Source organism: Herpailurus yagouaroundi, unplaced genomic scaffold (assembly GCF_014898765.1).
Source record: "Herpailurus yagouaroundi ecotype Mexico unplaced genomic scaffold, PumYag 160, whole genome shotgun sequence".
Taxonomy (NCBI): domain Eukaryota; kingdom Metazoa; phylum Chordata; class Mammalia; order Carnivora; family Felidae; genus Herpailurus; species Herpailurus yagouaroundi.
In genome coordinates, this window is record NW_024412401.1 from 14197308 (window position 1) to 14269396 (window position 72089).

The 72089-nt window shown below is 38.2% G+C and overlaps 1 protein-coding gene and 1 long non-coding RNA gene across 8 annotated transcripts; one reads left to right on the forward strand and one right to left on the reverse strand.

Annotated features, from left to right (window-relative positions):
• Positions 1-4068: 4068 nt before the first annotated feature.
• Positions 4069-32002, reverse strand: C9orf72 (C9orf72-SMCR8 complex subunit). 7 transcript variants are annotated; one of them, XM_040481434.1, is made up of 12 exons: positions 31703-31741; positions 29565-29759; positions 26066-26553; positions 24656-24715; positions 19339-19434; positions 18563-18627; positions 16348-16420; positions 14026-14142; positions 11269-11504; positions 7567-7624; positions 6109-6218; positions 4069-5978 (listed from the first exon to the last, which is right to left on the reverse strand). In XM_040481434.1, the coding sequence occupies exons 3-12, from the start codon at positions 26507-26509 to the stop codon at positions 5792-5794; spliced, it is 1446 nt and encodes a 481-aa protein (XP_040337368.1). In that variant the 5' UTR covers positions 26510-26553; positions 29565-29759; positions 31703-31741; the 3' UTR covers positions 4069-5791. The 7 variants fall into 7 exon arrangements, with proteins under 7 accessions (XP_040337368.1, XP_040337366.1, XP_040337367.1 ...); XM_040481432.1 differs by lacking the exon at positions 31703-31741 and adding an exon at positions 30814-31114; XM_040481433.1 differs by lacking the exon at positions 31703-31741 and adding an exon at positions 29846-30266.
• LOC121034549 (uncharacterized) lies at positions 31804-53909 on the forward strand. Its single transcript, XR_005792498.1, has 3 exons — positions 31804-32129; positions 34062-34211; positions 53418-53909. It is a non-coding gene; the product is annotated as an uncharacterized LOC121034549 (long non-coding RNA).
• The last annotated feature ends 18180 nt before the right edge of the window (positions 53910-72089 follow it).

A 72089-nucleotide genomic window follows, 5' to 3' on the forward strand; every position in this document is an offset into this window, starting at 1 on the left:
TGGCTTTCCAGGGGAATTCTACCAAACATTTAAGGAAAAGTTAACACCTCTTCTCTTGAAGGTGTTCCAAAAAATAGAAATGGAAGGAAAACTTCCAAACTCTTTCTATGAAGTCAGCATTACCTTAATTCCAAAACCAGACAGAGAACCCACTAAGAAGGAGAACTATAGACCAATTTCCCTGATGAACATGGATGCAAAAATCCTCAACAGGATATTAGCCAACAGGATCCAACAATACATTAAAAAAATTATTCACCATGACCAAATGGGATTTATACCTGGGATGCAGGGATGGTTCAATATCCACAAAACAATTAATGTGATTCATCTCATCAATAAAAGAAAGGACAAGAACCATATGGTCCTTTCAATAGATGTAGAGAAAGCATTTGACAAAATATAATATCCTTTCTTGATAAAAACCCTCAAGAAAGTAGGGATAGAAGGAGCATACTTAGAGATCATAAAAGCCATATATGAATGACCCAACTCTAATATCATCCTCAATGGGGAAAAACTGAGAGCTTTCCCCCAATGTCAGGAACAACACAGGGATGTCTACTCTTGCCACTGTTATTCAACATAGTATTGGACGTCTTAGCCTCTGCAATCAGACAACACAAAGAAATAAAAGGCATCCAAATCGGCCAGGAGGAGGTCAAACTTTCACTCTTTGCAGATGACATGATACTCTCTATCTAAAACCCAAAAGATTCCACCAAAAAACTGCTAGAATTGATTCATGAATTCAGCAAAGTTGCAGGATATAAAATCAATGCACAGAAATTGGTTGCATTCCTATATGCCAACAATGAAGTGACAGAAAGAGAAATCAAGGATTCAATCCCATTTACAGTTGCACAAAAAAAAAAAAAAAACCCATAAAATACCTAGGAATAAATCTAACCAAAGAGGTGAAAAATCTATACACTGAAAACTATAGAAAGCTTATGAAAGAAATTGAAGAAGACACAAAAAAATGGAAAAAGATTCCAAGCTCCTGGACAGGAAGAACAAATATTGTTAAAATGTCGATACTACCCAAAGCAGTCTACATACTCAATGCAATCCCTATCAAAATAACACTAGCATTCTTCACAGAGCTAGAACAAATAATCCTAAAATTTGTATGGAACCAGAAAAGACCCCGAATAGCCAAAGCGATCTTGAAAAAGAAAACCAAAGCAGGAGGCATCATAATCACAGACTTCAAGCTACACTACAAAGCTGTAATCATCAAGACAGTATGGTACTGGCACAAGTACAGACACTCAGATCAATGGAACAGAATAGAGAACCCAGAATTGGACCCACAAATGTATGGCCAACTAATCTTTGACAAAGCAGGAAAGAATATCCAATGGAATAAAGACAGTCTCCTCAGCAAGTGGTGCTGGGAAAACTGGACAGCGACATGCAGAAGAAGGAACTTGGACCACTTTCTTACACCATACACAAAAATAAACTCAAAATGGTTGAAAGACCTCAATGTAAGACAGGACACCATCAAAATCCTCGAGGAGAAGGCAGGCAAAAACGTCTCTGATCTTGGCTGCAGCGATTTCTTACTCAACACGTCTCCGGAGGCAAGGGAAACAAAAGCAAAAATGAACTACTGGGACCTCATCAAAATAAAAAGCTTTTGCACAGCAAAGGTTAACAATCAGCAAAACTAAAAGGCAACCAACAGAATGGGAGACGATATTTGTAAATGACATTATCAGATAAAGGGTTAGTATCCAAAATCTATAAAGAACTTCTCAAACTCAACACCCAAAAAACAAATAATCCACTGAAGAAATGGGCAAAAGACATGAATAGACACTTCTCCAAAGACATCCAGATGGTCAACTGACACATGAGAAAATGCTAAACATCACTCATCAGGGAAATACAAATCAAAACCACAATGAGATACCACCTTACACCTGTCAGAATGGCTAACATCAACAACTCAGGCAACAAAAGATCCTGGCAAGGATGTGGAAAAAGAGGATCTCTTTTGCATTGATGTGGGAATGCAAGCTGGTGCAGCCACTCTGGAAAACAGTATGGAGCTTCCTCAAAAAACTAAAAATAGAGAACTACCCTATGACCCAGCAATTGCACTACTAAGTATTTATCCAAGGGATATTGGTGTGCTGTTTCGAAGGGACACATGCACCCCCATGTTTATAGCAGCAATATCAACAATAGCCAAAGTATGGAAAGAGCCCAAATGTCCATCTATGGATGAATGGATAAAGAAGATACGGTATATACATACAATGGAGTATTACTCGGCAATCAAAAAGAATGACATCTTGCCATTTGCAACTATGTGGATGGAACTGGAGGGTATTATGCTAAGTGAAATTAGTCAGTCAGAGAAAGAGAAAAATCCTATGACTTCACTCATATGAGGAGTTTAAGAGACAAAACAGATGAACATAAGGGAAGGGAAACAAAAATAATATAAAAACAGGGAGGGGACAAAACATAAGAGACTCATAAATACAGAATACAAACTGAGGGTTACTAGAGGGGTTGTGGGAGGGGGATGGGCTAAATGGGTAAAGGGCACTAAGAATCTACTCCTGAAATCATTGTTGTACTATATGTTAATTTGGATGTAAATTTTAAATAATAAAAAATAAAATAAAAAAAAAGAAGTTAAAAATGTATGTATAGTATAGACCTTTATATACATCCATATATATGTGTATATATAGGTTAGTATACTACACTAACAATCACTTAAAAGCAGAGTTACAATAAGCCAAGAAGACATAAAAAGGAATCATAAAAAATAACAAAACAGAAAAAAAAAGACAAAGAACAAATGGATCAAAATTAAAAAAATAAAGATGATAGATTTAACCTAAACCATATCAAAATCATGTTAAATGTAAATGTTCTAAAACATGATTAATTAGGTAATTAAAAGGTAGAGATTTTCAGATTAGATAAAAAAGCACTGGAGCTCTGGTCAGGTACTGACCTAAGCACCTTAGATAATCTCATTAAATCCTCTTGTAACAATCAGGAGGTATCAATCATGCCTTCAATTTCAAATATTTTAAAAAAATGATCCTCAGAGAGGTTATGTAACTTCTCCAAGCAACCCAGCAGGTAATCACTGTTGGGCACTGCGGAGGGCTGGGACGCCCATACTACTTGCTTCCTTCCCTTCCCTTCAATGCAGAGGAACTGCATTAGGTGCTGTGCTGCATGGCAATATGTACTGTTTAGGATGAAATCTAACTTAACTAGCTGATGACCATGGGCCGCATATATTTCTTTAAGATATGTTTCCTCATTTGTAAAGTAGAAATAATAATAGCTACCTTAGAGTGTTGTGACGATACACTGAGAAAGTCCAGTGGGCAGTGTGTATTAACTGGGGGTGGTCCTGGTACTTTAGGCCATCCCCTGCAGATCACAGGAGAAACATCAATTGTACAATTCCACTTCAAAACCAAAACAGTGCTTGCTAAGAGTAACCATCACTACCCTCCTGCTCAACCTGCAGCATTACAGAAATAGAGCATAGGAGTTACTGTCTCATTTTTACTTTACAGCATTATATGAACTTGACGATTTTGAGAATCTTAGCGTGCAATGAATCAGCCTTCTTTTAAAGGAAACTTCCAACTCAACTATTATGTTTATCAAATCCTTTTTTTTTCACCCCCCCGCCCCCAGAGTAAAACTGTCAATTTCACTTTTTATCCAGATTACAAAATTTAGATTCCTTGTGTTTTCATTTTGGACACCTAGAAGAAATAACTTCATCTTAGAAAAGGATTAGAAAAATTACTCAAGCATTACCTTACATTTGAAATATTAATACATGACTTTAAAAATCAAAATGCAATCCTGGGAGTTAAGCAGAAAGTTAAAAAAGTAATAAAAACAACATAAGATTCCAGCATTATGTAGAACCTTCAAATTCATTTTCTTTCAAAAGAGACAACAATTAAAAAAACAATTTAGATACAACACAGACTGTCAGCTAAACAGGAAACCAATCAGTCTTCATTGTCATAATACTGCTTTTCTGAACAAATAAATGTTGGACACAAAATTTCAAAGACAGTTTATTCAAAATTCTCCACCTAGGAGAAAAGATATATAACAATGTTTACACATGCTTTAATAACTTACTTCACTGTACAACTTGCATTCCATGTAACAGTACAATAAACCAGCAAAAGAAAATAATCGGTCAGCACTCTTTAATAATCAATCACATAAGAAGCACTGAGTAAGGGGTGCAATAAGGTGGTATCTGTAAATTCTTTCATGAGTGCACCACAGAGCACCAGTCATCTCATTCGGTTTGTGTCTAAAAATCAAGATGTCTACACCCTTCTTATTAGTGATGTGAAAGGTAATTAGGACCTTTCAGAACATAACATGTTAGTTTTGGTTCCATTTGGTGAGCAATGGCAGAGGGGCTCTGTCACTTTTATCCCTTTCTTATAAATACTTTTCCCTTTTGTGTAACTTCCACAGTTTTAAATAAAAATAATTTTTATGCTTGTATATACTATTATGTCAAAACGGTTCTAGCAAAGAATTATATTAGTCAGTTTACAGCTAGCACAATGGTCCAAAGACATTAAGGAAACAAAAGAAATTGACCACTTAGTTCTGCCAAAGTAGCACCTAGTAAAATAGCACATCAATAAAGTTTCTCCTGTTTTCCTCACATGATGCAGAAGCAAATAGACCTGGCAATAACCTCAAAAGTAAGGGCAGAAATTTGAAAAGGAAAAGGACAAGATATTGTTCTCTGTTCCTGTAAAAGGATCTTACTAGTTAGTATATTCTCCATTGCATTTCATAATCTTGGAGTTACAACTGTCAAATGAGGGTAAGACTATGCAGGAGGAAAACAAGATAAAAATGACTGACTAGTGTAATCTGAACTTCTTCCAAGTAATTATATTTTCCAAGAAAAAAAAAAGGCACAGGAGGTACACATTTCAATTTGGCTCAAAAATAATAAAAATTAATTTAAATAGTTTGCAATAACTACTAAAACATAAAATCCAATTTCCTCTATTGTCTTTGACAGAGCTCAACACACACACACACACACACACACACACACACACACACACACACCCACACACACACACAGAAACACACAAATACCCTGACAGGTTTGCCATAATCCGGACTACACATACTGATGTTTCTACACAGATTGAACCCTAAGGACTACCCAGTCTACAAAGGAGGATCTAATAATTAATTTGAATTAAACATCTGCTTGATCAATACATTCTTTCTAATACTTAACCTATGTTCCAGCTAAGTTCCTTTTGTGGAACTGAAATGATTCAGATGCTCTAATTTTCAGCTGATTATAAAAGTATTACAGTAATCTTACATACCAAGGAATACCAAGAGATGAAAAGTCAACTAGTATTATATCTGTGAAAAGTAACTCAGATTTCACTTTGATACATGTAAACCATGAATTGTAAGTTTCAAAAACAGTAGTTGTGGTCAAGTTCATATCTTATTATTATATCTTTAAAAGATAGCAGGAACATTTACTCTAACTGTAAACATAAGTCTGTATCTCAAGACAGCCCACCTAGGAAAAGATGCATCCATTGTAACAACGCACCGGACGTCCCCTGACAGACTTGTGACAAGTGTAGTGTAACTAACTTTAACTGCACTGCCAAGTAGGAGTCTGGGACATGACCCAAGGGAATGATGTTTCCCACACCACTGAGCTACTTCAGCAGCAATCATCATGGTGACAACATATATTTAATAAGTTACACATTTAAAAAGTCATTAGAACATCTCGTTCTTGTACACTAGTATAGAAAGGTCTTCCAAAGATAAATGAGTGGAGGCCTGGTTTAATTTTCTCAGCTAGAGCCATTATTATGTTAAGGTCGCCCTCTGCTGTTAAATCAAGGTCTATCTTCAGGTTCCGAAGAGACTTAAAGGGCTTTTTCCCCTTCTGCCTATAAATAATGAAGGAAAATCCTTTTTACATATAAATACATAAATACATAAAAATATATAGAAAACATCCAAAAGGAACAAAACAAAGCACAATGCACAAAGGTTTTTATTCCATATAGCTTTACTTACGTATCATCTTCTATATACTTTATTAGCGTCAAGGCTTTTCTGTGAAGGACGAGTAGAAACTGTGCCAGGAAAGTACTCCTGAGAGATAAACCAGGCTTCAAATGAAAGACCTACAGGAAAATCAAACATTTTAATAAATAATTTGCTCCAAATCTTCTTATACAGCATATTTCTATCACAGTGTTGACAACGTCTGGCAGCTAACACACATTAGAGCAGCTTTCCACAACCATTCCTACTGATGCCCCTAACAGACAGGAAGTACTGAATTTAGAGGCGATCATGTTTTTCTGAAGTTTTCTATTTTATCTTTGAAAATGGACTCTAGGGGCGCCTGGGTGGCGCAGTCGGTTAAGCGTCCGACTTCAGCCAGGTCACGATCTCGCGGTCCGTGAGTTCGAGCCCCGCGTCGGGCTCTGGGCTGATGGCTCAGAGCCTGGAGCCTGTTTCCGATTCTGTGTCTCCCTCTCTCTCTCTGCCCCTCCCCTGTTCATGCTCTGTCTCTCTCTGTCCCAAAAATAAATAAACGTTGAAAAAAAAAATTAAAAAAAAAAAAAAGAAAATGGACTCTAATTTTGCATTCTACCTCAAATATATATCCTTATTTACTTTATTAAGAATCATGATGTAATTTGCATCCTGATGTGTACTTAACTTTTTCTGCCCATATCTCCAAATAAAATCCAAGCTCTCAGAAGTTGAGCCACGCTTATAGGCTAGGGTTTTGAGGTCTTCTTCTCTCTCTCTACTCTTGGGGTGTTGAGGGTACATGTGTAATGATAGAATGATTTTATTCAGCTTGAGAAGCATGGAATTCATTGCATGGTTGTGAATTATCTCTGAACTTTGCAATATGTCACAGACCACACAGATCTGGTTCCAAAATTTTGAGTTAACTTAAGGACCTCATTATTTCAAAGCTACTTCTATGACCCTGTTCCTGGCCTGATCCCCAGAATGATATTATGACACAGCTCTGTTATATTAAGAAATAAGTCCCATGTAATCTATAATTTTCTTCAAATGTTAATTAAGCAGATTATTTTTGAAAAGAATAAGACAATAAAGATGTTATTATTTCAGTACAAGTATACAAGTTTTAAAGATATTTTGGCCCAATTAAGGCAAATAAAAACCTTTCTCCCCTCCCCAAAAGAAAACACCTGGAGTTATATGTTAGTGGTTGGAATTAAGACATTTATTATTTTAACTGGGGAATACTGCATCTTTAATTGTTAATATACAGCCCATGGCCATTAACAATTCAAAAGAAAAATCATGTAGACACTTTGGAAAGACATGAGACACTACGAAAAGATAGTAACTTAATTCTATGATGATATAGATATATATAGAGAGAGAGCGAGAGAGAGCGCATGCGCACAGGCAATGTAGTATATATTAAAAAAGATAATATGTCATACTATTCATTTTGACAATCTTAGGTTTAACATTTACCTGATCCAGGAAGGCTTTTACTAGAGTGTCTCTGTGTAAGACATCTTGAAAAATATTCCTACAAAGAAAACAGTCCAAATGTTGAAATGTCTATACAACGCTACTTTCCCAAATCCCTCACTCCAGTCAAATTAATTCTTAGAAATGGAATATTACATATAAACATATTTATAAAAATTAGATGTATATATTTGGAGATATAAAATAAATATTCATTTTAACTCAAGGATACACTTGCATATTACTGGAGTTTGTCAAGACAGTATGTAATTATTTTTCTCTTAAAGATATAAGCAGTCCCAAGGGCATGTAAGTACCTATCAATCTATTTTTGTACCCTCACCTTATAAAAAAAATTTGAGAGCCTCAGAGAATTAATAAATATGATTACCAATTCATGCCATGTCAAAAAAATAAAAGCAACAAAAATAAACACATATTACTACCATCAAAACCCAAAATAAAATAAAAGGTTAACCTTATAATAACTTGTAATAAGCTGTTCAGGAAGAAAAAGGTAAAAGGGTGAACACTAAGAAACATTCAAATGGGATTAATGAACATCTTGACCACTGAGTTGCATCAACAAACCTATCATCAGGCAAGTAACAAGAACCAATTACTTAGGAAAGTATAAGCTACTTGGTAATGATCGGAGTAAGAAACTAAGACGTTAACTCACACTTGAGATAATGTGCACACTTGAGATAGTGTATATCTAACATACCATAAGGTAAGCAATTTTTAACTGAAAATAGTAGGGATCATCATCGAACTGACAAGACTGGCAAAGAGGTGTGTATGCATAAATAAATAGGAAAGTACCTAAAATTTCCTAGTTAAGGAGATGGGTATACCAAATTACAGAAGAAGGAAATTCAGAAAGAAAAAAAAATCAGCCTTTCGTGATCACTGGCTGTCCAACTGGTGTCCAATTTGGTAATAACAGTACCCCTTTTCTGGCTTTGGAGAGAGAATAAGGCTAAATTATTTAAGTCTAGTGTTCTGAATATACTGTTTCACTGATTATCTCAGTAATAAGTAAATCAGATGAAGCCAGTGTTAAAAAAGAATATTTCTAGTGACTGATTTTTCATGTAGTGGCAGTGAGTGTAACTATTTTTTTTTTAATTTTTTTTTTTTAACGTTTATTTATTTTTGAGACAGAGAGAGACAGAGCATGAACGGGGGAGGGTCAGAGAGAGGGAGACACAGAATCTGAAACAGGCTCCAGGCTCTGAGCTGTCAGCACAGAGCCCGACGCGGGGCTCGAACTCACGGACCGCGAGATCATGACCCGAGCCGAAGTCGGCCGCTTAATCGACTGAGCCACCCAGGCGCCCCAAGAGTGTAACTATTTTTAATAGGGGCGCCTGGGTGGCTCAGTCGGTTGAGCTCCAACTTCGGCTCAGATCATGATCTCATGGTCTGAGTTTGAGACCCACGTCGGGCTTGTGCCGACAGCTCGGAGCTTGTCTCAAAAAAATAAATAAACGTTGAAAAAAAAAAGAGTTAAAATTAAAAATATCTTAAAATTAAATAATATTGTTTAAAGGAAACTAAAAAATACAGTATATATAACATATAAAAGTTAATACACAATCTAATGGTAGAAAATATCATTTTGGGCCCATTTGATGCTCAGAAAATTTACTTAGAGTTGTAAACAAATTTTAAAAATTCATGACATTATGGTTTTTTATTTTATCACCAACAAAAATAAGACTAGATGGCTAATCAACATCTGTCAAATCAGTGAAGCATTCAAACATAACTGGCTAAAATGAGTAAGAAATGCTAAAAGCATACATACACTTTCTCTAAAAAAATAAAAATAAAAATAAAAATATAGGTGGTAAATCTATCCTAAAGTTCACTAAATTCCCCAAAAAGGATATCTGAAGTAACAAAACAAACAAACAAACAAAAAAAAACAAAACAAAGCAGAAAAAATACTAAACACTTTAGTTAAGAAGAAAATGCTTGAAAGCACAGATTAATTTTGAGAATTACTACACATGTACCAAAATTACCAATACTTGAAAACATAGTCATCACCTGGAATTCCGATTTTGACCAATTCATTTTCTTTCTTTTTTCTTTTGAAAGTTTATTTTATTTATTTTGAAAGAGACAGAGTGAATGAGCAGGGCTGGGGCATAAAGAGAGGGAGAGAGAGAATCCCAAGCAGGCTCTGTGCTGTCAGTGCAGAGCCGGATGTGGGGTTCCATCTCACAAACCGTGAGATCATGACCCGGGTCAAAACCAAAAGTTGGACGCTTGACGGATGGAGTCACCCACGTGCCCCTTGACCAATTCATTTTCTAAACCAATTCTCTTAAAACTTTCTAAGGAACCAACAAGACCAGTGCACGCACAGCTGAGAAAAGATGGGTCCTAATGATGCCATCTTTTAGAGACACGTGAGGCTGGGGATCCCTTGGACATGGGTGTTCCTTTTCTCTGCTTTTGGTCACCATCTTCTGTGTCACTACTGGTGCTCCACATGTCCCCTGTCTCAGCTCAAAATCTTTCTTAGAAACACAGGACAGAGTTGCATGCTCCAATTTTACTGCTGCTTTGTACACTCAGAACTGGATTATCACAGTTAACATATATTGAGCACATTATATATGCCAGGTACTTTACACTGATTAAAGAGAACCATTATACTATACTCCATTTCTTTTCCTGATGTAGAACTTAAGTATTTTCTTGGGTTTATAATACAAATTTATAATTTTTTCTCCTCTCATTAGGTCCACTTTCAACATTTTATCACTACTTTTCCTCTTTTTTTATTTAGTGATCACACTTTATGGTAAAAAATGAGTAACACAATATGAAATGCAAATAAAAGAATGCTCTGTAAATGTATTTTTGTAGTTCTACTGTATTTTATATTCACATATCAAGAAAAAAAGACTTAGAATTATTTCTTTAGTTAAGTTAAAATGCCTTCTAATGAGTCTTATACACTAGACTAATAAGCAATGCCAAGGGTTGGGGCTATCTGGTTGGTCACTATTTTTTTTTAAATATTTATTTTGAGAGAGAAAGAGAGAGCATGAGCAGGATGAAGCAGAGAGAGAGAATCCCAAGCAGGCTCTGTGCTGTCAGTGCATAATGCAACAGGGCTCAATCCCATGAACTGTGAGATCATGACCTGAGCCAAAATCAAGAATCGGATGCTTAACTGACTGAGCCACAAAGGTGCCCCCAGTTGGTCACTACCAGCCTTAGCACCTATTACGGTGCCTAGGGCCTCAATATATATTTGTTAAGTAAATACTTAAGTATTTACTTAAAAATTTTTTTTGTTTATTTTTGAGAGAGACAGACTATGAGAGGGGGAGGGGCAGAGAGAGAGGGAGGCACAGAATCTGAAGCAGGCTCCAGGCTCCGAGCTGTCAGCACAGATCATGACCTGAGCTGTCAGCACAGATCATGACCCGACGTTTAACCCACTGAGCCACCCAGGTGCCCCTTAAATATTTACTTTTAAGGACTAATCTAATCTCTCTATGCAAAACATAATTACATTAAGAAAAACAGACATTCAAGAAAAAAGGCATGACTAACCAAATTTTTCTTCAAGCATAATTCTCTTAGTAATAGTTCATTCCTTTCAAATACACACTTGATTTTACTCATAAAAGATACAACTGCACAATACCGTTTAACAATAACATTATTACGTACAAATCAGGAGTGAAGCTTTCATCTGTATAGATGATTGTATCCTGAGCCATGTCTTCTTCTGAAGTGGCTCTCCAGAATGCTGTCAGCTCAGATCTCATGTACCTGCGCTGATTGTAAATATGCTCGTGACATGGTGGCATCTGCTTCACAGTGTTGACGTCCACATCTATGTGTGTGGTGGGATAGGGAGCGTACATGACTTGCCGGAATGGGAGCACAAAGCTTCCGGTTGAATCCTGTCATAATGAAAAGAAAATTCATTGTCTTATATGTCAAAAGACACGAAGAATTATTTTTTAACCAGAAAAACTGGCTTTAACAGATCCATTGTATACAGTTTTAGTGATGTGTGCACTAAAGCACTGGCTGAAACGGTGAACACTAGAAAACAAGTAAGCATCCAAAAAGAGAACTGATTAAACAAAAAATGGCTTATTATTTAGCTACTAAAAATGAATTTGCAGAACAACTGAAGTTATCAATTTGTGTTGATACAGAAAGATATTCATAATGTATTATGGAAAGAGGAGGTTAAAATATGCAGGGATAGGGACAGGGAACTATGTAAAAGATACATACAGAGGAAAAAAAGACCAGAAAGATAGATGCCAAATATTAACGGTGGTAATACATTGGATTATGAGAGTATGGGTAACTTTTTATTTTCTTCTTGATTATTCCTTATGTTCTTTTAAATCTCAATGAATCTATAATTTTTGTAAGTAAAAAAATGTGCTTCTTTCCAAGTATTGTCAGTTGGGTAGTCAACTGCCATGTAACAAATATCTGTGTATGAAACACTGGTATATGTTATGAATACAATATAGAGGCTACTTTCAATTTTTCACTCTTATAATGCTATAATAAACACTTTCATAAGTAAATCTTTCTTCTTATATAACTGCTTCCCTAAGATTTCCAGAAATATAGATAGTAAGCTAAGTCTTTGAACATTTTTATTTTTTATTTTAGAGAGCAAGAGAGAGGGAGAGTGCCTGCACACGTGCATGCACCTGAGTGGAGGAGGGGGGAGAGGGAGGGGGAGAGAGAGAGAGACAGAGAGAGAATCTTAAGCAGGATCCATGCTCAGTGTGGAACTGGATGCAGGGCTTAATCCCACAACCCTCAGATCATGATCTGAGCTGAAATCAAGAGTCAGACACTCAAGTGACTAAGCCATCCAGGCACCCCAATTTTTGAACATCTTTAAGGCTCTTGACAAAGAATGTTAAAATATTTCTGAAAGGCTTAACAATTTATACTTATATGGAAAACTCTTAACAAATATTTTTCATTAGATTATAGTTTCAAGTTTTCCTCTATGCATCTGGTATAGGTCCCTTTTAGGGATAAAATTACATAACTAAATGAGAGGGTACTGAGAAAATAAAAGTACTAAGTACCTTATCATGCTTTTGATAAAAAGAAGTTCTTATCTTCAGACTTGTAAAATTCAAATCGGTAATAGTTACATCCCTTAAGTAGTTTCTGTATTATTCTGAGCTCAAAGCATGCACACTGTTAAAAATGCAAAAGCTGAATATAATTTTTATTTGCCACAACTTCTAATATGTTTTGTTTCATTTTGCTATGCATAGATCCTCAAGAAAGCATTCGCTATGAGAATCACATAACCATTAGGAAATCTACCTTCTCCCATCCTTTGACTGTAATTGAAACATCAATGATAGTTTCAATAAAATGAATAAACTGTCTTCCCTGTAATTATTGAAAACAATTTCTAATTTACATTTATCTGCCTTGCTCCTTGAAAAGCAGATTCAAGCAGTCAGAGAAAGACAAGTACCATATGATTTCACCCGTCTGAGGAATTTAAGAAACAAAACAAATGAACAAAAACTATAGAGAACAAACTTATGGTTATTAGAAGGGGATGGGAGAATGGGTAAAATAGGTGATGGGGATTAAGAGTACACCTATCACGATGAACACTGGATGTACAGAATTACTGGAACACTGTATTATACACCTGAAACGAATATAATGCTGTATGTTAACCATACTGGAATTAAAAAGAAAAAGAAAATAAATAAAAGAAAAATGTAAAATAATTTAAAGCTACCTACATGTGAAAATATATATGAATTATTCAAATCCTATACACAATTTTGAAGACAGGAAGCAGCTTTAAATTTTTTTTCAATAAATGAATACAGTACATAAAAAATGCTAACACAAAAATTCAAATCCTTTTCAGAAAACAAAGTAACTATTTTAGATGTGCAATCTGATTCAACCACATATATATTTTTTAATGTTTTATTTATTTTTGAGAGAGAGACAGAGTGCAAGCGGGGAAGGAGCAGAGAGAGAGGGAGACACAGAATCCGAAGCAGACTCCAGGCTCTGAGCTGTCAGCACAGAGCCCGACGCGCGGGGCTCGAACGCACGAACCATGAGAATAGGACCTGAGCTGAAGTCAGATGCCTATCCGACTAAGCCACCCAGGCGCCCCAGATTCAACCACATATTAAAAAACAAATAATCCTGGAGCCAGACAGGCAGCTATAGGAAACCAAACAGACACACACACAAAAAGATACTCTAAGCTGTTTCACTCATACTAGTTATAAATCTGTAAGATATATACTCTGTGCTCAGACTTGTGTATAACAGTCAGCTCCTTGGCATACAAACATGAGATGCACCACATGCTAATATTCACAGTGTATTTATACAGAATGTCAAAAATGATTTTAAAAAATTGCTTTCACATGTGACAAATGGAAACTATACCTTTAGCAGGCCTTGTACAAAGAGCCCTGACTCGTATTTAAATGATGATTCTGCTTCACATAATCTGGAACATTTTCTCTCTGCTGGAGTCAGAAAAAGGCATAATGTTCTCACTATCTGTAAAAGAAAATATTTTAGCATTAAAATAGGAAATTAAAAGGCCACTGGTCTGCTTATGAAAGAAATCTGAAAAGAAACTTCAACCATACTGTCGATGAAATACATCCTGAGAAAAAAGTTTTCCTTAGTCACCTGGAGTAGTCCATGGGACATAACAGTTGTTGCCTAAAATAGGAATTCTGTGGTCAAGTAAGTTTGGCAAATGGTGGTAAATGTATGTATCTCAAAACCTTTAGCATTGGAATATATATTGACTTTCCAGGTGATTGATATAATATGCATACTTTATCCAACTCTTTGACCATGGAACTTTTATATTTCAGTAGGAACTAATGACTTAATATAATTATTAATTCTATTTCCACCCAGCAGCAAGTATTTTTCAAATGAAAATAAACAATTTTGGATAAGAAAACTAAATACAGTTGAATTAGGCAGAATTATGGCTTCGATTGAACAGTTCGACATATGAAATCTCATTATAATGAATATCAGGAGTGTCCAAATCCTTCAACAGAATGAGAATTAATTCTATCAAATTTGATTTAAAATAAGCAAGCCTTTGGTTGGGGTTTAGAAATCTAGGATTCTAACAGGATTTGATCTATAGCTCTATTAGGAAAAGTAAAAAGTCATGTAAGTATGTTGGAATTCAGACTATATTCAGAGTTTTTAGATTAAAGTACTAGCTTTCAATATAGAGTGATGGCATCCGTTTTCTCAGATTAAAAAGATAATAGAGAAGTGATCATGCCAGAAGAGGATGTGGAATGAAAAAAATGTTTTAAAATACACAGGGCCCCAACCACAGAGCCTCTCTCCTTCCAGAAAGCTACTGGGAAGTCCTTCTGTGACCCTGAAGGGTCTGGGTGACACAGGAAAAGTTACCTTCTTGGGGTAACAGATGTAATAATAAATCACTAGATCAGCATAACAACAGAGATGCATTAACCTTTCACAAATGGATGTATGGAAATATGTAATTTTGGTAAATTAAGGGTCATGCAAGCATACAGGGTAGGTAACTTGAGAAAAAAATTACAAATATATTTGTCAAGGAAATAATTATTGCTAACATATTTCCTATATAAAACATAAAAAGAGGGGCGCCTGGGTGGCGCAGTCGGTTGAGCGTCCGACTTCGGCCAGGTCACGATCTCACGGTCCGTGAGTTCAAGCCCCGCGTCAGGCTCTGGGCTGATGGCTCGGAGCCTGGAGCCTGTTTCCGATTCTGTGTCTCCCTCTCTCTCTGCCCCTCCCCCGTTCATGCTCTGTCTCTGTCTGTCCCATAAATTAATAAAAACGTTGAAAAAAAATTAAAAAAAAAAAACATAAAAAGAGAAGTCAGGTTTGCTTAAACTGATAGATATGTGCAATTTCTCTCTTTCTAGTTAACAGTCAGTGAAGTAAAGTACAAAATCCCTTAGTTTAGTGCCTAACGCTTGGAAAAGTAAGTTAACTTCATTAATTCTTTAGTAACTCATAGAGCACTGAAGGAAGTGGTCACAGACGTTACTGAGTAAAACATAACTTCCACTGACCACTGAACAGTGATAGGTCCCTAAAAGAAATAGATTTAGGAGGAAAATAATATAAGAAATCAAAATGAATAATTAGATAACATTTCTTTGGAATTAGTATCACAAGTACATGGTTATCTTCATACTTATTAAGTGACATCAGAAAATAGAAGACAAATATTTTTTAAAAATACCTTATTTTAAAGAAATTCTCAAAACCATTTATACAATACTGTGAACTGTATCATATTTATGAATATTATTAATGAATTATCAACATGAAACTGATAAATGATTTCCTAGTTAAGCAGTTTACTTCGACTTACTTCTGCACAGGGTGTCACAGTAATTTTGCTTGACTACAACCTAACTTTTAAATCACAATCCATGAGGGGCGCCTGGGTGGCTCAGTCGGTTAAGCGCCCGACTTCGGCTCAGGTCACGATCTCACGGTCCGTGAGTTCGAGCCCCGCGTCGGGCTCTGGGCTGATGGCTCAGAGCCTGGAGCCTGCTTCCGATTCTGTGTCTCCCTCTCTCTCTGCCCCTCCCCCATTCATACTCTGTCTCTCTCTGTCTCAAAAATAAACGTTAAAAAAAAAAATTAAAAAAAAAAAATCACAATCCATGATATGTTAGCAGTATTAAGAAGTGAGATTATTTGCTGGATTATAAGATAAATTACCTTATTTACTTTTTCTGCACTGCTACCTACTACGACTGAACAGCCACAGGTCTGCAGGTGTGAGCTAATGGCACTGCAAGGTGGAGAAAAAAGATGAAAAACACTGGCTGTAAAGCAATTTCACAAACTAAACAAAAAAAGGGCATGCGAACTTCAAGTAACAGACTAGCTTTACATGATGAATGACAAACTGTAAGTAAAATGCCACCTTTTATTTCCACGGTACTTTACGTTTTTCCACAGGCCTTTCACACAGATCCTCCCATTTGAACTTAAAACCCAGTTAGTAAAATATCACCATTTTATAATGAAAGAAACTGAGGTGTTGAGAGGTTAAGTGATTTACTTAAAGTCAAATGGGATTAAAAACAAGGATATGAACGGCTGACAGTGAGTGGAAGGGGGACTAAAGTCCTTCTGATTCATACTACGTAAAGCTTCCGGGTTCAAAACACACCTCTGAGTTTCCATCATGAACCTAAAGGAAAAGACTATGGACATAAAAGCAAATACTTTATCCTGTCACTTCTCATCAAAAACAAAATAAAACTTCACGATAATCTGCAGTCATAAAGAATCACTGAGGTAGAAGATGAGATTCTAAGTGCAGAGAGCGCACTTATTAGAGGGATAAATGTTGGCTGATATTACTGTCATTAACAGTCATTAACATTTTCCTTAGAAGAGACAGAAGTAGAAAATGTTAGCTATTAGCTGTTACGTGCTTATACGTTCTGGGTGCTGTTTTAAGGGCTTGGTATGATTTATCTCACTCAATTCCTACAACAATCCTATTAAGTAGGTACTACTATTATTCCCATTTTACAGATGAGGAGATGGGGGCACAGAGGCTTCAGGTATCTTGCCCCAGTTTACACACAGCAATAACCCAGGAAGTCTGGTTTTAGAGCCCACACTCTTAAGTTCTAAAATCTACTATAAGATGGAAAGGATAAGTAAAAATAACAAATAATTTTCTTTTCTAGGCCTAAATAACTTAAGTGCATCCACAATGCAATTCAATTTGTAAGGGTTCTGTGATACTGTGATTTTAAGAAATACGCATTTGTTTTTTATCCACATTTCCTGGCTCACAGCTCCCATAACACTTAGAATTTCCTAAGTGCAGGAAAAGATAAAGATGCCTTTTGTTATGTTAATGGAGCGACTTTTGGAAAACATCTAAGGATTGGCTGATTGCCAATGGAGCCAACCACTAAAGATTAGAACTTTCAGTCCCTCCCGCTGACTTCTGGGTAGGGGAGAGGGGATGGAAGTTATCACCAAGGGCCAATGATTTGATCAACCATGCCTATGTAACAAAGCCTCCATGAAAACCCAAAAGGAAGGGATTTGGAGAGCTTCTGGGTTGGTGAACACGTGGAGATCTGGGGAGAGATGTGTGCTCAGAGATGGTATGGAAGCTCTTCACCCTTTCCCCAAACCTTATCCTATGCATCTCTTCCATATAGATGTTCATCTGTATGTTATATTCTATCCTTTACAATAAACCAGTAATCCAGTAAATAAAATGTTTCTCTGAGTTCTGTGAGCTGCTCCAGTAAATTAATGGAACACAAGGAGGGAGTCATAGTCATAGCCAGTTGGTGAAAAGAACAGGTAACATCCTGGACTTGTTACTGATGTCTGAAGTCCAAGGATGGGTGGTTGAGATCTCTAATATCTAGCCAGTCAGAAGCACAGGTGAAAACTTGGGCTTGTGACTAGTGTCTGGAGGGTAGGTGGGACACAGTCTTGTGGGATTGAACCCTTAATCTGGGGAATCTGACATTATCTCCAGGCAGAAAGTGCCAGAAATGAATTAAATCGTAGGACCCACTTGGTATCTAAAGCATTGTTTGTTGGTGTGAGGAACCCCACCAACATTAGAAATGGGTCTAAGAACCCCTTTTGTTCTTAGTTTCAGGTTTAATGAGAAGTAAAACAAGAAACCAGAACCAACAAGATTTTCTGTCTGGGCACTATGGAAACTCGGCTTCTTTCAGTATTAAAAAGAGTAACATCAAATAGATCACAGACATGTAACAAATGAAAAAATAACACAAAGCTAAGTAATAGTTCAAATATGAAACAATGTTCCTAGAATAGTTTGGGTAGCTATTCTATTACTTTCTTCCTTCCAAATCATGTCATTGGTGAGCATAAGATTTCTATGTGCTTTATCCACCTTTTATGAAGGAAACAAAATTCTTACTTGAGAAGGAAGCCTTCATGACAACTGTCACCAATGTCATCATCATTCAGAACTGTATCAGCTATCTAAAATGTACCACAAAAAAAAAGAAGTTATTCTGGTTATAATACGGCAGTGAAATAACACTCTCAAGTCTCGGTTCAACAGAACACATTGCCCTCATTTCTAAGCATCAAGAATCCTAATAAAGCCATCTCTGTGCTTCTATAAACTTTCAGGAGAACAAATGTGAAAACTTGTCAGGCAGGTTAAACAACAATTTTGATGAGAACAACTTCCTATTCTTTGCTGTCAGAATCAGGAGCCGAATCTTAATGACACAGTCAGAAAGAAACCGGAACAGTTTCCTAAAGATTTCTCTATGCACTCTTACCGTGGGATTCAAAATGTCAACATGTGATTAAGAAACTAGATTATGGAATATAAGTAAACTTGTGTTTATCACCACTGACTTGTACACTGCTTTGTTACCAAAAGTACTGCATTAAATACTGACTGCTTCTTTAAGGTCTGGAATTCTCCTACTTCTAAACTAAATAGGTGTAATTCTGTCACAACTGTCACTGACCAAAAAAGCCTCTTTTTGGCCATAAAACTCAGTATTTTATGTGTGTGTTATTAAAGTGGTTAATACTTCATAGGAATAGCATGTATGACAAAAAATGCACACTAGTAAAATTAGAATGCTACTAATATACATAATAGTAATAGAACTCAAGGGAATTGATAAGAGGTGGTACCATTGTTCTTATTTAATAATACAAGTCATGGCTTACATCTATTTCTTCAGGAACACTGTGTGATTTCATAGATGAAAGCAGCTCCATTACAGGAATTACTTCGCCAGTAAGCATTGGAATAATACTCTGACCCTGTACAAAAAAAGCAAAATGAGGCAGAAAAAAAAAAATTACACAATGGAGGTATCCCCCGCTTTTCCAAAGTTCGAGTTACACCACTTTGCTTTTATCAAAGACCTACATTAGTACCTGTTTTCAGTAACCAAAAGGAATCCAAAGAGGATTTTTGCTTTCACCAAAAAAAAAGGTGAAAAGCTAAAAGGGGTTGAGCACCTATTTTGCAATGAACCCCTCTAAGAGGCAGCACATAGCCTGAGCGCAGGAGAGGCCCTGCCAAGCTCCTTCCCTAGGAATTATCCCAGGCATCTCAGCATCAAGCCGCCTTAGCTGTGGATGGTGGTGAGCATCTGTGCTTTGTCTCGATTTATTTTGTGCATTCCTTAGCAGGGTGTGTTCTAAGGTATCTGAGATGTGTAAGACGGGTTATGTTTTGGGCCTGGGAATGCTCAAGAACTTTTCCATGTAAATTAATGGTAATTGCTTCCTCACTTTATGGCCATTTCAGTGTATGAAATGTTCTATAGGAACACTCTACTTTTGGATAGCGGGGAAAATCTGTATAGGACCAACAGGGCAATAAAATATTAAGAACCAAAACCAAGAATGACACCCTTTGATAGAAACACTCAATAGCTTGTTAGAATACAGCCCCAAACATGTCTACTATTTCAAAGCATTTCTAAAAGATGTACGTACTATTTTAAAACTGATTTTCATCACTCACCATCAGGAAAATGCAAATCACAATTACTGAGATATCACCTCATACTTGTTAGGATGGCCAATATAAAACAAAAACAAAAAGAAAACCCAGAAAATAACAAGTATTGGTGATGATATGGAGAAATTGGATCCCTGTGCACTGTTGGAAGAAATATAAAATGGTGCAGCGACTATCCAAAACACTCTGGCGGTTCTTCAAAAAATTAAAAATAGAACTAGCATATAATCCAGAAGTCCTACTTCTGTATATTTATCCAAAAGAATTGGAGACAGGCTCTCAAAGAGATATTTGTGCTTCCGTGTTCAATGCAGCATTATTCATAATACCCAAGGTATGGAAACAACCTAAATGTCCATCTATGGGAGCACGCATGAAGAAAATTTGGTGTATACATACAACGGACCTTAAAAAGAAGGAAATGCTGTCATACGCAACATGGATAAATCTTGAGGACACTATGCTAAATGAAATATGCCAGTCACAGAAGGTCAAATAGTGCATTATTCCATTTATATGAGGTATCTAAGTAGTCAAACCCACAGAAATCAAAAGAAGAACGGTGGTTGCTAGAGGCTGGAGGGAAGGAAAAATGGGAGGTTACTGTTCAATGGGTATATGGTTTCAGTCATACAAGATGAAGAAGCTGTAGAGATCTGCTGTATGATAATGTACATGTAGTTAGCAATATTACACAATACACTTGAAGTTTTGTTGAGGATAGATTTCATGTTAAGTGTCCCTTTCCACAATTTATTTGTTTAAACTTTTTTTAATGTTTATTTATTTTTGAGAGAGAGACAGAGACAGAGACAGAACATGAGCAGGGGAGGGTCAGAGAGAGAGGAAGACAGAGAATCCAAAGCAGGCTCCAGGCTCTGAGCTGTCGGCACAGAGCCCAACGTGGGGCTCAAATGCACAGACCAAGAAATCATGACCTGAGCCAAAGTCGGATGCTTAACTGACTGAGTCACCCAGGCACCCCCCCCCACTTTTTTTTTAAACTTTTTTTTTAAGGTTTATTTATTTTTGAGAGAGAGACAGAGCATTAGCAGGGGAGGGTCCTTTACCACAATTTAAAAAATAAAAGTAAAGTAGTTTATAAGAAATTGATAAATTAATAAAAGATTTGCTTGATAGGAAGAAATAAATAAACTCATTTTCATCCTTCTGGGAGTGACTTTCTTTAGTCAGAGTGGAATCATTGGCTTATCATTTACTGTTACATGCTATAATTAAATTGCCATGCCAAATTTAGAAAGGATTTCCTTTGATATTTATTTGAGATATAAAAATTCTTGTTAATTAAAGGTCATTGATGCATTTTATATTTAAAAATGAGGAAAAACTTGGAGCCTGGATGGCTCAGTTGGTTAAGCATCTGACTTCGGCTCAGGTCATGATCTCACAGTTTGTGGATTTGAGCCCTGTGTCGGGCTCTGTGCTGACATCTCAGAGCCTGGAGCCTGTTTCAGATTCTGTGTCTCCCTCTCTATCTCTGCCCCTCCCCTGCTCATGCTCTGTCTCTGTCTCAAAAATAAATAAACATTAAAAAAAATGAGGAAAAACAAGCACAAAAAGGCTTAGAAATAGTCAGCAAATAACTCAACACTCAACATCTACATTCACAATAAGGTTTAGTACTCAAATGCAAACTGAAATCATCACATATATGTTAACAATCAATAAAACAGACAAGTTTCCTTTAGAATTCAAGATAAAATTTGAATTATTTTTCAAAAATGCAATTTTGAAATCTGTAGTTTCTAGAGTGAAATTCCAAGTTCAATATAGAACATCACAAACACAGAGTGTCTCAAATGGATGATCTCTCATTTATTCATTACCATCACCCCTGCCCCCAAATTTCTGGACCATCCTGAATACGTAAACTTTTAGAAAGGTAGATAAATTGTCACATGTCCGTTAAATTTTAGCTAAATATGTTTTCAAAACACATAAATAAGATCAATCTAACAGCTTTTTCCTCACTCACATCTCATGAAACTATCTTACTCAAACTTTTCAAATGTGTCTTTAAATCTCAGTCATTCCAAGAGTCATTTTTTGAGTGACTATACCCAGTTTTTCAGAAACTTGGGCTTTAAATGTGATGCTGTCTGTGGGAATTTTATGCTAAGTCCTAAGCCTCCTTGCAAGATATAGGTTTTATTTAAAAAAAAAAAAAAAAAAGAATTCATCCTGTAGTAGCCTCCAAACATAACCACTCACTGTTTCTGTTTTTTAAAAGAATTTTTAAAATTCTTGTTTACAATTACAATCAACACAGGCAATTCAACAAGAATAATGACAAGCTATAAAGGGATTTCCTCATAAAGTGATTTTTATCAGATGATAGCTATAAGTATCCAAAACTTGCACTGAATGAAGTCAGTGATTGATTCCAGACTCATGTGTCATCCCCAAATAGTATTTATTTGTTCAAAATAAAGTCATTTTAAGCACATGATGGGAGATTCACAGGGATTCAGTTATCAAGCAGCTTCTTTTCAGAAAGGAAAACTGTAGGAAAATACTTTCCCTTTGGTGTAGGCATATATATAGTGCCATAAACCGTATCTCAGATATTTATCCTAAGTGAATGGATATCTTCATCAAAGCTTAACAAAAAAAATTCTACGAGCCTGAACACAGAAGAGACTCTAAAGTAAATCCCTCAAGTTTCTTTTCCTCCTTTGACTTCTCTAACTTGAACTTCTCAGCAGAAGAATGTTTCCCCTTTAAAAACCTTCTTTTGGTCCAAATACACAGAAGGGACACAATAACATTTTCAAGAAGAGCCCTTAAGAGAGAAATAAAACTGGGGCACCTGGGTGACTCGGTTGACTTCAACTCAGATCCGACTTGGATCTCAGCTCAGGTCATGATCTTGGTGCATGGGATCAAGCCCCCTATAGGGCTCTGTGCTGACACTGTGGAGCCTGCTTGGGATTCTTTCTCTCTCCATCTCTGCCCCTCCCCTACTTGTGTTTGCATGTAACAAAAGTGCAAATAAATAAACAAATTTATAAACAAATAAACTTTAAAAAAAAGAAACAAAACTTAAAAATTAACAGTGGTAAATTTCTTAAGTATAGGTTTCTAGTTTGAAAAAAAAAAATCCCAGGAAAAGTAGAATTTTACTGGGTCCTAAATATCTTTATCTTGAGGAAACCCTACTAACTACTCCATAACTAGCAGGTACATCTACAGGTTGGTAAAAGTCCCCCCAGTACTTGGCACCCTGCTCATTACCAGTAAGTAAAGGCCAGGCTCTTCTGGGTAAACGGAAACATCTTCTAAGTGTCAGATCTTTCCCCAGGATTACCTCTCCTCTGGCCTGGGAAGCTATTTACAAAAGTACAGACATAACAATTTTGTAAAGTAGGTCATTCTACAGGGTTTTGTATTTTCCTGGTTTAAGTCCCTACATATTCAAAATTTTAGAAAAGTTACTGTTCAAAGTACTATTATGTCTTAGGTATGCTAAGGAAAACCACAGTAAGGACAATCCAGCCACAGACTGGAGTTCAAACAGAAGGAACACTGAGGGTGGCCAGCCAGCAGCAATGGGAGTAAAAGCAAAGAACCCTTTCTCCATTAGAGATTCCCCTTCAGAACATCTCTGCCCTGCACTAAAATGGTTTGCATTTAATTTCCATAAGGGAAAGTGTACCCTCGCAATCAAATATCTCAAATACTGGTGCCTGTGCCCTAAGGACATTAAAAGCCATGGGATAAACATGGCATGCTTCCCTAGAGACTTATTACCAGAAGAAGGTGAGGAATATCACTGGCAGACTGCAATATTAAATAGATATAAAATATAAACTGCATGACTTTTAAAAATACAATGTGAGACTTCAAATAAATATTATGCTTAGAACTGTGCCTGTACCCCCAGATATCTTAGGAGTATACTCACTTCCCTCCTGTTATAACTTCTGTGGAAATGTCTGAGAAGCAACGCCTTAAAGAAAATCTCATATAAAACTTAAAATTTTTAGTATGAACAAGTTATTCAAAACTTACTCTATACAAACAGAAAAAAGGTAGCAAAATTGCTATTATTCTCCACTTATTTAACTCTTCAGATCTAAGATATGGAAATTTTCATTTAGTTTATTCCATATATTTCCACAAAGGCTCTGTTCATTTTCAGATTCACTCTGTCAAAATAGTATGGCTTCAAGGCCTTAAGAAAAGTAGCCCTCAGGGGTACCTGGGTGGCTCAGTCAGTTAAGTGTCTGACTTCAGCTTAGGTCATGATCCTGTGGTTCATGAGTTCAAGCCTGCATCTATGCTGACAGCTCAAAGCCTGGAGCCTGCTTCGGATTCTGGGTCTCCCACTCTCTCTGCCCCTCCTCTGCTCACATTGTCTCTCTTTCTCAAAAATTTATAAACATTAAAAAAAAAATTAAAAAAAAAAAGAAAAAAGAAAAGTAGCCCTCAGCCTTATATAGTACATGTCATGAGGTTGTACTTTTTGATAGCAAGCATTCTGTATCTTACCTGATCTTCCATTCTTTCTGTGCCTTCTAAGACTATTTTCTGGACATTTTCTTGCCTTTCCTAAGCAAGAGAAAATTTATTAAAGTTAAAATTAAAAAAAAATCTTGATACTTGTTTAGTTTCACTATACAGTTAAATGGTAGACATGCTGTTGTGTAATTTAGTTCATGGGAAAAATACTTTCCACATTAGGGCAGGAAAAAAAGGGAGGGGGCAGGAAATTAATCCAACAAATTCCTTCTCTTATAAACAATACAAAATAAAATAAAAACACCCTTTTTTCTGTAGTTAAAAAAAGATAAGTTGTCAGAAAACATTCAATGTAACATCTGCATAGTTTCACAAAGGAAACTAATGATTTGTACTTTTCAAATTAAATAAGATCAAGTTGAATCTGGGGCTTCCTGATTTTAAATGATTTTCATAAACATTTAAAATAAGAAAACATGTATGCAAACATAGTAAAACACTATTCTTTTGAAAGACGCTATTTCTCTTCACTATTTGGTAAAAGCCTTGGAAGATTAATAATGCTTTAACAGACTTCCACATTAGTATCAAAACCGTAGAGCAGAAGAGAGTTAAACTTGTTCTTCGGATCTGCCAAAAATACACGAAAATATAAATACCACTAAATATTAAACTGCAGGATTTAGGAGATGACAGTAATTTCCTCTGGCTCAATCTGCAAAATTAAAAGGAGCATCTCCTACAAACCATTTCGTCCAATCTCATTTTACAAATTTCAGAACTTGGTAAAGTTAAAGAGACCAAAGGCTACATGGCGAGCTGCTTATGAAACACTTGTTTTGAACTGCTTGTACCTACACAAAGTACTAAGTGAAAAACAGGGTCATGCAACGCAAAAAGAAAAAAAGGTTTTATGGTTAAAGGTTCCCAAGACAAACCCATACTCTAAAACTTATTACAATATTCTTAATTTCTCTGTTTTAGCTTTTTACTTATAACAGAGAGCTATCATCCCCTGCCTTTAAGGGTTATTATGAAGATCACTGACATCAGACTACTAGACCTATCTATCTAATAGGGCAGATGCAGGGGCACCTGGGTGGCTCAGTGGGTTAAGCATCGGACTTCAGCTCATGTCATGATCTCATGGCTTGTGGGTTCAAGCCCCGTGTCGAGCTCTGTGCTGATGGCTCAGAGCCTTGAGCCTGCTTTAGATTCTGTGTCTCCATCTCTCTCTGCCCCTCCTCTGTTCATGCTCTGTCTCTTTCTCTCTCTCAAAAACAAATAAACATTAAAAAAAAATTTAATAGGGCAGATGGAAATAATAGCTACTGCTTGAAATTAATTGCATAGAATTTCTAAAAATTAGATATAAATGTATCAGAAGAGAAACATTCAATGGCTAGATTAGCATGATTAATACGCTCAAAAATCACTCACCTTGTGCATCCATATCCTTCCTTTTCTGATAATATGTGTTAGTCTATCAACACACACTCTGTGAAGCGGGAGGTAGAAGCTAAGTTCGGTCTGTGGAAGTATAATTGATAGACCATATGTGCTCCTATCTCCATTCCAGTTTCCATCAAAGATCAATGAAACAATAATGACTCCTTTTTCAGAAAGGACAAAAAACTTCACATCTATAGCCCCACTCTCTGCATTTCGGAGGATTTCTCCATTTAAGGTGTGGTTGGCAAGAAAAGTTATTTCTCCATCGCTGAGAAGTAGCTGTTCTGTCTTAGGAGCCCAAATGTGTCTTACTCTAGGACCAAGAATATTGTCCCAGTAAGCAAAGGTAGCTGCTAATAGAGGTGATTCACCACTTAGAGCAATCTCTGTCTTGGCAACAGCTGGAGATGGTGGTGGACAGAGATTCGACATCACTGCATCCCAACTATCACATTATCCAAATGCTCCAGGGATATCTAAACAATGACATACAAAATCAATAATTAGGTTCAGCAATTTTAAAGTCATAGCTCAGAAACTCAAATGATGGCCTATGTGGTTTTCTCCTCTTCAGTCAAAAAGGATTTGAAAACATGTCCCACCAGCTAGCATGGCAAGTGCACATTAAATGCTTGTGAATATGATAACCTTGATACATAGTAAATTGTCACCTATATTCAGAGAATATACTTAGATATCCAAAATAATAATGACCTAAAAAAAAGGGCCTTTGAACATTAATATGAAATACTATACACTACAGCTCATGGAATAGACTCTCACTGTTCCCAAATATCTAGTCTATGTGCAATTCTATTATCACTGGATATTTGCTCCTTAAACCACAGCAACTAAAGAGGAGCAAATTGGGCAGGGGAGGGTTCTGCTACAGACCACCACACTTGTTGTGGGTTGAACCATGTCTGCCACAAAATATATGTTCAAGTCCTACCCCTCTGTATTTGTGAGTGTGACCTTATTTGAAAATAAATGTAATCAAATTAAGATGGGGTCATATTGGATGAGGGTGGATCCTAATCCAATGATTGGTGTCCTTAGAGAGAAAGATTTAGAGACACACAGACAAAGAGGAAATGGGGTTGTGTAAAGACAGATGTAGGAATTGGAGTGATATGGCTACAAGCCAAGGAAAGCCAAACATGGCTGGTAACTGCTATGAGCTAAGGGGCAAGGAAGGATACTTCCCTACAGCCTTCAGAGGAGCATGTCCCTACAGACACCTTATTTTGGGCTTCCAGCTTCCAAAACTGTGAGAATAAACTGTTGTTGTTTTATATTACCCAGTTTGTGGTACTTTGTTATGGCAGTCTTAGAAACAAGTAAAGACACCTGTCAATAAAAACATCCTAAAGGTGTTGGAGGTGGGGGGGGGGGGGGCCGGGCCAGGGAAGAAGGGAGGAAGGAAAGCAAACAAGAAACAAAAACACAACAATCTGGGACCATAACAAAAATGAGCAAAAAGTCCTGTTATTCTCAACAAGTTCTTAGGGTACTAAAGCCCAATTCAGTGTTTAACATGACACTGAAACATCAAGAGGAAGATAAATACATTTAATATGCTACTTAAATTTAAGGAAGCAGCGTAGCATTGCACTGAGTTCATTACAAAGAGAGTTCTATGCTAAATGGCTAAAATAAAAATAAAAAAAAAACTTTAGTTATTTAGAACATGTAAAGAGCACAGTGACTGGATGGGATACTGGCCAAGCCTTTCAAACCACTGAGATAATACACACAGAGACAAAAGCAAACTGCCCAAGGTCACAGAGTCAGGCAAGAATCGAGGTCTCATACATCTTAACCCACTGAAATATAACACTCTTAAGGTATATACTCTATGTGATATTAGTGTAAAATGAATAATTCTTTGCCTAATATTAAAACTGAGGGGCACCTGGCTGGCTCAGTTGGTGGAGCATGTGACTTTTGATCTTGAGGTTATGGGTCTGAATCCCAGGTAAAGAAATTACTTAAAAACAAAATCTTTTTTTTTTTTTTTAACATTTATTTATTATTGAGAGACAGAGAGACACAGAGCGTGAGCAGGGGAGCGGTAGAGAGAGGGGGAGGCACAGAATGCGAAGTAGGCTCCAGGCTCTGAGCTGTCAGCACAGAGCCCGATGTGGGGCTCGAACTCATGATCTGTGAGATCATAACCTGAGCCGAAGTCAGTTGCCCAACCAACTGAGCCACCCAGGCGCCCCTAAAAACAAAATCTTTAAAAACAATTGAATGCATATATTTAAAGACCCAAAATGAAAAGAACCATAAGAAACCATTTAAACCAAAAGAACAATTTAAGCAAGTCTAAAATTGTGGAATGTGTTCATCATAATGATAAAGGATAGCAATTAATAGGTTAGTTATGATATACCTATCTTTGATTGCAGGACTGCTTTGGGAGGTACATTTGATCTGTAACTACAATTCATTTACTTAAAGAATTTTATCTGCATCTTGTCAAGAGTTCAGACACTGTTGAAAAGCAGTAGCTTCTATTTTTAGAGTATTAGACGAGCATTTTTATCATGCATGTCAAGGATAGGTATACGGATCTTTGCAAAAACACTTTATTGTATGCATGTGTAGAAATGATTTAACAAATAGGCAGTTTATGTATGTATCTTTTAGTTCCGTAATTCATTTAGGCAATGTTTACTTTTTAATGTGTCATATCAACTTAATAGTCTCAAAAGACTATACTGGACATACACTGTCTAGTTTATTTACAATATCTACTGTTTTGGATACAATTTCAACAGTTTACAATGACAGAATACAGGAATGTAATTTGAATTAAAACTGTAATGATGTTATTTGTCATCATTAGTAACAACAAACTGGAGGCCAAGGAGATGGATTAACAGCCACAAAATTGTATTGTAACATTTTTCTTTTGTTCTTCTGTTTTGAATAAAAAAGGTGAATATTTGGGGCATGTGAACCCCGGGCTCAGTCCGTTAAGCATCTGACTTCGGTGCAGGTCATGATCCCACGTTCATGGGTTCAAGACCCTGTCTGTGCTGACAGCTCAGAGCCTGGAGCCTGCTTCAGATTCTGTGTCTTCCCCCCTCCTCTCTCTGCTCCTCCCCCTCTCACACTCTCCCCAAAATAAACCTTAAAAAAAATTTTTTTTAAAAGATGAATTATCATAAGAACAAACCTTTACCTCAAACATTTCATCATTACATTGAAAATAGAAGCATTTCCTAAAACCGAACTGAGCCCTAGAGCAAAATCTGGTTGGATTATGGGAATGGGGAGATTTTTACCAGATTGTGAAAATTCAACTATCACAGACCATTAATTACATTTAGTCTCATTGCTAGTCTCATTAGAAAGAAAAGAAAGGACAAGGTCCATGCTGAATTGTTTAGCTTAAAATCCTGTCAAAATTAATAATTTTGAGAAATGAAATGTTACAGAGAAGAAAAGTTAGGAGAGCTGTAAAAATACTTTTACTAACACTTAAAGTCATCATCCTTGGTAAGGAAAATCCATATATATAAAGGTGGCTGCAAAAAATCAGGCCAAAACCAATAGTCTTTTATCTATATATCTATATGTAGTTGGCTACTCCAGAAGGTAATCAAGCAATAGCCATAAGAGTCTTTTGAGGGAAGCCAGGATCCAAATTGGGTGACACAGTGGCTTGCCACTCCTGTAAACAAAGAATAGGGTTCATGAGGATGTACCAATATACTTACTGAAAATCATCCAACATATGCAGGCATAAAGATTAATTACCATCTGTAAAACTTCTGGCAGAGTAGTAGGTTTGAAGCTTTGCTTTTCTTAAACTTTTGCTAAAAATCAGCCGTCTCTTCTCTCACTGGTATTTACAAAGTTGGCTGGCCCACTGCTGTTGTAAATCAGAACTGTGCCATCATAAGGCTCACATTTCTTGTGACCATGCTTTCAGTTTATTTTCTCCCAGCCCGAAAAGAAGCAGGATCCTTAACCAGCCCACTTCCTAAAACAGATGATGCTCAGGCCAGCTTTAATGACAGAGAACTGTTTGTTAACACCAGACTGTGGGCAACACTTTCTAAATTTTTATCAGGCAAGACTCGGAAATGAAGTGTAGGATATCACTATCAGGCTATCTCTGACAGATCCAAGTTTCTCACATAATAGGAAGCCTAACCCACACAGCTCCTTAGAACTACTTAATTACCATAGGGCCCTAGGGCAGGCTTGAAAGACAGGAGTCTTCATTGTTTTTTGTGTTTTTTTTGTTTTGTTTTGTTTTTTTAACTTCTTTCCCTCCCAAAGCAAATTTTGGACTGCTAACAGAGCCAAATAAAGAGACTATTTTATCAACTTTATAAAGAGGGAAAAAAAAATCTTTAGCTCCAATGCACTGTTTCCTGGAGCAGGTTAGTGCTGGCTTAGTGCACCATCAGCAACGTTGTCTAGAATTTCTCTCATTTTTGTTTTGGATGTATAAAAAGCAGACATCACCAGGTGATTTTCCAACTAACTGAGGGCTTTCACAAAGCAGCAGGGTTTGGGGAAGGTGGTGGCCAAAGGTATCTGCATCATTTAACACCATCGTATTCCAAGTATTCTGACTCTGTATCATTAAGCTTTCACATAATATACTCTAACTTCTGTGAGATTTCTTCCCATTATGTTAAAAGTTTCCTTAAGCCTGAGAAAGATGGTATCAGTATTTTTCAAGTTAAAAGTACAAATTAATAGTAATGCCATACATGTTGTGTCCCCTTGCTTTCCATCACAGGTGAGGGATGGGAACAGTCGGAATCGAAAATTATCCACTGGCCACAACCAGGCTGTTACTTTGCTAGAGCCCAGCTAGCAATCTCCAGTGTTTCTCAAAGGGCCATCTCTCTTGGGCAAGTTCATGACCTCCCTCTGCTGAATACAGAAGACTGGTGAGTTCACGGGGTGACTCAGACCCCGTGTGGGCACAGTAGTCATGTAATCAGGGCACTTCTTTCTGCAAAAGATACCATCAGCCAAGTGATGCTCAAGTCAAAGGTCACTTCCTTTAAGTAAGTCTGTGTAACCTCGGAGCTGTGAAGCAAGTCATGACCCATACAGTGGGAGCACAGCCCAGTCTAGAATCGCTCCCCAAATTTACAAGGCATCAGCAATCTCTAGAAACTTCGATTCGAATTGGGTAGCTATGTGGTATAACCCGGGCCACCATCCCACCCCGCAGTTATCTCCTCTCGAAACCCCGACTTGGGGTTCACCGAGCACCACCCGCCCCTGGCCTTCCCCAGGACCAGGCCTCTCAGTGCCGGAGGCGCCTTTCCCTCGAACCCGCGGTGCAGGTGGTGCGGCGGGCCCCTCTGGGTCTCACATAGGATTCCTGAAAGGGGACGGCTCGGGAGCTGCGGGCTGGAAAGCCGGCTAGAGGCCCGGTCTGCAGCCCTGGTCTCCCTGCCGCCGCTGCCGGGAAGGCGGGGGCCCGGATGGAGGCAACTCCACTAGTCACCAGCTGGAAAACCTGATGCCGGGTTTCGGTCAGGGAGGACCAACCAAGCCCGGAGGATAGGTGCCGCCGCGACCGCCCCCGCACGGTCCCAGGACCCCGACCCCAAACAATCGCCGGCCCGCCGGCTTCTCACTCACCCACTCGCCACCACCAGCGACTCAGCCGCCGCGGGCGCAGCGACCGCAACCGCAGCCCGGCCTCCGCCCCGCCCCGCCCCTGGCCCCGCCCCAGGGCCCCGCCCCAGGGCCCGGCTCCTCGCTCGTGTTCCGGCCCCGAAAACCCCTTCACGCCGCAGTTGTTTCCCGCCTGGTGCTCCTCTGAGTAGATTTTACCCAATCTTTCGCTCGTCATCTTCAGCGAATATTGTGAAAGTAAGCGGAGGGGAGAAAGGATGAGGAAAACAAAAGCACACACCTCCGAAGCACACACCTCCTGATATCTCTGGACCCCGCCCCCCGAAGGGAAGAAACCGGGCAGCGGGGAAGGTTGACGCTTCAAACGCCATCTTTTACGTGGGCGGAAGAAGTCGCTGCTTAATTTCGTTTTCCTCGTGGGACACCGTAGGTGCGTCTTGAAGTTTTCGATTTGCATTTACGTGAAGGCGGGAGGCATGTGGAAGAGGGCGGGCTCCATTTGTTCCATCCCTTTGTTCGATGACGCGTTCGGTGAAAATGGGGGGTAAGGTGTTAGCCGAGATAGTGGTGTCATTAGTGAGGAAAGCTGCTTAGACCCGAGAAAGCAGAGTTGGTAGTTGTGAATGGTTTGTGCTTTGACGGGTAGTGGGCGCTCAATAAGTGTGTTGAATTAATGGATTTATTTTCTCCTTATGACACTATTAAGTGTGCTGTAACTTCACTTCAAGTCTGATTAGGTAATTTCCTTTTCCCGCAAAACCTAGTCACCACAGTTTTGTCTTCCTTACGTACAAGCATTTTCTTAAGCTTGATTTTCACACTTTTAAACGTCATTTTTGCTAGCTGCGCAACGTGGAGAAGTTGGGGTTTTTTAGCCTTCGATAATGTACTTCACCATTCTATTTGATGTGCCGTATGATTTGTTTCTAAACCTCGAGTTGATTAGCCTTTGGTATGCAGGTGTATATATCCATGGTACAGAGGAACAGCACTTAACATTTTTCATCTTTAAAAAGCATACAGCACAGAGGCGCCTGGGGTGGCTCAGTCGGTTGAGCGTCCGACTTGGGCTGAGGTTATGATCTCACGGCCTGTGAGTTTGAGCCCCGCGTCGGACTCTGTGCTGACAGCTCAGAGCCTGGAGCCTGCTTTGGATTCTGTGCCCCACTCGTGCTCGCTCTCTCTCTCTCTCTCTGTCAAAAATAAATAAATATTAAAAAAAAAATTAAAAAAGCATACAGCACATCTTTATCATTGAGGAAGAAAAGAAGGAATAAATACACAAATGACTCCCTCAAACTTAACACCCTTTGCAGAATTAGATCCCTTACCCAGTCAGTGCTGTATGCTTATATCATAGCACCAAATAAGTACCATTCATTTAGTTCCTATTGTGTGTTCGGTACTGTGCTCCTTAGTCAATGTCTTTCAGTGGATTAGAGCAAAAAAAACTCCAGAGGGAGAAGGTAGTTGTGACTTAGTACTGTGATCCACAGTACTTGTATGGTGTAAAATTTTACACTGGGAGGTGTAAAATAGGAGGACAGATATCCTAGTGTCCATCCCTTCTCCAGGGAACCAAAGAGAAAATGATACTAAATACATAGTAATGTGATCCATATTAGCAGAACCAAAGGATGGCTTGGGAATCTGGCTTTAACCCTTATTTCCTCCAGGCTCTGTCAATCAGCCCAAATAAACCACCCCAAATAACTCAGCCATCTAGTGAAAATACGTTTTGTTATTGAAATGTTTCTTCAAGTAAGAGACTTAGTCCTCCATTTCCAATTCGACTAATATTCCAAGATCCTGTTTAGAAATTTTGAGCTATCCTCCTATCCACGTTTAATTAATTAGCAATCATACAAAAAGGCTCAACTAGGAGAGCAGTGAAGCAGATGGTTAAGAGGTTGGGCTCTAGAATCAGATCTGGTATAAATTCTGTCTTTGCCTTTGATCAGTTGTGAGACTGGGCAGCATGTAACTTCTCCCTCTCTCTCTTTCTTTTGTTTGTTTGTTTGTTTGTTTTTTGAGGTATGTACCTTCTCTTACCTCAGTTTCCTTAGCTACAAAATGGCAAGCAGAATAATTTCTCACCAGGTTGTTGTGAGGCTCACCTGAGATCAAGTAAGCTAAGAATTTAGAATAGCACATTCAAACAAGGGTGGATTTAATTTTGGTTTTAGTAATCATGCAAGGATAACAGAAGAAATAAGAAATGACTTGTAAATCTCTTAAACTGTGTACATATTTATAATTCCAATAAATAGAGTATCAGAACCCAGGGAATATTATTGGTACATAACAAATGTCAGTTATTGGCAGGAAGTCTCCCCATCCTCTCTTTACTAATGTATTTCAGAAATGTCTTATGTACTGCTTTGGAGCCAGAGCTGAGGATTTGTTGATTACCTCCCATTTACCAGGATTACAGCAAATTAGATTTAACTGTGACTGGCATGGGAACTATCTGATGTCGACATGGATGAGGAATATTGCTATATAAACCACAGTGAGTTTAATTTCTTTTAAGTAATGAGATTTTATGTGATTGCCTTATTCATTGCAGACTTATCAATATGTACTTTATGGTGCATTGCCTTTTGGTTGCAATATAAATGAGCCAGCACCCAGCCGAGGTACTTCCAGTTACGATCTATTAAGTTAGTTCTGTGATCTAGTGTGATATAAATGGTTTAGAAAGCTCTAATGGGTCCACAACGGCTCTAATGATGCACATTGTAGGCAACACCCCTGTGAGAGAACATTAGGATCCCATGTGTATTTTCATGTCCTTCTGGGATTCACCATTGTATAAATGATAAACTTCTCATTGAGAAGAATCACATCCTCCACGAGGTACTAACCTCTGTTCCTTCCACGCTGGTGCTCTGCACCTCACAAGCAACTGTTGTGAAAGATCTAAGGCCCAAAATAAAGAGTCCCCAGGGAGAAGAAATTCCTAGTTAATTGCAGCATCATAGAACCCATAACAAGAAAGAGAACAAGTTGGAAGACAAGCCTACTGATTTCTTAAATCTTAGATAAGGTGCCCCCAGGTGGCTCAGTTGATTAAGCATCTGACTCTTGCTCAGGTCATGATCTCACAGTTGGGTGGGTTTGAGCCCCATGTAGGGTTCTGTGCCCACAGCTCAGAGCCTGGAGCCTGCTTCAGATTCTGTGTCTCCCTCTCTGCCCCTTCCCCACTTGCACTTTCTCTCTCAAAAATAAACATTTAAAAAAATCTTAGACAAGATCATTAGCCAATTTCTTATAGAGGAAGACAGATTTTGAAGTTATATTTTGGTAAGTTTGTCATAATTTGACAGAATTTAGATGCAGTGGATAGTGCAGGGGGATATTTTTGGTGCTGTCCTGTAATGCCTGAGTCACAGTGGAGTAGTGGCAGATAAGTGGCAGTGACTCCCTCTATAGCCACACCCTTCCCAGGCCCATTTCAGAATGTCTCCCTGAGTCCATCTGCCTGTCGGAACCCCCACTTGCAGCTCTCAGCATTTTTTTCATTTATGCTTGTACTTCACTACGCTTACTCGTATGTTGCTTTTAAGTAAGTTCTTTAGTTGTTTCATGTGTGGCTTCTGCCTTTCAACTTTGTCACAGGCTATATGACCCAGGCCCATAGGTGGGCTTACAATTTCATCTTATGACTCCTTTGTTTTTGGTACATATCAGATATAAATGCCAGCTGGCTAACTGAAACTTGATTCCTGCTACTTAGAATTGTTATCCTTAGGCCAGGCTCCTGTCAGGCAAGGGCTTCTTTTGAAAATGGCCTTTGTCCTTATTCAAGGGCCAGAGTGATAGTGTTTCAGGTTCAGGATCACTTTGATTTGAAGTGGGTGAGGAGCTCATGTCGTTTTTATGTTCTTAATTTTTTTTAACATTTAGTCATTTTTTGAGAGAGAGAGAGACACAGAGCATGAGTAGGGGAGGAACAGAGACAAAATCTGAAGCAGGCTCCAGGCTCTGAGCTGTCAGCACAGAGCCCGATGCATGTCTCAGACCCACGACCCACAAGATCATGACCTGAGTCAAAGTCAGATGCTTAACCTACAGAGCCACCCAGGCGCTCCAGAGTTCATGTCTTTTTTGTCATCAATGTCATCTTTCCTACCTCCTTTCCCACACAATTTTGTTAGCACAAAAAAGAAACAAAACAATAACTGTCCTTGGGAGCAATCTCAGGTCACTTAGTTTTAAAATGTTTTGACATCTTTTTTTTTTTTTTTAATTGAAGTCCAGTTGGCATACAATGCTATATTAGTTTTAGGAGTACAACATAGTGATTGGACAATTGTATGTATTACTCATTGCTGACCACGATAATGCAGTCACCATCTGTCACTTTACAGAGTTATTACAATATTGTTGACCATGTTCCCTCCGCTGTACTTTTCATCTCCGTGACTTATTTGTTTTATAAGTGGAAATTTGTACCTCTTAATCAGACATCTGTGAAGTTTTAACATCTACTCTTTTTCTTCTTCAAAATTTTCTTGACAAACTTGACCCTTTGTTTTCCATATAACTGTAATGACTGGCCTCTGAACTTATAGGTCAATTTATTGTCCTTATATTTATAAGCATGGCGTATTGCTCTACTTACAACTCCTCATATATTCTTTAATGAGGTTATATAAGTTTCATGGAAAAGATGCTTCACATATTTTTTGGCATTTTCCCCAAGTTATATTTTGTGTTGCTATTAAAATTTTTTCTTCTGGAAATGACATTTTACTTTTTTATTTACTTTGTTTTTTAGAGAGAGAGTGAGCGAGTGGGGGAAGAGGAGAGGGAGAGACAGACAGAGAGAGAGAGAGAGAGAGAGAAAGAGAGAGAAAGAAAGTCTTAAGCAGGCCTTATGCCCAGCACAGAGCCCAATCTTGCCACTGTGAGATCATGGCCTGAGCCAAAATCAAGAGTTGGATACTTAACTGACTGAGCCACCCAGGTGCCCCTGAAAATGACATTTTAAATATTTTGTTGCTAGTGTTTCGTATCACTAGTTTTGGATGTTCATTTTGTGTTTGGCAGTTTTGCTAACTGTTCTTATTGGGTGTAAATATTTGAAAACAACAAACCAAAGAAATAAACTCAAAACAAAAAGGTATCAGTCATTTCACTCTCATGCACAACTTTCAGTTGCTCCCTCTTTCCCATAGTGTTCAGGGTCCTTAGCATGACTAAAGGCTCTCCACAGTCTGTCTCTAGCTGAATTTTCAAGGCCTCATTCTTACTGCCCTTTCTACTAGTTGCTTGCAGATCCATGAGCGTTTACAGCTTTGTGACCACTCACATAATACACTGGCCTGGAATGCCCTTACTGCTCCAGTTCATTCTGTGTGTATGTGTGAGAGGAAATTGCAGCCACATGTTGCCTCCTCCAGGAAGTCTCCTTGGATTTCCTTGGTTGGAATCAATGTGACATTCAGTTATGCACCCTCAACCTCCACTCCTCTTGCTATTAATATTAAAATCAAACTCTTTGTATTTACATTTTACAATTTTAGGGCAAATAATGATCATATAATATTGAAATTAGACACTATTTGCACATTTATCATGATGAGTACTGAGTAATGTATAGAATTGTTGAATCACTATATTGCACAACTGAAACTGAAACGTAACACTGTATGTTAACTACAGTGAAATTAAAACAAAAAAGTTAACAGTAAAGAAATTATAAACCATTAAAGATAGTGGCAAAAACACAATATACTGTTTAAAGGCATCATCAACTTTGAAGTCAGGCTAGCCTAGGTTTGAATCCTGGCTTAGCTACTTTGTATCTTTGGGCAAGTCACTTAATATATTTGAGCCTCAATTTCCTCCCCTTGAAAACTGGGATTGCTTTGAAGATTAAATGACATAATACACATAAAATGTTTACCCTGCAACCTGCCCCATGGTAATTGCTCATTAGGGTTAGCCACTATTATCTCATGGTAGATGCTCAGTTGGTGTTTCTAGAATAAATCTAAGCCTGATCCCTAGTTTATAGATGAAGAGATTGAGAAGGCAAGAACAAGAAGGCCTTTCTCAAGGTCATACCTTTAGTTTGGGGCAGATCTATAACTAACAATGTAAAATGAATATAATCTATGTCCTCACCAGATTGAAATCTTCCTGAGGGCGGAGACCTTTTCTTATTCACCTTTGTCTTCCCCTTGTTTCTAGGCATAGTGCCTTGATTGTATTAGATTCTCTGTAAATATTGAGTGCAATTTAAGAAAGTTCCCATCAGAATCAAGAATAAATTAAGAAAATTCTTTTAATCTATACATAGATTTGACTTTGCAGAATTTTGCTAAGCTCCAAATATGGCACAAGATCAAGGGATCCTGATAAGGAAAAGCTTAATTTGAACATTATTGTGTTTGTAGGTGACAAAAATAACAGACCACTTAAGCGTCAAGATTTCTAGATAAACATTTCATGAACTTCCAAAGGAAGAGGTTAAGAAATTCAGACATTATTTTTAACCTACAGTTTTATCCATGGCACTAATTATGAGTTTAAATGTGATTATGAAAGATAAAAAATACTGCCTTTATAGAAACAATGGAATTTGATGAGTTGTTAATCATGAAGGTTAATTCGTTCCCTTTGTTGAGAGCAAGGAATGGAGTCACAGGTAGTGAGTCTGTTTTCAAAACCGTAAGAAGGGATGGATTAGTATGTCATTATTTTTCATCTGAAAATACATAGAGAGATATTCATCTTTTTAGTAGCTTGCCTGGGAAATTAAAGAATGTCTTTTCTGTCAAAATTAAGATTTTGCAATTTTTCACATACATTATAAACCTGTAGACACGTGTAATTTAGTATAGAACAGTAAGCTAGATGGATAGATGAGAGGTAAGTTATTACTATCAAATCATAGTGTTAGTTCTCTCAAAATTAATATCCTCTTCAGAAACGACTCCTTATTTGCTTGCCAGTATCCCACGTGCAGGGGTATAAACGAGAAATAGTGCTGGAACACTGATGATCACATCTCAAGACTATCACTTGCTTTTACCAAATAGTGCTTCAGGAAAGAATGAAAATACTGCATGGGAAAGGACATAAAGATCTCATTCTAAAGCACTTTTTTCACCAATGAACTATAAGTTATAAGTCAGGAGATGTGCACTTTTTTTCCCTTCTTTTCTGAACACAGGGGGAAAAAGAAAAGAAAAACGAATGGTCTCTTTGATGAGTAGCAAATACCTAATGCCCTTCTGGTGTTGCTGCACCATGATCCAATTATCTCCCACATTTCTTAACAGTGTTTACAAACTGCTTGTGCATTTAAGTTGAATTAAATGGATGACAAATCCAAATGAAGAAAAAGAAGAAAGAACAAAATAAAGTTGAAGTCCTGATCATTTTCATGCCTAAATATTGTCACTGTGTAAAAAAAAAAAACCACCGTAAAAAGTAGAGTTCAAATTCCTACTCGCTCTAGGGCAGGCAGCCTGTGTACTGTCCAGCTCTGTGTGCCAAGTGCTTGTTAAAATTAATTATCATTCAGCAGCTTTCTCTAAGTAGAACTCCCAGAAAATATGCTTGGAGTAGAGAAATGCAAATTGGGTTATGAGATAATTTTATACTCTAGGGACAGATTTTATTTTATTTTTTTCATTTCATATTACTTCATGTCGGAAAAGGTTCATTATTATTTATATAGCAGAACAAGCCCCAAAGCCAATCCATTTCCAACCTCCTTGTCACTTTCTGCATTCCAAACACCACTAAATTCCCAAATGAGTAGGCTAATTCTTTCCTTAGAGAGCCATAAAACTTGCTTGGGGTATTACTAACTTAGCTGATAGCACTTTATTCAAAATAAGTCTTCTTCTCCAGGAATGTGTTCAAAGTCCTCATTTCTATGTGGCCGTTACCTTGGTGGAAGAGAAGGCGGCTTGTCTGTTGATTATCACTTCTGAATTGTTTCCTTGAGTACCTTGGGCCTAAACTAACGGGGACTACTGAAATATTTGGGAGTGTGTGCTCGGAAGACATTTATTCTACTTATTTTACATGTTTAAGATACACTTCTGAAAACATTATTTTTCAAGTGAATTTGGTCAACTAGATGACTAGTACATTCAAAATACCCTATTTTGCAATTAATCAAAATATTGTTACCTAATTAACTTAAATGCATACCTGATACAGGTTTGTTTAGAACCATACAGGAACAACAGCAACAAGACATTATTATTATTTTTTTAATTAAAAAAATTTTTTTTGAACATTTATTTATTTTTGAGAGACAGAGACAGAGTACAAGCAGGAGAGGGGCAGAGAGAGAGAGGGAGACACAGAATCCGAAGCACGCTTCAGGCTCTGAGCTGTCAGCACAGACAGGGTCTTGAACCCAAAAACAGTGAAATCATGACCTGAGCTAAAGTTGGATGCTTAACCGACTGAGCCACCCAGGTTCCCCTTTTAAAAATTCTTTAACGTTTAGTTATTTTTAGAGAGAGAGACAGAGTGTAAGTAGGGGACGGCAGAGAGACACAGAATCTGAACCAAGTTTCAGGCTCTGAGCTGTCAGCACAGAACCCCATGTGGGGCTTGGACTCACGAACCGTGAGATTATGACCTGAGCTAAAGTCGGATGCTTAACTGACTGAGCCACCCAGGTGCCCCTACAACAAGACATTATTTACTGCTCTTCCCTATGCCACCTCAATACTCTGACTCCAGGCTAATGTAAGAGGGGTGATTCTTCTGGTGTGCCTAGTTTAACTCCTGTGAGATGAATCTGTCTTGTCTGTAGGGTTCTGGGGCTAGCAGTAGAACCAGCCGGTTGAAGAAAGGAGAGTTTTTCCATCTCAGCATAAGAACTTCCTGACAGTTGCATCAAGATGACATTGGTAGAGAGTTCCTCTCCTGGGAGGCATTCAGGGGTGAGCTAAGCTGTGCCAAAGAGGCCATTCAGGTAACAGATGGACAGTATGATCCTGAGAGTCTTGACAAATGACTCCTTCAAGATGGCATTCCCTCTTTTAATTGCTGCAGCTTGAAGAGCATTTACAAAGTAAAACCACTTTGTAGGTGTAGGACAGGAATGGAAACTTAAGATTCCTCTCTTGATTCTGGCCAACCCATTCAGAGACAATGTCTGTGAAAGCTGTCAAGGAGAAAAGCTTCCCTGAGATGATGGAACCTTTTAAATTGGAAAGGAGTAAAATGAAGAAGTGAGATTTTTAAAATTGTGACTTGCAATCCAACTCTCATTTCCGTGTACTAATTTCGTTTTGAGGAAGGACTAACATGACCAGGAAAAGCTAATTTTGCAATGTTACTCACTTTTTTGAGAACTGAGTAGAAATGATGGGGCATGTGCTTCCTATCTCCTTGCTCCTCTCTCACCTGCTTCAGGAAAATCAACATAATCAGAACGGTTCTGAAAAAAATTTTTTCTACTGAAGAACTTTTGTGAGAAAGATTTAATTTATATGATACACAAAGCCCACTTCAAGTTTTTCTTCCTCTGAAGCCTTTCTGGACCAGTTCGGCCACTGGGACTTTCCCTCTTCTGGTCTAGAACATTTTTCCTTTGGTATTTGTTTAGCACTGTTCCGTACTGTTGATAGTTATCCTTATATATGTTTTGTGTCACCTCAGATGATATCCATGGTAGGCCCTGAGGAAAAGCAGTACAAAGTCAAGGATGGGACCTTTACTCGCATGTAATTTATAAACCATGAGTTCTCTTCCTCCTCAACCTCCCATGAGTGTGTCATGTCTAGCACATAGATGCTTACAAATATTCATCCTAGCTGGTTTGAAAGTGTGACTATAGTGCCACTCACCAGGCTTTCTATGTAGCAGGTAATCAGTCAATAAATCAAGATTAATCTTATGAATAGATAACATATTCACATGTTAAAAAATCCAAATGATGTTAAAATTAATACACTGGCAAATCTTGCTCCACCCTAGTCCTCATCTGCTCTGTTCCTCCTGCTCTTTGTAGGAAACCACTTTCTTCTATTCATTTTTTTGTGTTCATCTGGTATCTCATTATGAAAATGCAGGAAAATATACATATGTATCCATATCACCTTCCTTTCTTAGACAAAATTCTCATACTCTGTGGCCAGTTTTGTATTTTTTCATTCAACCATCTGTTTTTCTTCCATGTCAGTATACAGAGGTCTTCCTCATGTAAGAGCTGCAGAATGTTCCATTCTGTGGCTGAATGATAGTTATATAACCAGTCACCTTTAGATGGCTGTATGAATTGCTTCCAGGTCATGCTTTTACAAACAATTTTACTACAAAGTGAATAATGTACATGATTTTCTAAGTGCACAGGTATATCCTTAAGATAAATCCCCAGAAGTAGGGTTGCTAGAATAAATGCAATTAAATTTTTAAATAGATTCCCAATTTTTCCTCTGTAGGTGTTGTATTATTTCACTCCCCCTGATAGTGAATGAAGAGTCCCTATTTCCCACAAATTCGCCAGTCAGATGTTTAACTGAGCTTGGATATTTGAGGATGTGATAGGTAAAATATTGTAACTTGGTGTGCTATATTGTTGCTTTGTTTTTATTTGCATTGCCTTTTATTGTGATTACAAGTGAAATCTTTTAATATGTTTCCCCAGGATCATTTGTATTTCCTTGTTCCCCCTGATTTATATTTTGCCCAGTTTTTTCTACTGGATTATTGGTCTGTGGGGTTTTTTTTTGTTGTTGTTGTTGTTTTTTTATTTCTAGCAATTTATTACAACTATGGAGATTAGCCCTTTGGAGAATGAGTTGCAATTAATTTTCTAGTATTATATTTGCCTTTTGATTTTGCCACATGGTTTTTGTTTTTGTTTTTGCTTTGGTATTTTTTTTGTAGTTGTTTGGTTGATCTTTTTTTGTTTTATGACACCTTAATTGTGAGTCATAGTTGGAAAGGCCTTCTCTACTCTTAAGTTTATAAAAAATTCTCCATATTTCTTGTAGTTCTTTCTTGTTTCATTATAAGTGTTTGATCCATTTGGAGTTTATCCTGGTGTATGTGTGAACTGGGGATCCAGCTGCCATCTTTTTTTTCCCTAGAAAGTTATCTAGTAGTAATCCATTGAAGGGGAGCAGGTATTGCCACCCCCAAATCCACCACTTTGGTATGAGGATTATCTTGAACCGAAGTCCATCAAAACTGAGCAGACTTAAGAAAAACCTTTACTTCTCCCTTAACTACATAAAAGAATTTGGATAGGGGGGCTGGCCTAGAAAGAGCTATTACCAGAGATAGCTTTTTATCTGAATGACCTCTCGAGATGGCAGGGCAAACATCAGTTACCAAACACCTGCTCTTCTTGCTGTTTGGTGAATACCCTTCTCCCTTTTGAAGTCCCAGGCCCCTACCTGATTTCCCAGCTTAGGATGGCGTATAAGCCTCCTCAACGGCCTGACTTGCCCTTGGGTCTCATATCTTTGTGGCTCCGGTACATATGAAGTTAAATTTGTTTTTCCCCTGGTAATCTGTCCTATGTCAATTTAATTATTAGGTCAGCCACAGAACCTAGAGGGAAGAAAGGAAATTTTTTCCATCACGATACTGTAAATATGGATTAATTGTAAATGGCTGTGATTCACGTTAATAGCCAAACCAGTAGATTGATTTCACTAATTTAGAGAAACAACTGATCAAATCAGCCACAACAGGAATAAACCAATGAACACGCACAAAAGCAACAAAAACCAAATTAACAGATTCTTTGCATTTATCCTTAACCTTTATTTGATCTTCATGAAATGGTGTCAAAAGAGTTGTGTTAAACCTTGGTCATGATATGATATGCCTGACACTGTGCTACATGCTTCAGCTAGGTTACCGCTATGTGGTCAGTCTGTGTCAGGTGGCTTTTATTAACCCCATTATACCTGTGAGACATCAAGCCTCAGAGAAGTAAAGCAATTTGCTCAGGGCCCATTACTAGTGTTGGAGCAGAGTTTTGATTCAGGTGTAAGATTATAAAGTCAGAGGTCTTCATAGTTTCTGAAGACAGTGAACTACATTGTCTGAGATCTATGTAAGGGAAATAAGGACACTTGGGAGAAAAATGATGGATTTGTTAGACACTTATAAAACCACATCAGCCCTGCTTTTGCTTACCAACGCCGTTGCATTCATGTAGTTCAACTGCAAAACCAAAAATGCCGATATACAGAGTGCACCGTAGTCTCTTATAAAAATTACTTACCTTATGCAGAAAAGTAAAGAGGGAAAGCATTTAAGCTTGTCACACATCTTTCTGGCTTTCTGATTTTTAGGTCGGATTACTGGACCATGAAGCCTTCATTAAAAACCGAAGATCTTTTCTATACAAAAGTGAAATAATTTTTACATCCCTGGGAGTGGGTCATCCAAGTCACACATGGACTTGAGGATGAATATGAAAAAGTAAAGTGTTTATGATCAGATAACTTGCTAGTTTCTTGCCATAAAAAGGGCTCAAACACCCAGCTTTGTGTCTCAGTGTCAGTGTTTGATTCGATTTTTTTCTTTGATAGTTTAATTGTTCAGGTATTTCCATAATGCATGAAGCCAATCTTAACATAAACCTAAAATAAAAATGCATATTTTCAACATCATCTGTTAATCACTGAAGTTTCTGAGGCCCACCCATTGGGATCTGGTAGGGGCATGTGTGGCAATGAACACACAGGCAGGAGGATCCCAGGGCTAGGTATTGAATCTATGATAAGTTGTCTATGACGGTGTTGCCCAGGAGGTGAAGCCATAACTGGAAAGACTGAGGTCTTAGCCAGGCTAAATGGGAGGGGCATTCAGTGAGCGATCTGACCAAGTAGGCAAGGGAACAAAAATAGGACCTTGAATGTGAGGTACAGACACTGCTCATCAAGAAGCAGGCAGATTGTTTCAAATGTTTTAGAAAGTTAAGTCTGAGGAAAGTTCACTCTAGTAGTGTCTAGTCTGTAGGTGTGGGGACAGTCACTTCTTCTCAAAGTTACCTTTTGTGTTTGTGTGCCTTTTAACATTTACATTAGTGGTATTTTGCAACTTGCTGTTTTCCAGGCAACATTGTGTTTTTGAGATGTATCAGGATGATACTACATATCGGTTGGGGGTAAGTAGAAGGAAAGTAAAAGTAGAGAAATAATGCTTGACCCAGATGCACACCAACTTTGGAAGGTGGAAGGGATAGGGATACAGACAGTGGGAGAAGAGCTCCAAGTCTGGGTAGGTGATTGTATTATTATCTAATTGAAATATTTTATATCTCTTTTAATTTTTATTTGTGGTAAAATACTCATAACAAAATTTACCACTGTTAAGTGTACAATTCAGTATCATTGAGTATATTCATATTGCTGTGCAACCAATCTCCAGAATCTTTTCATCTTGTGCAACTGAAACTCTGTACACATTAAACCACAGCTCCCCACTTGCCATTCTTCCCAGCCCTAGCAACCATCATTCTACCTTCTGTTTCTATTAATTACTGTAGATACCTCATGTAAGTGGAATCATACCGTATTTGCCTTTTTATGACTGGCTTATATCATTTAGCACTTAGTGCTAAACCACGTCTCAAGGTTCATGTATGTTGTAGCGTGTAGAATTTGTTTCCTTTTGAAGGCTGAATAGTACTCCATTGTATATGTAAACCATACATTGTTTATCCATTCATCCATTGATGGACATTGTGCTGCCTCCTCCTTTGGGCTGTTGTGAACAATGCTGCTATGAACATGGCTTAAAGATCTCTTTGAGACCTTGCTTTCAATTCTCCTGGGTATATCCCCAGAAAATTGCTGGATCATATGGTAATTCTATTTCAAAATTTTTTTGTTTGTATTCTGCTGTGTCTGCATCATTGTACATTCCCACCAATAGTGGACAAGGGTTCCAGTTTCTCTGTATTTTTGCAAATGCTTGTTATTTTCTGGGTTTTTGTTTTGTTTTTTTTTTTGGATAGTAGCTATTCTGATGTATGTAAAGTGCTATCTCATTGTTTGCATTTGTATTTACCTGCTGCTTCTGTATCTTTTTGAAAAGGTTTTATGCTGTGAACTAGGGTAAGGGAGATGAGTGGGACTCAGGCAGTGTTGAGGAGGGGATGGGAAAGGCATGGGCCCAATCAAGCAGGGAGAGAGGAGAGATACAGGCTTAACCTTTCCAGGTACCTAGCAGATGCAGAAGTTTCTATGAGTGATAAGGACCAGAATGAGCTGAGTGAACAGAGAAACAGGGAAGAGCCTGCAGGTGTTGCCTGAGATAAGTGAGTAAAAATGATGCAGATGCCGAAAGCACCTAATTCCTGATAATTAATTATTTTTTTCAGTAACACTGAGTTGAAAGACATTACTTGGGAACTTCCAGTAAAGCTAGGCTCCTTTCACCAGCCAGAAAACAGTTATCATCTACTCTTGGGTATTTGAATTGATCAGACTTGCATAATGATTCATCCAGTGAAATAGTTTAGACATAAAAAAGTGCAAGTGTGCACTCACACCCTGTCCATCAGAGGCATCCGTGCACGAGGAGAGCGGGGGCGGTGACTTGTCCCTGGTACACCCTGTCTCTTGGGTTCCTCTGGGAAGATATTCTACCACTTGCCACCCAGAGAAACACTAAACGCCTGCAAGTTACCAAAGGATGAGTATTTTTCATTCATGAGGGAATTGTGTGCTTCTTGACGAGCAGTGTCTCTAGGTGCGTATTTGGGTTAGTTTTCTAGGGCTGCCATAACAAAGTACCACAACCTGGATGACTTAAAGTAACAGAACGCTATTTCCTCATAGTTCTGGAGGTCAGAAGCCCAGAATGCAGGGCTCTATTCCCTCCGAAGGCTCAAGGGGAGAGGCCTTTCTTGTCTTTCCCAGCTTCAGGTGGCTGGGTGCATTCCTTGCCTTCCTTGGCTTCCTTGGCTCCCGGCCATGTCACTACCACCTCTGCCACACCAGTCTCACCTTTCCTTCTCTTCTTCTGTCTCTTATAAGGACATTTGTTGTTGAATTTAGGGTCCACTTCCATAATCCAGGATAATCTCCTCTCAAGATCCTTAATTACACCTGCAAAGACCCTTTTTTCAAGTAGAGTGACTTTCGTAGCTTCTAGAGATTTGGACATGGATGCACCTTTTGCGGGGGCATTATTCAACAGGAGTGCAAAACCTTCAGGGGAAATTCCAACCCTTTCCCTCTAACATGAGTCAGGCTGGGAGTGGGAAGAGACACTGGGCCCTCAATGTCTTTGTTTGCTCTGTAACAGACACCACCCAAAGTCAGTGATGGAGCCAGCAAATTTGGCATGTGAATCAATTTAATGTCCCATACATATTGTTGGTGGTTAGAATAGACACATGTTTTTGGTGCTCCCAGTTTTGGTTCCCAGGGACATAAGACCTCTTGTGCTCCATCCTTTTGTCATCACCCCTGTCCAAAGCCGCACCCATTCATGGAATCATTCCTGTTTTGTGCTGGGGGCAGGAAGAGTTAGTACTTACTGAGCCACTTTCAGTCCTCAGTAACCTGGGTAACCTGAGATAGAGGAATCTAGCATCCACACCCCAAAACGATCCTGTTGGAACCTGCTTATTGAAAGAAGTCATTTTCACTTGTGAGTGTCTCCTGAACAGTGCAATTCCAGGACCAGTTATGTGTGTTAGGACAGCAAGTGTACAATTTTACAGAAATGATTTCACTTCAATAGAAACATCTTTATACCAACACAAGATCAATATTTCTGATTTCCATGCTTAGTGTTACTCTTTGAGATTGACCAGAAATTGTTATTTCTATAGAGATATATTTTATTCTGATAATGCCAGGGAACAGATAATGACTTGGGAGAACATCAAGATTAATGTCCTTAGTGTCAACATTTACCCTGTAGTCAATGTAATATTAAAGCCCCTAGTTCAGTTTACCTGAAGGCAGAATAAATCCTCTCCCCTTTTTTTTGGTCAACAAATAATATATTATAGGAAATCCTGTATCTGTTGCATTTATTTTATAAACTTCTTTTTCATTTGAAGAATATGGCACATACATGGAAGAAGGCACAGCTCAGTGAATTATCAAAAAGTAAACACACCTGTGTAATCACCATCCAGGTCAAGAAAAAGTACATTGCCAGCCTCCCTGTGCCTAGAAGAAATCTTCAAGCCCCTTCTCTATCACAATCCCCTCCCTTCCCACCAAAAGTAGCCTTTGTTTTGACTGTTTTTTTTTTTTTTGACAATTTTTTGCCTACATTGAAATTTTATGTTGCATATATTCTTTAAGCTTTTTTTTTTTTTTATAAAAGCATCTGGAAAACATTCCTTTAATGCCATCCCATCTCAGAGGCAGAATAATTTTTTCTTTGTAGGTATCTCTTTGTCGGGAAGATAAATAGCTAACCCCATACATCATTATCATAAAAACTTATTTGTAGTTTACATGAGAAGCCAGGATGAAGAGTAACACATGACCTTGTGATCTAACACATGAACACAAATGGAATTATTAAAAATAAAGATAAATGAGTACTGGAAATTTTAATTTATGAATTATGTGGTTCTCCTTGCTCTAGACTTACTTGATAGTAAGGTGACTCTAACCTTGGGGACATAGTGGCATTCTTTTGATTATATAATTTTTTCTTTCTTTCTACCAGCTTGGTCTCTTGTTCAAATGCATTTTCCCTAACAACGTGTTTTAGTGTTTAATGGTTTAAAAAAGAAATGACTTCAAAGCCAATAATATGTAGAGAGGCTTATATTTGTCTATAATTTGTCTAGACATACTTCTAAAATTATGACTGAGCCTAATTCCCACTAACACATTATATTTACTCAATGCCAAGGGGAAAATGAAGTGGGAGATGTGATGAGGAAGGAAAAAGACCACACTGAATGTATAGTCACTCAGGTGTAAGGTATAATCTAATTTCAGAAATGTTTAAATGTGAGGGGGAATTAGAATTGAGGAGTCATATTAGTGCTATTTGCTGATATCAGTGAATGATTTTGGCCAGAGGTGGTTTGATGTTGTTAAGAGTTTTCTCTCAAAATAAACAAAATGGAAAAAAATTAGGAAGTCACTCTGGAAATTTATATTGACAAACATCAGCTGTTACTGTAGTTATGAATGGGTTACCCTTTGGAGGTAATGAGGACATTTGTACATCATGTTATTTCAGGAGTTCTACAGAAACTCTACTTGTCCTCAAAACATTTGCCCTATTGTCGGCACTTCCTTCCTGACACTTTAAGAAATCACCTTTGGGGGTCAGTCTTTGAGTACTGTTTATGTAAGATGTCTGGAGAAAGAAACTAGCTCCTGGGTTCCTCCCCTTGCTTTCCCTTCATTCACTTGCATGGCTTAATTATATATGTTAGCTAATTGTCACTATTAAAAGCACAGATCCTGACCTTAAGGGAATAAAGTGCAAAATAGATACCTCTTAATTTCCTGAAGGCAGCTTCAGTTTACTGAGAATAGAAACTCCTTCCCAGGCTGTGAGTGCTTGATTAACATAGGAGTTTCCCAAGAGTATAGAAGAGGAAGCCCAGTAGGCCAGCAAGCTATTTGTTCACCCTGTGTATCCAGGTTTGAGTACTCTTTTATGTGAGCTTTAAGGAGTGATCAGTAAAAATCACGATTTCACGCCATTTTACTTTGACTTCCTAGTAAATGGATGTATTAACACAGTGCCTTTTGCCATATCCTTGTAAATATCTGAGATAACTTTCTTATATTTTTCTTTAAATCAGTGTTGGTTTTTGAAATGTAATTCATTTTATTTTGTTATTTAATTTTTTTAAAAATTTACTTACTAATTTTGAGATAGAGCATGAGCAGAGTAGGGGTAGAGAGAGGGGAGAGGGAGAATTCCAAGCAGGCTCTGCACTGTCAGTGCTGAGCCCGATGCAGGACTCGAACTCATGAACTGTGAAATGATGACCCGAGACAAAATGAAGAGTCACACACTTAACTGACTGAGCCACCCAGGTGCCCCATAAATATAATGTATTTTATTTTATTTATTTATTTTTTATTTTTTTTTCAACGTTTATTTATTTTTGCGACAGAGAGAGACAGAGCGTGAACGGGGGAGGGGCAGAGAGAGAGGGAGACACAGAATCGGAAACAGGCTCCAGGCTCTGAGCCATCAGCTAGAGCCTGACGCGGGGCTCGAACTCACAGACCGCGAGATCATGACCTGGCTGAAGTCGGACGCTTAACCGACTGCGCCACCCAGGCGCCCCAATATAATGTATTTTAAAGGAAGATTTTATATCACTTCGATAAATAGACATCTACTATCACTTCCTATAAATAAAAGATAAATGTTAAATAAGTTCATAACTCTAAAACCACTTCCCACTTTGTGAAATGGCTTAGAATAGTAAATTTGGGACTTGGGATCAGAGGATCAGAGTTCTCATCTCAGTTCTGCTACTTACGAGTGCTGTGGTTTGGGGAAGGTCCCTTCTCCAAGTCCCAGTCTCCTCCACAGAAAGGAGGGGTTGGTGGGAATGATAATAATGCCCCCTGAAAAGAGTTATCATGGGGATTAGAAATGACACTTAGAATACCTGGCACGTTTTAAGTGTGGGGACTCAGAAGTTGACAATTCTTTTTTAATAATTATGTCTTTGGTATTAGTATATCAACTTATCTTTGTTCTGCTCTGAAGCTTTGCCTGCCTGCCTTCCTCCAAGTGACATGGGATAAATCAAGTTGCAAAGGAAAATGGTGGTTCCTTTCACTTTTAAGCCTAAAGTCCAAACAGTATGGTAAATGGAGTTCACCTCAAGTGCAAATGCCCATTTATCAGTAGTTCGTGCCTGGATCCCTTTATTGACAAGGGTTGTGATAGCAGTGCTGTGATTGAGTAATGCTGGCTGTATGCCCTAAACATGGGAGGGCAGAAGACTGGTACTCCCTATTTGACAACATTAACTCCTGCCTCCTTTTTGCCAAGTCTTGTTAGCTTTCCAGAATCTGCATCTTGCAAGGTGCCCCCAGTTCAGCATGGACTTCTTCAGAAGAGAGCTTCAAAGTCACGTCAAGCACATTATACTTATTTTCCTTCCTGAAATAGTCTAAAATGATGGCCCTCTCAGGCCCTTCTGATTCTGTCACCTCTTTCTCACTCCCCTAGAATAGCCCACCTTTCAGTCCAACTAATTCTTCTTGTTTAGAGAGAAAAAGAGCTGTCTGTGCCATTGGGGCTGTTCTATCACTTTCCTCGCTCTCTTATATATCATAAAGGATTAGCAGGTACACACCCCAAGAAGATTGGGAGAAGGTGAAATGTGTGCAGCCTGTGCTCTGGTTAGCGATCGGGTCCCCATAGCAGCTCGCTGGATGCTTATTTGTCCAGCTCTGCAAATAGTTTTGGCAATGGGAAGTGCTACCAATGTGACATCGTGGAAAATCCTGGTACATAAAAGACTTTATGACACTTCCCTTTTTTCCAGCTCACACTCTGGAGTGAACCAGTAAACAAATCATTAAAACAGGAGGAAAATTATTCTTCTGGGGTTTAAGGCTCTGTCCTAGTAAGAAAAGAACCCTGTAGAAAGAAACGTGATAAACAATACTTAGGAGAACTTAACTTTTAAATGACATTTTGAAGCCAACAGATTCTAAATGCTGACATCAACATTTTTAATATTTGTCCATTACTGTTTAATACAATAGGTTAAGTGTTGCTTCGGGGAGCTCGGAATTGTTCACTTCCAAGGAGTGAGAAGGATGCTCATTATTTCTCTTATTACCTCTCCTTAGAATTTGTATTGCTCTTATCGTCCACAGACTGCTTCTTGGTAATTTTTATTACTAACAAACCCATAACCTGATGGGCTTCTCTGGAAATAGAGGGTATTGTGAAGGCACTCAGGATATAGATATGGTGCTGATGGGATCAATTAAAATGAATCGTAGCCCAGGGAAAGGTGTTTTGTGGAGCATCACAATGTGACAAAGATGAGTTTAAAAATAATCGTGTATTTTATGACCACATTTCACAATCTTGTTCACCCAGATAGTTGTGACAGTCACATTCTGGACCAACATAAAGAGTGAGCTAGGGGAAGACAGACTGGCAAACATTATGATTTAAAGGGAATTGATGTTTATCGATGAGCACTTCATCATTTCCAAGGGCTTTCAGGAAAAGACAGCTTCTTTTATGGACAATGAAAGAAGGGACTGTTAATTCAGGTGCATCATCTGAAAGCGTTTTCAGGCCTCCTATTTACTTTCCATTCTCTTATTGCCCTCCCTGTTAGAGATCACAGCACCTGTGTGTGATAGCCTTTGAAAATCTCTTTCTCTCTCACATACACACACACACACACACACACACACACACACACACACACACACACACCACCAAACTTTGAAGGGCAAGGTTAATTGGACATGTGAGAATGTGTTGTTATTTCATATTGAATCGGGTGGCTGAGCTTTTGTGGTATTAGTTTTGTGTTATTATTTGGGGATCTGAATTTAATAATGATTTAAGAACCTTCTAATAGGATGAGAGTTTAAATAACTCACTGCTAGAGTTTTCTTTTTTAATTTCAGCTTTCATCCAAAAATTCCCTTACTCAAACCCTTTCAAGGGGTGCCTTACTTCTGAGGTACTCTAAGCCTCTGGCTGGCCTTAAAGACTCCTGTCTCTTTGCCCTCCCTCTATCTTGTTCTTCTTCCATCCTCATCAGGGTGTTCTCTGTAATCCCCGCCCCTGCCCCCAAACTGGGTCTTCTCTCTCTGTTCTTTTCTTACCTTCTCTTTTATCCCATCACCCATTTCCCAGATCTGACACACCTTTTATTCTCTCTGCTCTCTCCAAGTTCAGCAAAACCTATTCAAGGGCCATTTCTTCTAGGGGACCCAGATTATTCCCTTCTCTACTAAGCTCCCATTCCTTTGAAATACAGTTTTTTAAGCCATGCTCTCTAACAAATAAAATACAGGCATATATGTAATTTTACATTTTATAGAAACAGGTAAAATGAATTTTAATGATATATTTTATTTCATCTGTTATTTTAAAAATATTTTCATTTCTACATGCAATCAGGTTGAGATTATTCATGAGATGTTGTTATTTCATTCTAAGCTTCAGAAATCTGGTTTATATTTTATACTTACAGCATATCCCAATTTGGATTAACCACATTTCAAGTGCTCAATGTGGCATATGACTACTGAATCTGTACCACATTCCCCAGCTCTCAAATATGTACTTTTGTGTTTCTTATCTTTTTACCTGGACCTAATTGCAAACAACTCTTTGAAGTTGGAGCCCATGTTGATACTTCTGTTTTCACACTTCATTCCTGAATGTATAGTAAGCTGTAAGTAATTGTCTATTGATGGATTGGTAATATTCTTATCTGTGACCCCTGTTTAAGTAACTAAAATAAGATTTCCTTAAGCACATTTATTCCCACTACAGCTTCCTTATGCTTGGAATTTCCCTTTTCTTCTCCATACTTACGTTATGATTCAGCTACCATATTACCTCTGTTTTGTTCGATTTGAACCTTTTGGGATATGTTGGATGGGATTATAAGAAATAGATGTACATTATTTGCAGTTCTGTTGCACTAGAGAGCAGCATTTTCACATAATACTCATCATTCGTACAACTCGGGCAAAATAGGATTTATAGCTGAAATCAATAGGATAATTACTTCCATTGTTCTTTTTTACTTTCTTAACAGAGACTGGACAAAGACTCATAAGAGTCTGTGGATCACAAGACCCACCTGTGAAGCAGAGGCTCTCTGGTTTGATTGCATTATGGAAAAGACACAGTTTTATAAGCTGAAACCAAATCACGAGGATAGAGATAGCTTGCAAAATTGCAGGGAGGGAAAGTGGTGGGGTAGGGAAGGAGACCCTAGAGAGAATGGGGACAAACAGATGACCTGAAGTAGAGGATAAGATGAGGAGGTTTCCAAACTGTGTCAAGGGCACCAAAATGGGGGGGAAGCAGGAGGGAATGCAAATTGTCAACTATTCCATAATTTAATGAACAGTGTACTAATATGTGTACTATTTCTACTCTGTCACCAACTTAATTCAAGGCCAAGGTCTCAGAGACAGAATGCTGGAATATAATTCTAGAACTGTGCCAATAAACAATAAATCAAAGTCCATAGTTTTTCTCATCACGTAATATTGTCATATTAAAGTTACAAACATTCTCTCCATACAGTCTAATGTTTAATGCATTCTATAGTCTTTATTAAGAATCTGTCAGTTGGTCCCTAAATGACCCATTTATTTAATTTTAAAATATTGTTTCTGTTTCTTGTTGGTATTATCAATCTCAGTTCCCTGTTAACTTTCTCCCCATACGATAGCAAATATGTCCCCTACTGAACAAAATTACTTCACTTAGCTTAATTTTACATTTAAAAAATTTCCACATTTTAAAAGTTTGGTACCTTCACATGTTAGTAGAATTTTGACAACAGGATATTAATATCACAGCTGGCTCAATGAAAGCAAAGGTACAAGTCAGGACCCACATTGCTTCGAATGAGGAGCTTGGGAGTTCACCATAGCCAAAGTGTGAAAATTCTGTTAAGATTTTGCTGCTGATCTGTTTTCTCTCAGGACCTATGCTTGCTTCCCATGCCCCAGACAACTCCCTAATCCTCAGCACAGGCCTAGATGTCTTTATCCTGACTTCTGAAGGGCCTGGGAAACACCTCTGTCTCAATACCCCTATCCCAAACCAGTAGCTAGCCAATGGCTGGCTTTCTAAAATAAAGGCAGTGTACATATTTTGTCAGTGGAAATGGAAATGTCCACAAGTAGAAGATTTTGCTTTTTAATAATTTGTAGTGTTCAGTAAAGTTTAGTCTTTAGACTGGGCCAGTCCATGATACTTATTTTCTCCTGTGTTATATTTGCTTTGATTTTATATTTTGAAATGTAATTTTAAGTCTCTTGAAGCCAATAATAAAAAAATTAGGACTTGTATTTTGTATATCTTTGATTTTTAAATTTTATTTTCTCATAATTTGTTTCTATTGCATTTTATGAACGTATTAGCTTCAGTGGGCCCCTTTTCATAGATAGTTTGAGCAACACCAATATTATTATTTAGTGTATAAAGTAGTGAAGGAATCCACTCCCTCCCCCCCACCTGATAGAGTGGATTTTGATAGGAGATAGGAGAAAGGAAACACAGAGCTCTAGACACCTGTACAATAAAAGAAAAAGAAAAATTGTTTCAGTGTAAATCATTGTTGCCTTCATTATTTTGCCAGAGTTAGCCCCTGCATCTGTTAACAAATCTACTACAAGCTTGTATTGAATGTAGAATGTATTCTGTGGTAAAGCCATTGTCCTTGGTGCTGAAAGACATGGTGTATGTCCTTATTTTCCTCTTGTAAAGCTGTAGTCTAGGCTTTCCAAACTTGGCTGCTGTACCTCAGAATCACATGGGATTCTCTATATGACAAGTATAGATTTCTGGGCTCCATCTGAAAACCTACTGATTCAATATCTCTGTGCGTTGTATCTCTGAAGCTGTATTTTAGAAGGTTTGGGATGATTTTGATGTTTGGTTTGTGTTGGGTAGACTACTTTAGGCCTTGGTCACCTCGTGAAATGAATTAAAGTGGAATTAGCAAGCATTAGAATATGAAAAATGTCATAAACTCAATAAGCATTTATTTAGTACTCTACCTGGTGGATACAAGCAAGTTGTTCTAGTCAGGATAATTAATGCTAGACACTATAACCAGAACATTGACATCTCATGGCTCATAAAATAGAACTTCAGTTTTTGCTCTCATAGAATGCAATGCAGATAGATGTTCTTGGTCAGGCTGTTCTTCTTGTGAGCTCTTTTCAAAAACAGTGAATCAGAAATCTGGGCTCTTTTAACTTGGCACTCAACCATCCTTACCACATTCCTTCTAGACATTACCTGTCTAGAAGTACTCAGAGCACTTTGATTAGATGAAAGAGGAAAGGTAAATTAGATCTTTCTGAGTATCCAGGAAGGAAAAGAAATGTTTTGTTGAATACACAGTATTATCTCTGCCACAGAAGTGTATAGTTTCTGTTAATGTTTTAAGCAGTCTTATTTCTTCCAAGGTAGTAGGAACCAAGACTACTAAAGAGACAAAGTTTAAGCAAATACAAGCTTATTTCAGTAGATTCTGTGAAGAAATTTACAAAGGGTGTTCTGCCCTTAATTTGCTATTCCAAGGAATAATTGTAATAGAGACCATTTGATTTTTTGTGGCATAAACCCTATCATCAATACCTCTAACAATAGAGGTAATAATAAGACCCTGCTTTCTATAGGGTCTCCAAATGCTTCTGTGGCCATTCCACATTCTATATATTTTGAGGTCAAGTTCTCTTCTGATCTACCTTATATTGTCTTTAATAGAGAAAGATTTCTTAAAATACAAAAGACAGAGATCTTGTTAGAGAAATCAGAGAATCTAACTGTCTAAAATCTGACTAAAATATAATGATATAAAAACAAAATCTCCAAAATCGAACTCACGAATTTTGCAGTATCTTTGGGAAATAAATCATACTTGAAATATTAAGAGTGTAGTATTATAGGGGCGCCTGGGTGGCGCAGTCGGTTAAGCGTCCAACTTCAGCCAGGTCACGATCTCGTGGTCCGTGAGTTCGAGCCCCGCGTCAGGCTCTGGGCTGATGGCTCAGAGCCTGGAGCCTGTTTCCGATTCTGTGTCTCCCTCTCTCTCTGCCCCTCCCCCGTTCATGCTCTGTCTCTCTCTGTCCCAAAAATAAATAAACGTTGAAAAAAAATTAAAAAAAAAAGAGTGTAGTATTATATATGATGAAATAGTAGTACAAAAGGTGGAATAACTTAGGATCCAGGATAACATAGAAGAGACAAAGATCTGTCTGGCTTGAAGAATCTTTGAAGATTTTATGATGCCTCGTGACAAAGCAGGAGTAAGCTAAATCTTAAATCTGAGCAAAAGTAATGTATACAGAGCTTTTCTAGATGATATCTCACATTATCTTTCCCAATCTTCTCAAATATCCATCCTTTCTCATTACTGTTATATTTTTATCTCCCCAAACAATCTTTAAGAAAGTTTGGCTGGGTGATGTTAGGAATCTTTGTCTTTATATTATATTTGATGATATATAGTACTGCCAGTATATTCACTTGGATTTGAATATCTACAACTATTCTAGTTTTCCAGATGCTCCATATTGAATTTTGAGGCCCAGGAATCAAACAATAGGAAGAACCAGTGTGCCTTGGTGGCTCAGTTGGTTGAGTGTCCAACTATTGATTTCGGCTCAGGTCATGATCCCAGGGTTGTGGAACCAAGCCATGTATCAGGCTCCATGCTCAGTGTGGAGCCTGCTTGAGATTGTCTCTCTCTCTCTCTCTCTCTCTTTTCTCTCTCTCTTTTCTGTTTCCCTCTCTCCCCCTTTCTCCCCCACCCCTCTCTCTCCCTCTTTCCCTCTCCCCTGCTTATATGGGCTCTCTCCCTCTCTCTCTCTTTCAAAAATGGAAAAAAAAAATAGGAAGAAGGGAGAGGACAGAACCAGAGAGTTTTATTTGATAGTATGATGCCCTTGTATTGGGTATAAATATTAGTTTTCTGTAAAGCTTCTTTAATATGAATTTCCCTAGACTTATATTAATTCTCACAAATATGCTCTCGTTTTTGTCCTTAATTATTCCTGTGAATTGTTACTTACTTTTGGACCCAAAATCTGAAGGCTTCTTGCTGAGTCCGTTTGCTTCCGGACATGATGAAGTCCAGTAGATTTTCCCCTGCCAAAGCCATTGTCATTTTACAGATTTTGACTGCTAATTGATTCCTTATTTGAGCAGACACCAGGTAATTGGCTATTTTGGTAAGGTTCTTTCAGTAAACGTTTTTCCATTAATACTCTTATCCAGCACCAGATGGTTCTGATCTTTTAGTGGCACTTTTAGTGGTACTTCTTCCATCAAGTTGATCAAGGCTGGCCTCTGGTCATTGCATACATGAGAACGCTTGAAGGAAGGTTGACCTTCTAGACATAATAATAATGGGCTTTGCATGAATTCACTTTTCCAGGGTGGTTGATTGATATCTAAGTCTTAAGAGCTGGAACACACAATCCAGTCTTGTCCAATACAAAGAAGTGAAAGCTCAGTGAAATTAGGTGATCTCAACAGTCATTTAACTAGTTAAAAACAGGATCTATAGGGGCGCCTGGGTGGCGCAGTCGGTTAAGCGTCCGACTTCAGCCAGGTCACGATCTCGCGGTCCGTGAGTTCGAGCCCCGCGTCAGGCTCTGGGCTGATGGCTCAGAGCCTGGAGCCTGTTTCCGCTTCTGTGTCTCCCTCTCTCTCTGCTCCTCCCCCGTTCATGCTCTGTCTCTCTCTGTCCCAAAAATAAATAAACATTGGAAAAAAAAAAAAACAGGATCTATAAAAGTTAGGTGAAGATAAAACCACCAAATGGTCTCTAAATGCAAACTTCTCATTGGGTTAACTTAAAATTGTTTTCTCTTATTCGGATTATGTGCTGACTAATTTCCCTTCTGAATAATGACCTTTTTAAGTAAACAGTAAAACAGAGATTCGCTAGGAAAAGGAGGAGCTAAGGGAAGCAATATGAGGTAAAGTGTAAAATCTGTCATTTCTGTGAAGCTTGAGATATGGACAAATGAAAGGCAAGAGAGGCAGGAGGAGTTGAAGTCTGACCTATTCATCAACTTTAATGCCCTAGATTGTTGGAGACCTCACAAGGAAATAAAAAAAAGAGATAGTTTTGAAATTGTTCCTCCATGGACACTTGTCTATACAAGGTTGCAGTTTCATTGAGAGCTCTTCGTAAACTTGGGAGCATTTCAGTTATAAATATATTCAGATGATATTTGAAATTCCTCAACAAGGTGCAATTTATCTTTCAAAATAATAGCCCTTTCTGCAGCGCACATGCTGCCCATACAATTACTAAGTATTTGAATTTTAACAGTTTTTAGAACTGCTTTCTGCCCTTGAATTGGGTTTTGGTTAAAAGGGTCTGCATGTGTCTCCTCTAATAGCAAAGCAGAGGATGAGCGTACACCAAGGATTCATTATTTTGCCACTGAACAATTGTAAAGATAGTATTTATTAAGCTCCTGGGAACAAGTGTTAAGAACAAAACAAGTTACTCAAAGATGTCTGGGTTTTGTAAGAAGCATTCCTTGACTTTGGAAGTGGACTGTCAAGGTTGTTGTATGGACCCAAGAAGCCAAAGGAGGCTTGAAGAATTGTATTTTCCATCACTTGCTTTCATGCAGGACTTCAGCTAACCTTTCCTAGAAAAATAAGGCACTGATTTTTAATGACATCCAGGAGAGCATATCGTAATCGTTTTGAGGAATGGCTTTGTGCATGGACAATAAGTAGGTCTGCATATCAGTGTTCCCGCATTTGAAAAAGCATTACTTAAGGTGTTGAAAAACCTCAAGGATTAAAAAATGCCTATGCTTGGCAGTGGCTGTGAGGTGGCAGTTTGGTTTCAGGATTTCCATGGTTTATGTGCCAAGAAGCAAAACGGACACACACTGTAAATTGTGCACAGTGATACACACATGCATGCTTATTATTTTTTATTAATAAAAATTATGAAACTACAACTTTCTACACAAGCCTCCATAATTAACCAGAGTTTTATTATATCAAATAATGTGCTAAGTAACTTCATAAGAGTTGTAACATCTTAGAAAATTCAATAATCTGGGGGAATCTGGGGGGCACCTGGGGGCACCTGGGTCTGACTTTGGCTGGGGTCATGATCTCATGGTTTGTGAGTTTGAGCCCAGCATCAGGCTCTCTCCTGTCAGCACATGCTTCGGATCATCTGTCCCCCTCTTTCTCTGCCTCTCCCCTGCTCATTCTCTTTCACTCTCTCAAAATAAATAAATGAAAACTTAAAAAAATTATATATAAAAAGCAAATCCAGTAATCTCATTCATCTGTTTATTTAATAAATATTTATTGAGTATTATTATGTGAAAAGTGTCATCTTATGTGCTTTAAAATTTATATTCATTCACACACAAAAAGGTCCTAACAAATTTTGAGGGCCAGAAGGAGACACAACACAAATCAAGGAAATGTATAGTAGAGAAGGATCCTTTGCTGCCAAAGCTATTAAAGACCTTGAACTGGGCCTTAGAGGTCACATGTTCTCCTGGTAAGTACATTCATTGTCTCAATAAATATTTATTCAGTGACCGTGCTCTAGGCACTGTGTTGGTAATGAGTGTACAGTGGTGAAGACAGATTTAATTCAGTTCTCTTCAAACTAACAATCTGATGGAGAGCTAGGCATGAAATGATAATCACCAAGTAAAGCTAAAATGAAATGATCTCAGGAAGGCTCAGCTGATTCTGAGGGTGAGAACCTCGCTTACTGTTGAGATTAGAGCAGGGCTGAATCAACTGTTTAATATGAAGGATGGCAACGATGTAGGTCTTTGTGAAATAAATTTACTTGGAAAATGATACCGTACGAAAACTTAGTAAGCACCAGCTTTCTGCCAAAAGTTGCTATTTAGGCTCTTGCACTGCAGAAAAGAGGGAGGAAAATCCTTCAAGATTCACCTTTACCGTTACTGTACTTGGGTCATTTTACTATGAGAACCTATCCTTTGTTTGACATTGTGGCTGATTATATAAGTAAGTCTGGAAAACATTCAATAACTCGGTTGCTCTAGTATATGATGCCGTGCATTATTGACCTCTTCCCATGAATAATAGGACGTGAAAGTCTATGTCATTACCTATAGTATCTCATTCAGTCCCATTATCTATAGCATCTCATTCTTACTATAGAATCATTTCCTACTCCTGGATACTAATTTATAGATGCACAGCAATGAAATTGTATTTAAAAATAATCATCAAAGCCAGGAGCATTACACTTAAATACCTAACCTCTCAGCATACCTGAGGCTCTTCCCTTTCAAGATGCTTCATTAGAGTATCTTTATTATTCCCAATTACACTGTGCTTAGCATTTATGTAGTAGTTCTTGATCCAAGTAGTGTGCAGCACAAGTTTATCTCATAAAAGAATTTGAGAATATTCCCTCCATAAACTTATACAGTTAACCCTGTATTGCCTATATTTATGAGTGATGGTATAGTGTAAGTCAAATTCAGAGATAATACATAGAATCGTAGCTCTGAATTGGTGATTCTCAGACTCTGTATTAGCCTTGGAAACCAGTCATTAATGTTGTGCAGTGGGCTGATGAAAACAGCTTCTGTTGTTAAAACGAGGGCTGGAAGGCGGAGACTCCTCTTATCTAGGCTGCAAGCCTCCCCAAGGAGTTTCAGGGCTTCTCAGAGCAGTCCTGAAGCTTCCAGCTCAGCCCAGCAGTCCCTCTAGCATGAGGTCTTCTTCCTGGTGGGCTGTGAAACAATCATTTTATAAGAAAATAATACAGAACTCTGTAGATTTTAATTTTCCCTGTGTGTCATCGAAAGCGACTTCATCATGATCAATTTGTGTGTTGTAGACACAAAAATTTGGTACTGTCTTCATTATTTTTGTCTTGCTCTTCTTACAATTTAATTTAATTTTTTAAAGCACTGAGTTCTTTCTCTGCTGAAAAGTAGAAGCTCAAATTATAGGTGGGTCTTTGATCTTTATGTTTACCTAAGTGGGCCACATGGAAAAAAAGTTTGGAATTTTTTCTCATAAAAATACTTTCAATACTTTCAATTTCTACCGTGTCCAGGCTTGGCAACAGGTAGACAAATGAGCATGTTTTTATTCTAATATTTTGTTTCCTCTTGCCGTCTTCTGATGGAGGTGTGAAAAGCCAAAATGTGGACAGCTGGAAGGGAAAGTAGAAATAGCAAAGAGCTGCATTAATGGAACTAGCAATATGTGAAAGGGCTTCAAGGTGCTCAGAACACAGATAATGCGTAGCTCTTCATGTGCAGATTCCAAAGCATTAGATGTCACTGCTCAGTCCCTGCCTATCTTGGAGCCTGTTGTCCTACCCTTCCCATAGCCTCAGGCTCCTGTACAGGATCAGCCCTACCCCATTGTAGGAAGCCATCCCAAATGCCACCAGGAGGGACGTAAGTAGCTGTCTCACATTCTGATGTCTGCATTACATTACTCTTCACATTCTTATCCCATTTTGCCACTGAAATGTGAGGCTTCTCGGTGCCTAGTTGACATAGGCCTCCTAGAACTCTGCTACTCAGAGCATGGTTCAGGGACCAATAGTGTCAGCATCATCTGTGATCTTGTTGGGAAATGTAGAATCTAACATCCTGCCTCAGACCCACTGAACCCAAATCTGCATTTTGACCAGACTCCCATGTGACTCATCTACCTACTGATGTTTGAGAAGCATTGGTAGAGAACCCAGTTCCTGCTCTTTCCCCCCTAGTGACCTTGAACCCCTCCCTGGGGAACACATCTCCCTGATGAAGGTCGCCAGTCCACCTGCTTATCTGTCTTGTCAGTACTGCCTGCTCCCAGATTGGCCATCACTGTATTGGGCTTAGCTCTTTTGGTACTTTGTTATTGTTCTCTCAGGTGGCCCAAAACTGGTGTTGCCTTCAGTTGTCTGCCTTGATCATTTTCAGAAACTATGTACGTAGCCAACTGGAATGTCTTCCAGTACCTGTACCACCATCCACCCAGTGCCTGCCCACCCAGTCTACTGCTCCTGATGTTAACTAGTCCATACTCTCACCCAAGAAACATTTTCAAGCCAGTTACTAGTGTGAAGAATTCCTTTTAAATGATTTTTTGAAATTCTCCAATGATTGATTATCACCTATTATCCTATAAAGGACTAGACAAAGTTTCAGAGTTCTTTTTTTAATGTGTTTCTCAGGGAATGAAAATGAAACATACGTGTGTCTACAGTTTGGCTTTAAGGACCTTAAAGTAACAGGTATGATTAAGATGTGCATAATTAGAGAGTAAAGCAACATTATGATAAAAATTAAAATATCTATAAGATGAAAGATACCAAAAACAAAGATAAAAAGACAAGCATTTCGTCTGGGAGAAAATATTTGCCACACATATAAAAGACAAATGATTAACATTCTGAATAAATATAGAGCTCATATAAATGAAAAGGAAAAAAAACCCTAACAGTATAAAACGAAAGGATATGAACAGTCAATTCACAGAAGAAAAGCCAGTGATCCATAAAACAAAAGAATGTTCAACTTCACTAGAAATTGGGAAAATGCAGATTAAAACAACAATGTGATAGTATCTTGCATCCCTCAGATTGGCATTAATTAAAAGTATTGGCTATAACCAGTGAAGGTAATAAAGCAGTGAAATAGACACGTTCTTACACTGTTGATATGGATGTAAACCATTACAGATTTTTGGTAGATCATTAAGATGTAACTGTACTTCTCAAAATAAAAATATTAAAACTCTTTGATCTCTTGGCCATTGCCTTTCTGGAAGCCTGTACTAAGGAAATGTACACGTTGCACAAAGATGCACAAAGATATATGTGTGTTAATTGTAGTATAGTTTTTAATTATGAAAAGTTAGGGAAAAAATCTAAATGCTTATAAATAGGAAAATAAGTAGAATAAATTATGACCCATGCATATTTTAGAATATTCTACAATTTTATAAAGAATGGATTATATGTATATATAGAGAAAGGAAAGTGTACTAGAGGTTATAGACAAGTTCTTCCCTGGGCCTCATTTTATATATGTGTGTGTGTGTGTGTGTGTGTGTGTGTGCACGTATATATATATGTATGTATACACACACACACACACACACACATATATCTCAGACGTGTAACTTGGTTGAAAAAGTAGGTCATAGAAGAATATTTATAGTGCAGTTCCATTTATGTTGCAAAAATCACATCTGTCTTTCTGTATATACATGCATGCACATATGTAAAAACATTGAAAAAGAGCTAGAACATTTATCAAACTAAAACAATGAATTATTTTCATGAGCAAACAGGAGTTGGCCAGGGAAGGATGAAGAGGAACCTTAATAATTTATTCTATTATCTTTATGTTGTTTAAATCTTTACAGTGAGAATATGTATAATAATTGTGCAATAAGAAAACCAATGAAGAGAGAAAAATACCCACACCAGACAGATGATAGTAAGGAGTGTGATTATGGTATGTTCAGGGTAATAATTGCTGTGGAAGATACAGACAGGTTTTTCCTTGAGGCACATATTCCTCATCTGAAAGTTCCTCAGGGTGGAGAGATGGGAGAGGGGGTGAAATACATTTATTTTCTAAGATTTTTCCAGCTCAAAATTCCATGTCTTTACAGCTGCTTCCAAAGTGTTTTCCAAAGTGGTTGTGCCGTTTTGTATTTCTACTATCACTATATGAGAATTTCAGTTGCTTTTCATGCCTGTCAGTACTTGTTACGGTCAGGGTTTTTTCCCCTTAAATTTAGGCTTTCTAATATGTGTAAAGTGGTATTTCCTTGTGATTTTAACATGCATTTTCCCTAATGACTAATGATTTTAAACATCTTTTTTTTTGTGTGCTTATTTGCAATCTGAAATGAATCAGTGACCTAAAATCAAAACCTAAAACTATAAATCTTCTAGAAGAAAATGTATAAACTAATCTTTTTGATTAGTGTACTTAGCCTGAAGTAAGCAAAGATTTCTTAGGACAAAAAAAATCCCACAAACCTATGAAAGAAAAAAAAAAACTCTTATAAATTGGGCTTCATAAAAATTACAAACTGGTCTTTGAAAGATACTATCAAGAACATGAAAAGATAGAGGTGCCTGGGTGGCTGAGTTGGTTGAGCATCCGACTTCAGCTCAGGTCATGATCTCAGTTTGTGAATTCAAGCCCTGCATTGGGCTCTGTGCTGACAGCTCAGAGCCTGGAGCCTGCTTTGGATTCTGTGTCTCCCTCTCTCTCTGCCCCTAACCCACTCGCATTCTGTCTCTGTCTCTCTCAAAAATAATAAATAAACATTAAAAAAATTAAAGAAGATGAAAAGATAAACCACAGACTGAGAGAAAATGTTTGCAAAATATCTGATATTTGCATATCTGATAAAGGTTTTGTATCCAGAATATATAAAAAGCTTTTATAACTCAACAAAAAGAAAACAAGTCAATAGCAAATGATCTAGAGATGTGAACAGGCACTTCTGCTGCTTCTTTTAATGAAGCCTAGAATAAAAGATGAACTATCCTTCTTTGAGCATTGATTGAGTTAATAGCTGGTGATTAGAGTCCTATCCAGATGTAGTTATTTTTGCTGTAATAAATGTTCTTTTATGATTCTTACCTGGAATTTTTAATAACAAGTGATTAACCTTAGAATGGCCCATTTTTTTCACTCTTATGTGGATCCTGAGAAACTTAACAGGAACCCATGGGGGAGGGGAAGGAAAAAAAAAAAAAAAGAGGTTAGAGTGGGAGAGAGCCAAAGCATAAGAGACTGTTGAGAACTGAGAACAAACTAAGGGTTGATGGGGGGTGGGAGGGAGGAGAGGGTGGGTGATGGGTATTGAGGAGGGCACCTTTTGGGATGAGCACTGGGTGTTGTATGGAAACCAATTTGACAATAAATTTCATATATAAATAAAAAAAAAAGAATGGCCCATTTTCCACTACAAGTGAATAATTAACTGATTTTGTACACACACACACACACACACACACACACACACACACACACACACACATACACACACACATACACACGGAGATTAGATACATAGATATATAGATACATAGACTTTTTAAAAGAAGGTTTCATGCCTAGTGTGGAGTCCAATGCAGCATGGAGCCCAGCTCACAACCCTGAGATCAAGACCTGAGCTGATATCAAGAGTGGAATGCTTAACCGACTGAGCCACCCAGGAGCCCCCATAACACTTATATTTTAAAGTGTAACTAACTAAACACATCCTACAAAAAGTGAGGTAGCTTTGTCATTTACTCCTTGAGAAGGAATTAGCAAACATTCTGTGGACAAGGATAATTAGATAAAAGTCTCCTCTTCTCTTGGCTTAATTTTCCACTTCCCCATGTTTAATAAGGTGGGAAATTTACACTATAAACCCATCACTTCTCCCTTTGTTTTGAAGCAGGGGATGGTACAATCTAAAAATGGCAAACACACACACACACCACACACACAAAAACAAAACAAAACAAAACCACCCCAGAAACAAACAAAAAACACCCCCAAAATGGCATTACCATTCACTGGTCGAACACCTACATGGAATCAGGTAGAATATTCTAGAAGAACTTTTGACAGGTGATATTTCTTAAGAGAACAGCATTGATTAGCTGTGGCTTCTCTTTGGCTCTTCAGTTTGTTCTCCATTCCCTGTGTCCACTCTTCCAAGAGCAGAGTTATCTCCAACACCTTCTTGCTTGCATCCTCCCTGCTACCCCTGCCAGCTCCTTTTTCATCTATTTGCTCCCTTCTCTAAGTTTTGTCCTTCTTTGAGTCCAGTTCTGATGCTGGAGAGGGTGTGGAAGAGAGGAGAGGGCTGGCCTTAGGGTGAAGCTGACCTACCTCCAATATTTTCAGATTCCCAGCAGGAGTGCACATGGATAGTCTCACATAGTCTCTGATGTGGATTGAAAGTCTTCCTTTAGTTAAGAATGTGAAGTTGGAATTTTGACCTTTTCATGTTATGGATTTGATAAGAATAATTCTATTGCCTGTTGGTATAGTTTCGATCAGTAATTAAATATCCATTATATAAGAATTTGTAATGTGTGTCATACTCAAGAGATGTCTATTCACTCCCATTGTTTTCAATTGTTAAAAATTTAAGCAGGCTGTCTCTTTAAAGATTTACAGTAATTTTTTATTTCACTTTTCTTTTTTGAGCTTCATGTTCATATATTCTATTGCTATTATAATCTTGACTTGTGCTCATTCTCAATTATTTTGGTAGGTAGAATAATTGCCCCCTAAAGATCTCCATGTCTAAACCTTGGATCCTTTTGCCATGCATAGGACATTGCCTATGTGATTACGGTTAAGGATGTAGTATCCAGGTGGGTTCATCTAATCCTATGAGTCCTTAAGGGGAATCTTCCCCAGCTGCAGTCAGAGAGGAAGATAAAGCCATAGAATAACAGTCAATATGATAGGAGGTGAGGAATTAACTTGTGGTTGCTGGTTTTGAAGATGGAGGAAGGAAGCCATGGGCCAAGGAATGTGGGTAGACTCTAGAAGCTGGAAAAGGCAAGGAATGGATTCTTCCCTGGAGCCTCCAGAAAGGAATGCAGTTCTTGAACTTAGCTGTGTTGGACATCTGGCCTATGGAATGGCAAGATAATAAATTTATATTGTTTTAAGCCACTGAGCTGTGGTAATTTGTTACAGTAACAATGGAAAGCTAATACTAAAGGATCAAACCATCAAATGCAATTATATTTAATGTGCATAAAATTTAGACATTTTCATCTAAAAATTAAATATAAAAATTTTAAGCTAAAATAATTTTTCATGTAGCCTTTCCAAAAACCTCATATACTAATTAAATGTTGGATGACAGGGGCGCCTGGGTGGCTCAGTCGGTTACACATCCGACTTTGGCTCAGGTCATGATCTCATGGTCCGTGAGTTCGAGCCCCGCATCGGGCTCTGTGCTGACAGCTCAGAGCCTGGAGCCTGCTTCAGATTCTGTGTCTCCCTCTCTCTCTGCCCCTCTCCTGTTCATGCTCTGTCTCTCTCTGTCTCAAAAATAAATAATAAAAAATGTTAAAAAAAATAAAAAAAAATGTTGGGTGACAAACTTATCCAACATAATTAAAAGAAAACGTACAAATCATAACAAATCGAATCATTTAAAATAAAATTATTTAAATAAAGTTTTGAATTATTTTAGTTTAGTATTTATATATTTAATAAAGTCTTAAGTATTTTCTTTTTTTTTTTTACTTATTTTTGGGACAGAGAGAGACAGAGCATGAACGGGGGAGGGGCAGAGAGAGAGGGAGACACAGAATCGGAAACAGGCTCCAGGCTCTGAGCCATCAGCCCAGAGCCTGACGCGGGGCTCGAACTCCCGGACCGCGAGATCGTGACCTGGCTGAAGTCGGACGCTTAACCGACTGCGCCACCCAGGCGCCCCAGTCTGAAGTATTTTCATGATGATAAAGTTTTTGGGCTTTTCATGTTCAATGTCCATCTAATTGCCAATACTTCAATCACATTACGCCTAAGCCTACATATACACAAATTTATGAAACACTCAGTATTGTAAAGGTTCTTAAACCACCATGTTTCATTTTCAAAAGCTGATCTAATTCATAAATACCTCCAGACCTATGAATCGGAACGTGAAGAGAAGCAAGAAAACAGGTTCGTGGTACTCCTGGGGAAACTGTATTTCATTATTCAGGAACCTATTGTATTTGGATTATCCGAGAGGAAGGATTTGACAAGTTAATTAGTCTTTTTTCTTATTTGAGCACTTCTGCCAATCAGACGCTCCCTACCTAAGTCAGTATTTGTCTCTGATTTCAACAACCCACAAACCTTCACAGAATTCGGGTACATTTGCCTTTTGATCTGAAGTCATAGGGTTAAGATATGTGAGAAGCATTTCTTGGGGGCCTCGAATGGTGAGTCATGGAAGCAGGTGTTTGTGGTTGTGGATCCTGCTATGCTGGTGCTGAGCGTTGGATCTCCAGTGACAGAGCCACCTGTGTGTTCCCTGGAGAATTTGTTTAAGTCTGTGATATGCCAGGTGCTCTAAAGCACAAGGCACATAAGAGTGGCACCTCTTTCCTGGGCTTCAGAGAAGTATTGAAATATCTAACACATGCACTCAGACCTTTTAGACCATGAGGTGTAATCTCCAGCTTATTGTGCTAACAGAGTGTTTTCTTCAGGGTTGAGTTATATGACAAATGGCTCCCACTTAATTGTTTTAATACTGGAGATGCCAGCCTCCAGAAAGAGGGAGGGGAAATATTTAAGAAAACCCATTCTTTCATTTCAGTAAGTATGACTTCCTTTACTGATCATCTCCAGTATTCCATGGCTGGGGCTTGGCCCTGTTGGGTCCAAATTCTTATGATCGAATTTTCTTTCTTACCAGACTTTGCATCATATTCTGTTCCCCCCCCTCCCCAATATCTTTCTCCTGCCCACATGCTCTCCTGTGGCTGCACATTGGGCATTTGCAGGGTTCTGTGTCTCTACTGCCCTGGCTTAGGTCTCCCCGGACTTCTCCCTGAGCCCTGACTGCCCTCACCCTTTGTCAGCTGGTTCTCACTTTTATTGAGTTGAAAAGGACTCAAAGACCTTTGAGATCTAAGTTTTCATTGTAGAATTCTTTCCCAGTGGTGGAATGAAAGTGGATGTTAAAGATTTCTGTAGCAGAAGAGAAAGGAAAGTGTTGTCCCTACGCGAGAGTCCACCTGAGAGTGTTAGTGTAAATGGCCAAGCCAGGTGTGATCACTAACCCTTACCCCTTGAAGACCAGCGAGCCTCTTACCAATCACTCATTATGAAGTCCTACTCTATTATCCAGCATTTATTTCAACAGGACTTTGTGACATAAAAATAAAATATGAGGATTGCTCAAATATTGTAGGATAGAGAGCAGTGTGGCTGGAGCTCAGCCATTAGCAAGCATCACTAATTTTAAATGCCCTCTTGCTGCTACCTGTCTGGGCACTAAATTTGCATACTCTGGCCATATGTCCCTTTTGCACAGTAAAAGGGATGTTTTATGCCTTGGAGAATGTTTCTGGGAAGATCAGTGTAAGTAAGCAAAGTAAACCCTTTCTCTAGACTACCTCCAGGTTATCTCTCTCAGGAGAGCCCTACAGAAGCCAAGGCTTGCCTTCCTTGAAACTCCAGAGCTGGGCAGCAAGCTGACCTTGAACTTTCTACTGTCCCCTCTGTGTAGGATTTAGGAAAGGCAGGCATGGTACAGTCTTCAAATATTTGAGAAGCACCACAAAGTTCCTCTTAGTAACTACTAAAGTTCCCAAGCAGTAACTGGAAATCTCATAAGATAAACGGTAACAGACTTTTTTTTTTTTAAGAAAAAGGAACCAGTGAATGAAAACTTCCCCCTTTTTTATTTAACAAATGAGTTTAAAAAATCAGAGGTCTGCAATTCCTCATTTTTTTCTGTTCCTTTTCCTTTTTTGCAGCCTTATTAATATAACCATAGCCTAGAATTCTAAGATTGTTTTTTAAAAAATGGAGTTAAAACATGTTAAACTAGGGTAAGTGAATGGGATCTACCAAGCACAGGTTTTGCCAAGCCTAGTCTCCTTGACTCTTCAACAGCTGAGGCCATTTGATTCATATCTGTGGACTCAGTCCTGAGTCCTGTTCCCAGTTTTCTAAGAGTAATCGTATTGAAGTATTGAGTATTGAAGACACATTTTTTTTTTTTAAATAAGTCTAGAGCAATGGTCCTCAACCCTAGCTGTGTGGGAACAACAGGTAAGGAACTTCTACAACATATCAGTGCTTAAGCTCACTACTACACCAATTAAGACAGACTTTTTGTGGGTAGAGAATCTTTTTATTTTTTTATTTATTTAGACAGAGCACAAATGGGGAAGTGGGACAAGGGGAGAGAGAGAAAGAGAGAGGAAGAATCTTTTTTTAAAATTTTTTTTAAACGTTTATTTATTTTTGAGACAGAGCATGAGTTGGGGAGGGTCAGAGAGAGAGAGGGAGACACAGAATCTGAAACAGGGTCCAGGCTCTGCACTGTCAGCACAGAGCCCAATGCGGGGCTCGAACTCACGGACCGTGAGATCATGACCTGAGCCCAAGTCGTACGCTTAACCGACTGAGCCACCCAGGCGCCCCTTGAGAGAGGAATAATCTTAAGCAGGCTCCACGCTCAGTGTGGAGCCTTACACAGGGATGGATCCCATGACCCTGGGATCATGACTTGAGCCAAAATCAAGGGTCAAACGCTCAACTGTTCAACTGACCAACTGACTGAACCACCCAGGTGCCCCCTGGGGAATCTTTTTAAAAGACCCCAGGTTCTTCTAAGTTTCCACCATGGTTAAATACCATTCTTCTAGAGTATTGGCTCCCTACTAGGGGTGATTTTTGCCTTCCAGGGAACATTTGTCCATGTCTAGAGACCTTTTTGGTTGCCACAGCAGGGATGGTGCTACTGGCATCTAGTGAGTAGAGGCCTGGACTGACTGCCGAGCTCCTGTGATACCTAGGACAGTCTCCACAGCGAAGAGTCACCTGGCTCACAATGTCCGAAGTGCCAAGGTTTAGAAACTCTGATCTAGGTGGACCCCAAGGTTCTGTGTCAAGTTCCCCTCCAGCTGATGCTGTTGAGATTCTAGTAGCATATTTCAGGTGTGATATCTGGATTCTTGCCCAATTCACAAAGCCTCCATTCCTACAACTCCCTATCCCAAACCTTAATATTTATTAGAAGAATGAAAGATCTTCAGAAGGCTGTCTGCCTTCTTGCTCGCCTGGACAGCTGAAGAATGATTGCTCCCAATGTCCATTACTGTGCTCTGCTCTGTGCAAATGGTACCATCTATCAGACTTCATACTGCTAACTCTTTTCCTCTTTGCAAGAGTTTTTAATATTGGAGTTTTCATTCTAGCATTTTGGTTTTTTTCTTTCTGTGGTTACATGAGTAATTAATGGCAGAAAAAAACCACAAAAAACCTCAGTGGCATTTATAGATAAGGGGTCATCCAGGATTCAGGGAAGAATTGGCCAGCATTTGCAAAAAAATTCTTCTGCAACATGATTGTCAATAATGAGAATGCATGCTAGCAGGAAATTTGTAAGTAAGACAAGCAGGCCATTGCCCCAGGAGACCTTTTATGAGCAGACTACTTCTAGAATCAGAATATGTCTGATTGAGAGAAGATTCAGCAATGGCAAGAATGAATGAATAGAGATAGATGGACAAACATGAACCCAGAAAGACATATAAACTTCAGTGTTCTACCTATTCCTGGGAGGGTCTAGCCCTCTGTCATGGTGAAGGCAGCAGAGTGAGCCATCAAAGCAGTGGAACTTTAAATTGCTCCGAACTCCTTATTTAGGCCCTAGAAAAGTCAAAATCTACCCTTTCTTACTTCTGGGTCCCTGATGTGGAGCTGGGTTCCCAGATTTAGAAAATACAAATACAGGGCCCTGGTTAGATTTGAATATCAGATAAACAACAAGTATTTTTTAGTATAAGTATGTCCCAAATATTGTATGGGATGTATTTATGCTGCACAAAACATTGTTGCCTATGTGAAATTCAGATTTAATTTGGTATCCTGTCTTTTACCTGGCAACTCTCACCTGGAGTTTCCTTCCAAGCAGAGACAATGAGGAGTAGACCAGTTAGGATAACATGGAGCTGCAAGGCCAGGACTTACTACCT

Coding starts and splice junctions, on each gene's coding strand:
- C9orf72 (XM_040481438.1), bottom strand. CDS start 26,509: ATGTCGAATCTCTGTCCACCACCATCTCCAGCTGTTGCCAAGACAGAG. Junction 24,716..26,065: donor GAAGGATATGGATGCACAAG/GTGAGTGATTTT, acceptor TCTCTTGCTTAG/GAAAGGCAAGAAAATGTCCA. Junction 16,421..18,562: donor CATGAAGGCTTCCTTCTCAA/GTAAGAATTTTG, acceptor TCCACCTTGCAG/TGCCATTAGCTCACACCTGC.